The sequence below is a fragment of the Lygodium microphyllum genome, chromosome 25, assembly GCF_053477565.2.
Source record: "Lygodium microphyllum isolate KBCC chromosome 25, Lygodium_microphyllum_v1.1.10, whole genome shotgun sequence".
Lineage (NCBI taxonomy): Eukaryota > Viridiplantae > Streptophyta > Polypodiopsida > Schizaeales > Lygodiaceae > Lygodium > Lygodium microphyllum.
This window is the reverse complement of record NC_141159.1, coordinates 14,099,131-14,171,219: the sequence shown is the minus strand read 5'-3', so window position 1 is coordinate 14,171,219 and position 72,089 is coordinate 14,099,131. Positions and strand designations below refer to the sequence as shown.

General features: G+C 40.2%; 1 protein-coding gene across 4 annotated transcripts; it reads left to right on the top strand.

The window, feature by feature from the left end:
* The first annotated feature begins 30,443 nt into the window (after window positions 1–30,443).
* Window positions 30,444–67,514, top strand: DIS1 (Actin-like ATPase superfamily protein). 4 transcript variants are annotated; one of them, XR_015688593.1, is made up of 10 exons: window positions 30,444–30,680; window positions 31,243–31,477; window positions 31,625–31,849; window positions 47,800–47,946; window positions 50,036–50,128; window positions 50,331–50,450; window positions 51,085–51,195; window positions 51,317–51,447; window positions 51,554–51,652; window positions 66,700–67,514. XR_015688593.1 is itself a non-coding variant. In XM_087666297.1 (10 exons), exons 1-10 carry the CDS (start codon window positions 30,634–30,636, stop codon window positions 66,778–66,780), a joined length of 1,287 nt encoding a protein of 428 aa, XP_087522423.1. In that variant the 5' UTR covers window positions 30,445–30,633; the 3' UTR covers window positions 66,781–67,507. The 4 variants fall into 4 exon arrangements, 2 of the variants coding, with proteins under 2 accessions (XP_087522423.1, XP_087522424.1); XR_015688592.1 differs by having other exon boundaries at window positions 51,551–51,652; XM_087666297.1 differs by having other exon boundaries at window positions 30,445–30,680; window positions 51,317–51,442; window positions 51,551–51,652; window positions 66,700–67,507.
* The last annotated feature ends 4,575 nt before the right edge of the window (window positions 67,515–72,089 follow it).

The window sequence follows — 72,089 nt, the reverse complement described above, 5'->3', positions numbered from 1 at the left end:
CAAATGCCCATCACTTATTTATTCATTTATAGCCCATTAGGACACTATCTAGCCGAATTCACAACGGAGTGCCCATCCATACCCAAGGGGGAAGGGAGGGTGTCACAATCAAAATGACACATCTATGTCGAGTTCACGACACAATGCCAAGTCAATTGTGGCATACTTGTCAAAAGGCACTCACTAGCTGACTTGATTGAGTGCCTACTTGACAAGCACCTTTCAACCCTACACACACACACCCATCATGAGACAAGTATCATGACATGTATATGTCGAATACATGACACATGCCAATCCACATATCTCACAAGTGACTACGAAATACATATGCACAAAGACTCAAAGATACAAATAATGCATGGCAAGAGACCCATCTCATGACATGCATACATGCCAATCAACGATCCCTTGCCATACATGTGTGTGTGAAGAGTATACATCTTCGCACAATGAGTAATACGAGAGGATTGCCTTATCGGTTCTTTGACATGTGTATCCCGAATTCACGGTGCATGCCAGTCAAACGGCCTCTCCTATCACACACGTGGATGTGCACACACACACACACACACACACACACACACACACACACACACACACACACACACACACACATGCACACATTGTGATAGGAAAGGACTGTCTCATGACATGCATATGCCAAATTCATGACACATGCCAATCAATGGGCCTCTCCTGCCACACACACCATACTTTCTAATATTTTTTTAATGGTATTCTTGAAAACGATCGACATGTGGTAAGGTATCCGATCGTCAATGGTAAACACCATCTTGTGTTAGCATTAAGTCCCAATCCAATCCCTATGTGGTTTGCTTCAAAATGCTTGTGTATACTTCAAGTTGTTTCAAGAGTCCCTTACATTTAAGCAACATAGAATGAGTTTGTGCTAACAATACTCACACACACACAAGTTATTTAAGTATATATATATATGCATTTCCATTCATCATTTTCAAAATTGCAAAAAATTTACCAACCTTAGCTTATTGCTAATGCAAACATTTCTTTTTGTTATATTATCAATGGAAAACTTTGGCTATCCTATGCTTCCATTTTCATTCTAAGCCTTGAGCACTCATGCGCAAGCAAGAGGATAGGCCTAGTTTTGGGCACCTTCTAATGAAAGCTCCACCAGGCCACCATATCCAACTACCTACTCCCTCAGCTGAATTGTGTCGATGGAGTGGCCATTCTATTGATCAATGATCATACATGGATTTTAGTTGCTTTCTCCCCACGTTACTTCGCTGCGAAAATAGCCTATGGTCTTAACTAGTCAGGCACTACATATTGTTTGTGGTCCTCAGTAGTTTCACATGAATCTTTTGCCTACTAGCAAATTAACCATACTGAATCTATATTGCTTTCTCCTTTCCTCTCATTTGTGAGGTGCTTACCATGACCATCTTGTCATCTATCCTCCTAGGAGGTGTTTATCCTATATCAATATCAACTGCACACTTAGAACTCCAATCATTTTTTATGCGAAGCACAAAATAGCATCCATGTGGCATGGACTCATAGAAAGGCAAAGTGAATGGCACTGACCTCATTTGTCCTAACATTTTGACCTCATTTGTCCAGGGCCTTGCCATCACTACGCTCACCTGACGGCATCAGCACTGCATCAGTATGCTGACTTAGGCGATGGCCTACGAGCGTGCATCTTTTTCCTTGTGCACAGCATCTACACGACATCTCGAGGTGGGTTGCAATCACTCATCACTGGTCACATGATGCATCTAGTGCACGACATCTCCATGGTCGCATCTAATGCATGACATTTCCTTGATTGCATCTAGTGCATGACATCACTGGACGCATCACAGACTGCAGTGTTGCCAGCATTACCAACTGCTAGACATGCGATGTCCATTGTCTACTTGTTTGATGTCACGACATTTCCCTGTGCATGACATCATTGGTCGCATCACAGACTGCAGTGTTGTTACAGTAATATCTAATTCGCTTGCTCAAATTGCTGAATGTGGTGCATGTGCCAGGCGAGCTTTACCGCTCTTAACCAATTTGAATTGGCAAATTCATACTGATTGTAATTCGAATCAACGAGATAGAACTTTTTGAGAGAAAGAGGAGAAGAAGAGAGCTATTTAAGATTAAACAGGGACAAAGAGAGAGAGAGAGAGAGAGGCCATAGAGTTGTGGGTGGTGTACTCATGTACAACTTCTAAGGGGATGCATTTTCAAAAACACTTTTTTAAAGTAAAGAGAAATCCACATAGAACCCCTCTTTAGTAAAACTGTAAGATATGGCTTGGTCACCTGCCTTGGGTGTGTATTATTACTTCTTGTTGCGAGCAGTCTCAAGGAGAGGCTTTGAGCATGGGCTATAACATACACCCACTCAAAGCTTGAAAAATTGGGCAAAGGAAGGGGGGATATTAATCCCCATTGGCTACGCTGCATGGGGACAATATAATGTTGCCACGAGTACTGGATGCATGTGCCACAGCGCAGTACAATCCGGAGTTCTACAATTGGTTTTTATCCTCGTGAAGTAACATGGATTCGTAAATATGTATATAAATAAACAATGAATTTTGTGACCCTATATAGATATCATCAACACACAGGCAATGATAGTCAAGCGCAGGGAGAAGAGTTGGGCTTAACAAGTTGAGCTCCTCAGGTCCTCCTCTCACCACACATTTAGAAGTCGTGTGACCATTCCCACCTCCAGGTGGAGGGCATGCAACCCTCATTACCGCCATAGGAAGCCCTGACCAACATCTCTGATGGTGTAGACGGGGAACCGTCCCTTCCTATACACCTTTTCCCTTTCCGCTCTATCCTTCTGGGGATGAGCCCTGCCCCACTCCATGACAACCAGCCCATGCAACTTAGCATAAGCCAAGATCTGCTAATGGTTGGAGGCAAAACGAACATCATCATGGGGGCCATCCCTCTACAACAACCACTGCATGCCTCACCTCTCCTGTCCTCATCATATGCGCTTGATAACCCACTGTATAATCCCTAACATGCGAATAGTTTTATCCTACCTCAGGGCCTAATCCTTGGTTCACATTTTGCAGGTCCCCCTACGGTAGCAGTCATGGACCACATAGTGCAGCTGGCATGCAAGGAAGCTCTCCACCGTCGGAAAGAGCATAAGGCACTAGCGCCCCCATCAGAACGCTATGTGCCTACTCTAAAGAGGTACGCATCGAAAAGAGGCCCCAAATGACACCACCCAGGATGTAGGCCGAAAACCCCCCGAGCCAAGAGGATGAGGGCTCAACAGAGCACACGGGGTGTGGAAACACCAGCTGTGCAGGCTTCCACCAGACGCTCAAACACCAGGTGCTCAAAAGAGGAGAGGGCAGCTCGAGACAAGCATGAATTTGATGCATTGTTTAAAAGTATTCTGGAAACAGTTGCGGCCAAGCACTACACCATCCGGGTCCCTACCGACATCTTCCCTTCCCAGCCTCATAGGAGCCCCTCACCAGCACAGCCTCAGTTGCCCGACCACCCGGACTCACTCCGCCTCGTACAAATAGAATAGCCCCTATGATATATAAGCTGCTTAACAAAGGCCATCCTCCCATAACTTTTTGTCTTTAAATGGTTAAAGGGGCAGGGTCCCCACCTGTATACACTTTCATTGCTTACTGCTAATAAATGCCATGTCTTTAACAAGCACTGGAATATGCATCGCAATCAGCATCATAGGATTTTGATAAAGTAATATCTTGACATGATTGCATCTGTTCATTGTACTTGATGCATGCGACTTGCATATACTCTCATGAAGTGACAAGTGGATGCAGGACGACGCAGGTCTTTGTGCGAACATGTTCAATGCCCAAGTCACCACAAGACCACCAACCTCCAAAGAGCCGTGACAAAGCCACGCTATCGAAAGCGAGAATCACCCTTGCCGATCGCCCACGTCACATGGCCCAAAGCATGATCTTAACCACTTTCTCTTTCTGGGTTACACTCTACACCAGGCACTCACGACAGTTGTTACCTCAATTGTACCAACATCGCACGTTCCAAGGAGGGTTACAAAATCTCAAGTGTATCTCCCCATCTCAAACAACTACTTCTCTAACAATAAGGCTAGGGCACAATCATCACTGTAATATCCATTTCCTGAGCCTTTGAAGCTCGACATCTCCCAACCCATTGAAAGGATGATAGCCTCAACATATTGCAATGGTTGTACTCAGGCTAGTCCAAAAGAGAGAGAGAGAGAGAAAAGAAAAGAAAAAGAAAAAAAAGAAGAAGAAAAATAAAAATAAAAAAGAAATGAAATGAAAAGAAAAGACAAGAAATGAAAAGCTAAAGCAGCACCCATGATCACAGCACATCACCTAGGGGTTCTCAAATTAGGTACATCTAGTGACCTTGGTCGGCTGGCTTCGTCCCTGGTCCCCTAGCCCTCTAGCATCACCCACAATTGTTCAGGACACATCAAGGGTAGGACATACCCAGGGAGCTTGTCTCGCCTATGGTTAGACCTGTCACCCTGACCCATTCGCACGATTCCCTCTTGCACTTTACCTTAATACCATTGCAATCAATCATGGTAAGCACCGCACGAATGGCCATGAAAAGTACACCGTCCTCATCACGCAAGTCCAATAGCTTCCACTACCGAAAGTGTGGTGTCCATGTGTTCAATTATGCTACGTCATGCAGTCACAATGCAAAGAATGTCTCATACACCTTCACGTGTACTTCTTCTCAACATGGACAACTGTGCTTCACCCACACGTTGTTATAAGAAACCAGCCCGCGGTCTTCTAACTACGTAATATCTAAGTATGCACGAGCACTCACATAATATCTACACTAAAATATATACACAGTTTGGGTCCTCAAGTGCAGGACAATACTCTCAGCTTACTTAGAGTTTGACCTATCTCCCAAACTAATTGAACTACATCTTGTGCATGATAAAGAAGACTAGCACTACCTCTAGGGAGAGACCACATATGAGAGGTTTTCAATTGCAGGTATTGAAGACTCCAACGAAAGTGTCGTTCACTCTTCATCGACACTCACCTTTGAATTCTTATCATTTATCATCCTGCAAGCCCGCCAAGAATCGTCATGTGTAGAATCCCCAACAAACCAACACTTGTGCTGGTCATCAGTGAAATCCCCAACAGAGAACAGCCCTACCACCAACTCCAACAACCCTACCACCAGCCACCTAGGCCACCAGCGTGCCCCCAACGACCTTCCTCCACACCACCACCAACACTCCTCCATAGCAACCACCGATGTCCCTTCCACCCACATCTTCAATGCAGGCCAAAGCCTGCTACCTACGACGGTGAGTGCCATGGGAATGGCACTCGTCTAGGAGGGGGTAATGTTAACCGTCAGATGAACAAGTGGAACCATCAAACGAACAAGGTGGAAAATTTGGAAAATCTAAAGCAGAAGACAAAGGCCAAGGCAAAAGTGAAACAGAAGAAGAAGAAGGCGCCCCAAAGAAAATATGGAAGCACAAGAAGTGCAGACAAGTTCTAAATAAAGAAAAAAGGCGCACAAGAAAAAGCGCAAGTCAATAATTTTGTAAAAGAGTGCAAGTGCATCATGATTTAATTTAAAGAGCGTCGGTCTCTCAGCTGTGCAATTTGTAAAGGTAGATGGGCAGTAGGAAGGAAGCTAGGAAGATAGAAGGACAATGGGAAAAAGGGCCGGCCATGTAAAAAAGGGGATAAGGGGATGATCGCCCAAAAGGGATTTAGGGTTTTGTATATAAAGTTGAAAAGTGAATGAGAAGTTCATTCTTGTGTGTGGCCAAAAGTGGCTCTCCTCTTCTTCTTCGTTTTCTTGTTCTTGCTTGCTTGAGCTTGTGATTGAGAGAGGGAGTGTGAGAGTGTGAGGGAGTGAGTGTGTGAGGGTGAGGGACCGGGGAGGAGAAGCTCTCCATCTTCTCCTCTCTCCTTCTCTTCTCTTCTCTTGCTCGCGGCAATGGAGCTTGGAGCATGGACGGGTTTACTATATAAACTCTCTATATCACATGTGTTCAATGCCTATTTAAAAATACCCTTATTATGAATTTCTTCTTAAATAAAAATACCACTTTTCTATTAAGTATGTTAACAACCCCTTTATATGTGACTTATAATCAAAAAGTAATACCACCACGTATAAAAATGTCATTGAAAAAGGTAATACCAAAGTACTTCTATCTTGTTGAGTTGCTTGGAAAACTAGCTACATCTATTTTTGTCCCTAGACCATGTAGTGACTCATGAGTTTCACTTGCCCCATGTACTACAAATGCTTGTGTTCACACAACTATCACCCTAGCATAGAGCATGAATCTCAATCCTACTAAGGTGTTACTCAACTTAGCTTGAAGTATGTGTATAAGAAGGCACTTCCCTAGTACTCCATAAAAGTTTGTCTCAATCCAAATGGCCAATGTGGAAAAAATGATGAACATCCTTCCTAAAAATCAAGGCCTCATGCACTTGCTTGTGAACCACATGCCTATACATATTGAAGGATGCCCCATGCAACTACTAGTCATGATCAAGTCTATGAAGAGGGGAAGTTCCTTAGCATTTATGGGTTTTCGGTAGAGCTTTGTCTTGCTTTGCAACTTTCAAGATGCATGCTTCAAAGATCTGACTACCTCAAGTTATTGGACCATGAGTACCTCAAACATTTTGGTTCTAAAAATTGTATATATTTATGTATGAATACAATAGTAGATGTAATGCTAAGTAATGTGTGTGAGTCATGTGTATGAGTATGAAAACAAGAAGCAAGGATAAGTAGTATGTGACATGTTTCTACATATATACTATGTGTATGAGTACATATCTACATGTGGCGAATGTTTCTATATATATCTCATAACTTATAAATATTGTGGAAAATTTAATATATTTATTTCAATATTTATTTTGCATGAATGGAATCATCTATGGCCTCCATTTATAGCAGTGCTTTTTAAAAACCCTTAAACTCTTGTGCATTAGGTGGCATGGGATTATCCTACAGCCTATCCCCATTGTGGGGATGATTCACACAAACATTGAGAAATTGTACTGCCTTTGTATTGTCTTTACTCCGAACCCGAGCATATGAAGAACCATCATCCAAGGCTTTTGTTTCCAACCTTGATTCTGAAATATATGGCTGCCCCAAAATCACTAGATAACTACATGAATCCTACATTAAAAAATAATATTCATCCCTAACATCTCCAATAGTCATGGATACATTCAGACAAGTTGCATAAAGATCCCCTGATGAATTGTTTGATGTCTGCATGCACCATCCCGAATCTACATCAATTGGCCAACCTCCATTCCCATACAAGCTGCATGCCATAACATTGATTTCGGAACCATGATCCAAGAGAGCTATGCAAGGCATCTCTCTTTCTCCCATTTTAGCAATTGTCTTTGTTGTAGCACAAGCCCAATGCGTTCGTGAATAATGACTGCTTGGAATAAAATGAGCATCTTCTTCTTCATGTACTTGTTGATGGACATCCCCATTATACATAGCCTTCTCTCTATGCTTACTACTGCACATAAGACCAATTTCAACCAAGCTTGCTGTTTACACTCCCATTTAGCCCATTTTCAACATCAACCTACTCCAAATCAGCATTACATGCATCATCATATTCCCTTTGAAGATGTTTCTCTATGTCTTTGTCAACCTACACAATGCTTACAAAACTTCACCATCAAACTGTCTTTTTCGTTTCAGCAGTCAATGATTGCATCATGAAATTCATGCTTCCTGATTCCAAGAACTTCGCCAAGAGTGAATTCCACTCTACTGCCAAGTATGCAATCTTCCAAGACCCTTTTAAGGTTTGTGGCAATCTCAAGATCTAATTGTAATCTGTAATCGACTGTTTGCCCCTTTTCTTCCCTTCTTGTTTCTTCTCTTGATATGCATCCTCCATAACATGCTCAAATATGACTTTTTCAACCTCTTTTTGCTGCTCCATTTTACTTTGTGTTATGCGTTTAGATGGGCCTGAAGAGGAAGGACCAATAGTGTCATCGTCTCTTCTTCTCTTTTCTTCCACAAGAGCTTCTTGATTATGAACCTCAGCCAAATAAGCATAGGCTAAAAATGAATCCACTGGTGTACTCCATCCTGTTCTCCCTCATATACTCTAACTTGCATCAGCCAATTTAGACTTTGTTGTTTTGTCTTTTTCCATGTAATCTAATGCCTACATCCAAATGCGAGATTTTGCTTCAATCATGCCTCCTTGACGAGCTTCTTCGGTCCTTTCAATTCTCAACCCATATGTGGCTGTATCTATTGCAACAAATGTTGTCCTTGTTGCCATCTCTTCCAACTTCTTCTGCATGCCACCATTTTCAAAATTTGTCTCTATTGGAAGATCAATTTATGTTGCATGTATTTTGCCATCTTTCCAAAAGACTAACCTTTTCGCTTCTACTTCACGATAGGCTATACAGTCTCGCTTTTCATGTTGTAAACTATCACACCAAGTACATCTCCTCTTGTATTCTTCTTTGTACGGTCTTTGGGCTGTTGCCTGACCCTTCTCTTCTACCTTAACATCCAACTTTTCAATCTTTGCATAGATTTTTTGTCAAATTCAGCCTCAAATCATGCATGCCTTTGATTAATTCATCCACATCATCACCTTTAAAAGCTGAACCAAAAGGTATAGCTGGTTGTTCTACCATAGCCACATGCACCTTGGTTGCAATTTCAATCTCCCTTCTGAGCACTAGTAGTAGGTGTGGTGCCTGTACCAATATATGCACTGCCTCAGTTACATTGGCCCAATCTAATTTTAGCCTCATTGTAGAAGAGGCATCTTCTAAACGATAAGTCAACTTCTCCTGCAAGATAGGATCTGCAACCTTCAGAAACAAATTAATTTTTTGACTCTCCAATGATTGCTGCTCATCAGCATCCAATTGTGCATACCGACTTTCAAATTCATGGAGCAAAGTTGTAGCAGCCAACCTTTTATTGGGCTTTTCAATCCAATTTGTAAATGTCTTTTTAGTTACCAATCCTGCATCTTCCAAGAAAAAATCTTCTCTCAAAGATTTCTTAAAAGCTGCCCAATAATCATCATCTCTTCTATGTAACTCATCAATTCGATCATGCAATGCATGTATGGCCAAACGAGAGAAATACCAACTCCATGCATATTGTGGTACCCCATGAAACAACATCTTTTCTTCATACAATCGGATGAAGGCTGTAACATTTTGGCCCTTAAACTGCTTCAATTCCCATCCCACCACTTGCAATGCATTCACAGCTAAGGAATCAATTATTTATGTTTCCTATTGAGTTTGCATCTGTTGTTGTAACAACAACTGTTGTTGCTGTTGTTGCTACAACAAAGCAATCATATGTTGTAAAGCATCACAACCACTTGAACCTGCAAAATCCCCCATCTTTACGACACACCTACTGCAGACTTTTACGTCGGGTTCACCAACCACTATCTGAGCGTTTAGGGTGGAAAGTCTACCACGGGGGTAAGAGACAATAGGGTGAAGGGATATTCAGGGAGAGCAATTGATGAAAGAGAAGGGGTTCGAAGAAATAGAAGATGTAAAAGAATATTCATAGAGGTGAAGCCTGTCCATTTATTTATGCATCCTGATGAGAAGATAAATCCCTTGTAGACCAAAAATGTGTATCAAACAATAGCTTTTTCTCTATTGCTCAGACCACCAATCTGATGCTTTTGTTGGCTCCGAAAGGGTAGTAAAATATCGAGACACCTAGTTTGAATTCTCCCAGATCGCTCCTTCTTCTTCTCCTAGTTCGGAGTGTTGTTTGTTGCCTATAAACTACGATCACGCATCGTGCGATTTCGTCAATCCTTCTTTTTGCATAAAACCCCCCAAAAATAGCTAAAAGCCACTTGCTTTTTTTTTTACATGTCATCCTATTCTAGAAGTTGTCTATAGCTTTTGAATATTTACAAGAAATAATATCCAAAATATAAAAAATAGGCTAAACTTGTCCAAAAATCTAGTATTTTTGAACCATCCACACTATGGAAACTAACACTAATGACTAATATGGCATTGACTCTCTAAATCAATAAGAAAGCCGATTGAAGATGCACTCTAGAGTTTTTCACACTGTGTCCGCATAGCAATACGACAGCGTGTATGTGAGCTTGTCCTTCTCATGTTTATAGTAGAAAAGCTACTCAACGATCGATCTGGGATACCTATTAGTCTAGAAAATGATGGTCTGCTCTTTATTACACGAGAAGAGACAAGAGAGGACACGCTCAACAACCTAAACTCTTTTTTGAGGGCTCGGAGCCTGGAGTTTTTGGGATTGCCTATCTTATTGGCGAGGAAGAAATAGACCCAAAAAACACAAACAAAAAAACACAAAAAAAAGCGAGATCCGAGGAAAAGATGAACAAGATCGACAGGATTGGCAGGATCGGCATGGCCAGCTAGAGTGCCACGATCCCTCGGTCTCTCTCTTTTTGACTCTTTGTTCCCTCCCTCCTCCTTGTATCTCGTACATGCTTTGAGTAGGCTTTTTCTCACCTTTTTCTTCTTTTTTTACCCTTTTTTTCTTATTAGGAGGACATATGGGACTCATTGAGAACTTGTTTTTATATCTCTCTCATTAAAAAAACTATTGTCACTAAAAAACTATTTTTCTCTCTCTCTCTCTCTCATTAATATATATACATATGTATGTGTGCATGTGTTTATGTGTGTATATTAGAAGTCCTAACACACGCATACACATGTACACACATATGATTAGTTCAAAGAAGTATAACTATATATACATATGCATGTGTGCATGTATTTATGTGTGTAAATTGGAAGTCCTAACATGTGCACACACACATGTACACACATATGATTAGTTCAAATAAGTATAACTATATGTTATAGCCTAGGAATATTAATATTACAACATCATTATGTCAAGTTAGCAAAGACGTGCATAATGAGAGATCATGGTCTCTCTCTCTCTCTCTCTCTCTCTCTCTCTCTCTCTCTCTCTCTCTCTCTCTCTCTCTCTCTCTCTCTCTCTCTCTCTCTCTCTCTCTCTCATTAAGCATGTTGATTGAGCATCGAATTTATACTTATTTCACCAATCAATATTCCTTCTTGCCACCACAATAAATAATCCACAAATATGCAAGCTTTAATAATGAGTTTTTATTTTTTAATCAATGTTTAATGAGGTTTTTAAAGCCATGTATAAATAAAAATGTTTAGTGAGTATTTGGAATAGATGCAAATGTAGATATACTTATATACCAACCCATGCTTATCGTAGAGAACTTACATCTCATATTTGGAAAGAGAAGAACTTTTCCAACGTTGTCCATAGTGTGATCAACAAAGTAAAGACTCTACTAATTCTTAGAGAAAATGCATTTTATTTTGTTGAGAAAATATAGACATATCTCGCTTGGTTAGCTATGATCAAATTTATGATAATCTTTTATTATCATTGTCTATCAGTTTGTGGAACAATAGTATACTTGCGAGAGGTAAATGTAATACAAATCTAGATCCGGATTGCTTGCAGAAATTATATTGTATTGTAAATGTGTATGAGAGAGTACTAAATTTAATATAAATACATGTTTATCTTTTATGGTTGATGGATTCAAGGCTGTAACACACACTCATGGGGGGTAATGCTAATGTAGTTACTCCCTATAACTTTTGATGGTTTTTTTACTACTATTATGTGCTCATGAAGCATAATGGATAAACTACTTGCCTTGGAATATGCTAATCCTCTCCCAACTCCATCTATCTTCATTCAAGGATTTCTAGCTTGTATCAATGCCAAGGACTTTCAATAGGCCTTGATAGATCTTTATCATTCCAATTTTGATAGTAACCCTAAAACTGAAAATATGTTGTTGTTGTTGTTGTGGTTAGATTCAACTAGTTTGTTCCAAATCTATCATATATTGCTTTCAAACCCCTCACGAGCTATTGTTAAACTACAAACCTTGATGGGATAATATGGAAAACCCGGCAAAGGAGGATGAAAGGAACCTAAGTCACTAGATTGATTCTTCAAAATCCATCATCAAAAACTTGTTCTAGCATGTTTGCATCCAATTTCATGATGAAAATCCAAGACCCAGAAAGAACTTAGATTTTGATACTCCTACTCCTCCTCATAGGACTAAAAGGAAGTCCTTGGTTCCTTGAGATTTCTCAAAGGAAGAGGTAGAGATCTTGAACATGACTTGGGAAACCCTAAAGTGGGTCAAGAAACAAGAGCATGGCTCATATGTTAATGCCTTCATCCCATTGTGACTCCTTGAGATCTATCTTTAGGCTTGTAACCATCAACCCTGGCCCTATGCGGTCTTTACCCTAACTACCCCCATCCCCATTGAGATGTGGTTGCTTCTTCTAGGTGAAGATAATATTGAAGTAGCACCAAAAGAGTTCTCATCCTTGGCTATGGAGGGGAGTCCTCATTCTCCAAAACTTGTATTTTGAATGGTCCTGTAAATATGTCCATTTTTTAGGCCAACTATTGCTCATCACCCTACGATGTTTGTGTAGTTGTAAAATCCTCTAAACCTAATGATGCAAAACATGATGTCAAATTTCTCTATGGGATATTTAACTTTTTGCATCCATTTATCAAATGTTGCTATGATATTGCAAGCCATAAGGATGAATGCAAAAACAATACCATCCTAGGTTTCAAGCATGCCCATTGGTTTGTAATGCATAATATGTTGCCAAGTCTTCGCGAGGCTCCATGCTACTATTTTTTAGTTGGGTTACAAAGGAGGCACACCAACCTATTAAAGGATCGTTAGTATTTGCCTACTTCAAAGAAATGGTTCTCTTGGCTACCAAACATCTTATGGTCAAAGAGAATGGTGCTAATCTAATCCCTAACAAAAAGGGAGATGGTGTAAGGCTCATAGAAAGGTTGTTCAACCTGCCCTCAGCTATGAGTTCTAGTTCTATCTCTAGAGGTAGTAGGTGTCCGCAAGCACATTACATGCCTAAAAACTTTGGCCATAGGACGACAAGCATCTTTACTCAATCAAGTAACAAATTCACTTCTCAAGGCCTGAAGAGAAAAGGTGTACACCTTGATGAATGTAGCTCCACTGTTAAACAACTACTTTTTGACTAATGTATGCAAGTTTTGGTCTAGCGATCTCATGATAGAGCAACTCATTAGAGAGAAACAATCTATTCCTATTATCCATTCCACTTTTTGTAATGGCTTGCTAGATGAAGTTTCATCAAGAATAATGCTTTAAGGAATTGTTCTTTTTCATTGATGAGCCTTTACCGTTTTATACTTTCCAATATATTTATTTTGGATGCACATTTCTCATGTCTTCAAAATATGCCCTTTAGAAACCACATGTTACATATACTACTTCACATGACTCTTGTAATTGTCATCCATATTCGAAATCCTTTTATTTTAAGGAATATGGGCATGTTGGCACCACCAATTTGAATCTTGTGACCAATGAATACATTAAAAATCAATTAGCTAAAGGCCTAAAGGCCTTAATCACATACCTTCAAAAGAATTCAATCGTAAAATGAAGCCAAACAAGCCATAATCCTTGGCTTTGTTGATTTTCTCAAACTCCTTAGATTGATGAACATGTATATTGGGTTGGATTTGAATGCTTCATAGATAATAAATTGCAAGGTATACCCATCAAGGAGTAATTTATCTCTGATATGTGTCATTATTCCTATGACATAAACAAACTCATTAATGATTTCTATATAGTTAGCATTGACAAGGCAGCTATAATGCCATGTTCTTTTGTAAGAAATTGGTGACACTTCTTGTGAGAGAAAGATTCAATTGTTTGGATGTTTTGAGTGTTAACTTTGATGTAAGTACCTTTTCTAATGACATACAAAGGATACCTAAGTCAATGATTACCAATGATTTCTTAGCTAACCTTGGCTTTCTTATGTGTACCTTTAACACACATAAGAATGAATTTTGGTGGCTCACCAATGTTGTTAATTCCATCTATAGTGATGGCACAAATAATCTCACTATAATATTAGAAACTTGCAAAGATGTCATGATGAATCTGGTTGTCTACTTAATAGGCAAGTATATTGACTTCTTCTATACTTCATATATCATCATATGGGATCGCTAATTCAGTACAAGAAGCCTTTAACAACTTTCCTAATTGTATATTTAGTTGTTGCTCAATGGATATTGTGAAATGCTATGAGAATATCCCACATCATGGGGAATTTGGTCTATAAAAAATAATTGGGAAAATAATTTCTCTAGTCTTCAAACATAGTAAGGGTAACTTTTTGGCTATTGACCAATAAGGAAAAACGGCTACTGAACTAACCAATATAAGAAAAACTGGGTATGCTTCACTCTTGAAGAATCTATCTACCTAAACTCTTGGAACATAAATAATACATTTAGTCAACTATTTAGGATTGTCAAGAGGCAATGTCATGATATACCCATGGGGTTCACTTGTTCCCCCAAGTGGTGCAATCTCTATGTTGGCTTTTTAAGGCACCACTATTGTAGAAGGCTAGCCATGGAAACTAGACTTGATATTTTGAAGCACTTCTAGTATGCCTATAGATTTTATGATGATCTACTTCTAATAAATATTCCCAATCCCACCTTCTTTCAATAGCAATCCTCAATATTTTCTATTTACTAAGGGGTCCCCCTAAAATTTGACAAGAGAATTCCTTCCATTTCTCCGCTAGTGGGCACTTCACATATCTTGAAACCCACTTTCTAGATATGCATATAAAATGTTCACCTGAGGCTCTTCTCACTAAAACATATGACAAAAAGGACAAGTTTCCTTGTAAATGTATCCCGTACATTCATAGGTGGTAATTGACCATCAGACTAGACTCATAAGTTAATAATATCCCAAATCGGGCATATTATCTACTCAAACAACTTGGAGCCTAAAGCAATAATACACATCAATACTCTAGTGTGCAAATTTTCTTAGAATGGATTCGAAAAGGTGCATATATGGTAGCTCATAGTTGGATATTTGAAAACTGGTCTACCATCATGCAAGCTAGATTTGCTACACCTATGAATAGTATTATAGGACCAAACATGGGGTGTACCTTGGGACCTCCCCTATGATGGGTGGTGGTCCCTTGGTACATCACCACCACTTGGACATAGCCCAAATGGTACAGGTTGATGGTGGACTCATAATTGAATTGCTGCTACTACTAGAGTATATGTTACAAATACCTTATTCTTAAACAAGGTATTCATGGCAATAAGAAATATCCATACTCTCGCATAATTACCTTCCACCCTCACATTATTAGCCTATGTGTTTGTATAACCAATCATCTTGAAGAGGAATTACTAGTAGCATACTCTAGGTGTCATCTTCCCTTGGTGATTGGTGATTGGTGATACACATAGGGTAGTAGTTACCCTTCACACTAGTGGCTTGAGAAAACAGAATTAGATACCCTTCGAAAAAGATAGTATATATTCATTAAGTGACACCACTACATTGGGACTAATTTCTCCACTAATGCACATTGATCAAGCATGTAAACCAAATAACTCGTGCTCTTGTAGCCTTTTAGAACCCTTTATAAATAGGGAAAGTCTGAAGAGCCGCTTGGCAATAAATCGAGAAGTCATAGTAGTAGCAAAGTCCTACAAAATATTCCTAAAGCATCGACTTGATGTTTACTTACATTTGTGGGTTTATCTATTTCTTAAACACTCAATATGGTCATAATTTAAGAAAGCACAATAAAAGTGAGCTTGTATAAAATTACCATTCTTCTATAAGACTATATATGTCTACATATCGATTACTTTTTAAACCTAGTCTAATAGTTTCATCACATGATTAGATTTCTTTGGTATTATAATGATTTGAGTATGGACTTAACTAAAACCATAAATAATGTAGGTACTCCCATATTAATTACCATATCTATCACAAAATGCCACGAATGTGGCTATAGTTCCCTAATCCATTAATCTCATCTCTACCATCCAAATATCTTAATTACCCTAAATACCTTCCCAACTAGAATTGCACATAACAACCCAAGTCTATAGCTACTCTACTATTACGTAACCCTAACCCTAGACTCTAGCATATTTATACAAAACCTAACATCTTACTCCTTCCCTTTCCCATGGATAATTCATATGCTTGTTGTCGGTAATCCCTTGCCTTTCCACCCCCTTCTCTAGTATTGTTTCGTAAGTTGTTTGTCTCCACCTTAAGGTAGTCATCGCCTGCCTTTTACTGTAGGATTCTGTAGCATGGCCACCCCTAGAAAATGTAGATAAATTGATTCATTTATCTCATTTGATATGCTACAACTCATGCATAATTCCTAAACCGATTTCTCTAAATGGGTGCCATGATAGTGGGCTGCGATAGCAACTGAGATAATGATATATTGTTTGTTGCATCATGGCTAGGGCCCATGGAGTAATGGCTACAACATAGGATATTGCTTGTCATAATGAGCGTTCGGTTATTTGTAAGTGCCCTCCATGACCTACATCAATGGTTACCAATCAGTATATTTCAACCATCAAACCAATTAATTGCATGGTTGATTCTCTTGGTGCCATGGTGATCTACCCTTGTCTATTCTTACTGCATAGTTCTACTATGGTTTGAATGTTGATTATTAGCTGATTATCTCACCAACTTTACTTTAAAAAAATTGAACATGATTTGAGCCACTTGATTGCTCTATACAATGATCCATCTATTGGGCAAATTGATAGGCTTGACTTACAAGTACATCAATGGACCTAGTAGAATCATAAGCATTGGCCTCAATAATTACCCTATCTTTGATAAATATCATGTGTTGGTATGGAGCTAGCAATGTATGTAGTGAGTTGATAGAAGTCTAAAGTCTTATTTTAAAGAGACCTTATTTATGTATATGGATGTGGCATGAAGTATTTCTATGCACATTGTTTTGCATTTATTATACTTGTTGGGAACTTAAAAGATTAGTTGGAGGTTTCAATAATTAACAATGAAACTAGCTCTTATTTCATAACCTTCACCAAAAAGACTCATATGCACACACACACATAGAGAAAGAGAGAGAGAGAGAGAGAGTGTGTGTGTGTGTGTGTGTGGTGTGAGAAAGCCCATAATAGGCACATGGGTATTCCCTTGCAACATCCACAAATATACAAATAATATATACATACACAATCCCTATCCTTTCAATATTACATTCATAACATAGACACATATTTGTAAAACATGCACATATACTTATGACCCACAACCACACATGCGAACACTCGTTTTAAAGCCGACCTTGCAGGACCGTCGCAATGTCCGGCGACGGAGCTACACAATCAACAATGCCAGTCGTGGAGCGGATGAAGGTCAGTACTAAGTAGCATGGGAAGCACGACAATGTCATTGTCCTGCATCGACAATAGGACTACGGCAAGCCGTGCGGCTTGATCACAGCAACGATACGTCCAACAATCGCAATCTAATGTCATCAATGTATGGCCACTTGCCTCCGAGCTATCTTACCGCCTCCCATTCGACCGTCCCCCACGACCAGCGATGATCCGGATCCGACCCCTTGCCTTGATTGCACGGCGGCGAATCTCCTCTCCTTCATCTGCTGCAGTCCTCTCCACTTGTGGCCCTGTACATTTTTCCTCTCTCCGATGAGACTATTGTTGTGCAACGACTCGCGAGGATATGGCGAACATATTTTTCCCAAGTTTGTCGAGAAGCGTCATCCTCTCATTTCCTTATCTATTCAATACGATTATGTGATTAATCTTTAATTTCTTTGCCACATAATAAAGCTGAGATTTAAAACCTTTGACCAAAATAACCCTCCTTAAAATCCATTTACATGCAGCTTCTTTCCATCTTTTCTCTCTTCTCTTCCCAAGATTACATTCCTTCAATACACACCAGACTTTTCTTTTTTGTTTTCTCTAAAAGTTGTTATAAATAAAATCTACCTTTCTTTTTTCTTTCTAATCAGGTGGAGAATTGTTGTATCTTTAGTGACGGTGCGCTGAATGATTGTCTTTCTCAGGTTTTCTTATGTGCTTCACTAGTGGTTATCTTTCATTCTATGTTGAGTGTGATGCCCATCCTTGTATGCAAATTTGTTGAAAATCTCTATCTTTTGTGATCTATGTCGTTTGATTTGGTGTGCTTGTAACCTAGGCTTTATGACCTAGTTGTGCCTTTCTTTTTGTGTGTTATTTCCCTTTCTTATCCATTGGCAATTTAAAAACAATGAAGAAAAGCACTCATAAGCGTGGGAGGAATAATAACGAGGAAATTTGTGCAAATAAAGGCACCAAAATGTGCTCAACATGAAAATCTCTTTTGTAAAAATGCATTTTGCTTTTGTACCCTTTTGTCAAAAATGATGTATGAAGCAATGTAAACATATGAGTCTAAGGCTCATTAAAATATTGTACTAGGAAAAGGAAAGGTCAAACACCTTTGTTCCATTCTTAAAATGAAAGGGGTCTTCTAGACCTTAGCCAATGTATGCAACTTGATTTTATAATTCAAGATAGGAAAAGGAGCTGGTTGCAGTTGTGGGATTTGAGGAGGTGGGAGGTTGAGTTGGTTACACCCTTTCTCTTCCTTTATCTTCTCCTTCCATTGTTCATTTCCCTCTCTCCCTCATTTGGCATAACTCTCATCTTTCTCATTCTTGTTTCTTTCTCTCTTGTGCTCCTTTGCAAGATCTGGCAAGGTGCTATTCATTAATAGCATACTAATTAAAGTAAAGTTGGTGAGATAACTTATTATTGTATGAATCAATTGAGTTAGGAAACCCTAGGACACTACACTTGATGTATTCTTTGATGGAGCACATTTATTATATATGATCATGAAAAAGTCAAAATGACTATGTTAGGCAAGTGTACACTACTTTTTAAAATGCCTTAGTAAAGGGTGTGTGGGGAGTGGGGTTGTGTCGAGAGTGCTTTGAAATTGATATGTGTCTTTCTTTGTTTGTGTGTGTGTGTGTGTGCATGTGTGTGCGTGTGCATGTGTGCATGTGCGTGTGCGTGTGCATGTGTGTGCGTGCGTGCTTGCTAGAAGTGAAATAGATAACCTATATAGAGGTTGAGATGTTGTCAAGTGTATAAATAAAGCTTGACAACATAAAAAAGATTTGATTATTGAGTGGAAACAACAAAGATAGAGGCACGTGCACATGCACACACAAACCCACACTCATAGAGACTCTATGTGTTACAATCTTGAATCCATCAACCACAAAAGATAAATCAAGATTTATATTAAATCTCGTGGAGCATACACATTAAGAACATTACAAAAGGTCTCAACAAGGCACCTAATAAATGATACAAGAAGCTTGAAGTAGGAAGATGTAATCACGACTAACATGTTCAAGAGGGAAGGGTATCACCTATTACCTGCAAATCCAAACAAGTAGCCTAGTAGCAAGAACTAGATAGCCTAGTTAATACCTAGGCAAGACTACAAATACAATTGTGTCACACTAATAACATAAGCATACATATAGCTACCAATCAAAGTCTATTTTTGAGAGCTAACATTCATTCCCCATTATGCAATTTTTAGCATAGTTAATTAGAAGGAAAAGAATATCCATAGCCAAAAATCCTAAGCTAACTATCATCTACTTTAGAATATAAACTAAAATGGGTGGGAGAGTTTATCCATCAGCCCCCCATTTTAAATTTTGAAAATAGTCAACTGCACATCATTCCCACGACTTAAATTGAAAATATTACCACCACTATAGGCCAATAACTGTTTATTGATTGATAACCAAGAAATTTGTGCAAATAAAGGCACCAAAATGTGCTCAACATGAAAATCTCTTTTGTAAAAATGCATTTTGCTTTTGTACCCTTTTGTCAAAAATGATGTATGAAGCAATGTAAACATATGAGTCCAAGGCTCATTAAAATATTGTGCTAGGAAAAGGAAAGGTCAAATACCTTTGTCCCATTCTCAAAATGAAGGGTCTTCTAGACCTTAGCCAATGTACGCAACTTGATTTTATAATTCAAGATAGGAAAAGGAGGTGGTTGCAGTCGTGGGATTTGAGGAGGTGGGAGGTTGAGGTGGTTACACCCTCTCTCTTCCTTTATCTTCTCCTTTCATGGTTCATTTCCCTCTCTCCCTCATTTGGCATAACTCTCATCTTTCTCATTCTTGTTTCTTTCTCTCTTGTGCTCCTTTGCAAGATCTCATGGAGAATGAGGAAGAGGAAGAGGGTCAGGATGGTTTTCATCTATCTATTTCTTGTGTGCCATTTCCTTATGTGTTTTGAGGCATGGTTTTTGGTGAAGAAGAAGGTTTTCTTGTAAGTTTTCAGAGCCATCAAGCCATTTGCAGCCTCTCTTAGCCGCGTTATGGTTCATCGTGTGCCGTGGCAAGGTGTTGTTCATTTGGTGCATTGACTGGGAAAAGAGGTGGCTATGGAGCTTGCAAGGAAGAGGGGTTTTGAATCCATGACAAGGTTTGAGGAATTCAAGCTCGTGCTTCATCATTTTCATGATAGAGAATCAACAACTATCTCAAGAGTAAGTTGTAGAGAACTTGTGGTGCTTTCAAAGGAGTTCTTTGGTCAATGAATTTGCAAACAAAAGGGAATGCTTGTGCTCAACATGAGAAAAGGATTGAAGCTATGCTTGTAGAGATGGTGGGAAGATCAAGAACCAATGCTCCACACGATTACACATGACGAGTTGCAGAAGAAGATGGTAAATGCATCGAGCTACTTATTCCAAAGTTGTTGCTGCTACTCTAACAGGCAGGTGGCATCCGTCTACTACTACCAATATCTTTCTTCTCCACCAATCTCACTTGCTTCCTTGTCCATCACTTAGCGCGTCATGTAGTGGTTTTGCTGCAAAATCTCCAGGCCTGCTACCATTCCCTCAATGATGCCCTGTGTGTGTGTGCACACATTTGTGTGTGTCCATGTGCGTGTGTGTGTGACCTATTGCATTATGGCCTCGATGATACTCCTCTCTACTTCTTGCAAAATCATGGGTGGGAGGGGGGGGCGAAATGGTTCATATTCTCCATTAAAAGTGCATGGACAAGATTTGAAGATTAAAGAAAGTTGGTGCAATTTTTCAAGGTCCTTCTTCCAAGTTAGCATTCCAAATAGATCATTGTTGCTATCCCTGATGTAAAATAAAGAATTGGATCGATCTCAGTGCACAGTTTTGGATTTTGATGGGTTGGCCAATAGCCACTCTTACTTCAAGGGGGGATTTTGGTTCATTGTCAACAAGGGTCCTATCTTTGAACAATTTAAATGCTACATAGATAGATGCTTCAAAAAGGGAGCTTGCCTTTGCCATGCAAAGCGAGCTCAAGGCTAATGGTGTCATGAATAACCCAATGGTAAAAAATGACCTATGGCTTGACTATTGTGGAAACTCCCATAAGTAGGAGTTTAACATTGTCATTCTTGATGTTGAAGATAGAGTCTTTCTAGGAAGCTACAAGCACAAGGCAACTAGAATCAATTATGTGGATGAGCTGCTCCTTTAGGCGTGGATCCTAGCTTCTGAGCAGAGGATACTAATAAAAGGTTGCTCTCTTACATGGAGCTTCAAGGTAGAACCATAGGCTACTACCTACTGCTAGTTTGAGAGCATAGACCCCAAGCATGAATAGACAGTCTAGTAGCTCTACTTCTAAAAGGGGGTCAATCTATTAAAAAATGAAATAGAATGTCACTCTCAATGGAGCTGCTTTGCTTCTCTATCCACCAATCATGCAAAAGCGGCTTTCTCAACCTTACCACATGTAGTTAGGGTCATTTCTTAGCATTATGAGAGGGTGTTAGGGAGCCATTTTATCATAACCCATAAGGTCATTCTTAGCATTTTGAGAGGGTATTAGGGAGCCCATCTTGTCCTTAAGAAAAAATGGAAATGCATGGCAAAGAGCTTGGGCTTTTGAGAAACATTTTGCATGTTTAGCAAGGTAAAGGTATATCAATTCCACTCTTTGAGTTCAAATTTGAGGGGGGGAATCATTGAGTAGGAGATTCTTGCCATTGAGGCAGAATGTAAACCTTTTTTGCTTTCTTGTAAAAATTAACTCAGTATATTAGTTTTGCCTCAATATGCCTTTTTTTGGCTTCTTGTAAAAATTAACTTAATATATTATTATTATCTTAGTATGCCTTTCTTTCCTTCTTGTAAAAATTAAATTAATATATTAGTTGGATACAAGAATTGAATAAAAAGGGTTACAATTAGCACACACACACACACACAAAATAGTAATAGGAAAATGGAGGCATGGAACAAAACAATATACTTGATCTTCATTCCTTACCTCAAAGGTCCTAGTATCATAGTGCTTTGTAGGAACTCTTATAGGTGAGGTGGGTTGTTATTTCTACCATGATAGGGATCCCTAGCTTTCTATGGGCCTGAACTTGGAAGTTTCTTTATATGGCAACTTAACAAAAATAAGTTCTCTCTATTGAGATACCAATATGAAACCCCTAAATAAAACCTCACAGAACATGCAAAGCACAAGGAAGCAATTACCATGGTTGATAGTTTCATATGTAAGGATGGTGGATATGACTTTACAAAATTACACGCTCATGGATAGTGCCACCAATGCCTTAAAAGAGCTAGCCACACACACACACACACACAGACACACACATGCACACGCACATGCACATGCACACACACACGCGCACACACACACGCACATCTTTGTGTATCCAATTATTCTAAGGTAACAATCTAATTTATTGATTGTTTCAACTACTGCTCTTAATTAGGACGAGGGCAAGCCCAACCCCTATGGCGCATGTCATTATTATGCTAATATAAGGGGAAGTTGTCAAGACCTATTAGCTCACCCCAAAAACCTTCAAGCAAAGAGCACCATGACAACTCATCTCCTCCAAAGTTGAGCTTCTTCAAGAAGGGTTGCTCGATGCTTTTCCATTTGGCTCGAGCATATCCATTGGTGACATCCTTATTGAGCTTTATTCTTCTTCAACAACACCATGATAATCAAGCTTCTCAATCTACATCATTAGCATCATATCCTCTACAAATCTAGGATACAATCACATGCATGTAACTTAGTTTAAGCCAAATGAGTAATCCACCAAGTCCCAAGGAACAAACCTGCTAGCTAGCATATCCATTGGTGACATCCTTATTGAGCTTTATTCTTCTTCAACAACACCATGATAATCAAGCTTCTCAATCTACATCATTGGCATCATATCCTCTACAATCTAGGATACAATCATGTGCATGTAACTTAGTTTAAGCCAAATGAGTAATCCACCAAGTCACAAGGAGCAAACCTGCGAGTATCAAGGAGGAAAAGACACTTCAAACAAGAAGTTCCTTACGTCCCAACTACCATCTCAATTGGTGTTTTTACATAAAGGCATGCACATCAACTCCATCATAGATCAACCTCACGTGTTTGCCTGCCCAATCTTTCATCTCCTTATAATCTTCTTCATGGTTCCCTTTTCCTCAATACCAACATAAGTTTCCTATCCCTAAACCCTAGAGTCTACAGTTGCTACTATGGCCACCTTCAATAAGAAGCAACTAGAGAAGTTGTCATCTACTTATATATTCGAATATGTATGCACATGCACTCACATATTAAGTGCACTACAACTAGGTCCGCAAGATTGGGATGTACGTAGGTAATTTTGGCTCACCTACATTAGACCCATGTTCCAATCCAACAATATATGTTCTATGTACAAAAAGACTAGCGCTACTCTTAGGAAGCAACTACATGTGAATTCTTTGTGTAGGCAATGAACCCTAGATCTTCATCTTGACACCCAACACCAAGTTCTTTATCCTTCTATACTAAGAAATCCCTCCATCCTAGCACTTAGGGTCATGATCATGGTAGGGCTTAGTTGTCAATGAACATGAATTTTGATATTTTTCATCCACCATTACTTGAAATTTTAACAAGGAAGCCAATTTCATTCCTTGCATTTACCAACATGATCCACCAAACCTTCAAAAAAACAACCATGGCTCCTCCATTGGACTATATCTCTCAAGTTCTAGCATTCTGGTGGGCACTATAGTATGCTACCTTCAACAGGTGGGTGCTAAGGGACTAACAATCATCTTAAGAAGTGTGTGCATTGTAGTATGCTACCTTTGGCATGTGAGCACTAAGGGACTAATAATCATGTAAGAGGGGACATATATTAACCAATTCCAAGAGCTATCATATATCATGATGGCTTAACATAGAAATTGGCAATTGGCTTAGAAAGAGAGACTAAGGCAAACCCTAGAAAAATAATAGAAAAAATATTAGAGATATTTAAGGCCTTAACTCCTCTTTTACTTGTATCTCTATTTATTCTCACTTTTAAAACTAGTCCATAATAATTTCAATTAGTTCGTGAAGTGCCCATAGACACAAAGAATGCTTATTGTAAAATCCAAGTGCTAAGCTCACATCCCTATAAATTGTATGTACATCTATGTAAAAATAAAATGTCTAGCACCCTTATATGTATAAACATAGCCCATAGACTAAATATAGCAATCCCATATATGCAGTGTAAAATTTCATGGGTAAGCCGTGAAGGCCAAGCTAGCTATTGTAACTAGACAAGGGAGGCACAAAGGAGTTGAGAGTGCCCATCCAAAAGAAGACCATGTGTATATAATGCATAAAAATTAATAGAGATCTCATTCTTGTGTATGCAAACTTGAGAGCTCTTACTTCATTCTTCTCCCTTTTTACTTCCACCATAGTCAAAGTTAAGAGAGAGAGTGTGTGAGGGACTACATTACTCCACCTTCTTTTTCTTCTCCTCCGCTTCCCATCATCACATGAGAAGATTGAGATGCCCAATAAACATACCATGTGTGTGTGTGTGTGTGTGTGTGTGTGTGTGTGTGTGTGTGTGTGTGTGTGTGTGCGTGCGTGCGTGCGTGCGTGCGTGCGTGCGTGCGTGCGTGCGTGTGCATGTGTGTGTGTGTGTGTGTGTGTGTGTGTAAGCAAGGAGTGAGTGAATGCGAGGGAGGGAGTGAGGGATCAAGGAGGAGAAGTTTCCTTCCCCATTTTTGTTTCTATTCTTCTTCTCTACCCTTTGAAGGAACTGTGGAGGTGAGCTAGAATGCCGAGAAGAAGCAACTTGAGAACTTCAAGAGAGCATCACTTGAATTTTGAGGCCATCAAAGCGCTTTTTGATAGATCCAACTACAATAAGAAAGCTAATTTTAGGTGACTCTACTCCTTTGAACTTGTTGTAATTCTTTAGCATTCATGAGCTTGAGTGGAGAGAGCATAATGGATTTGGAGCTAGTGGGCAGATTGACTATGTGAGAGGTAGCTTGAGCTATAGAGAGAGTGGAAAATCTTTAAACAATAAGAATTCCACCAATGTCTCACCATTGAGCACAAAGCCCAGGATGAGGATAGATGATGGTATGCAAGGAGGGTGGGAGAGGAAAAGAGTGGGGGTATAATAGAGGATAGGGAGGTGTAGATGTGGAAGGATAATGGGTGAGAGGGAAGCTATGCAAGCATAATAGAGGATAGGGAGGTAGATGTGGAAGGATAATGGGTGAGAGGGAAGCTATGCAAGCATTGGGTGGGGATAGAGAGGATAGATGAGGATAGAGAATAAAAGAATGGGTGCATAGCACAAGAGGCACAAAATCTCTATCTTCCCTATCTCCCTCGCTCACTTACTCCTTCTCCCCCCTCTCTATCCCTCTCCTTTTTTCATGTCTCTCCTATCTCACTTCCCCCTCCTTTGATGTGTATGTGCATGTGTGCATGTGCATTATATTAATCCAAAATGGCAACAACTAGAAGTTAAAGAAGGAGCTGATCAAAGGCAGCCAAAAGCAAGGTCAATAAGAGTTAATAGAGGCCATCCATTAAATAAAAATTCATCTTAAAGGGAAAAAGCACAAAGAAATATCAATTGAGTGCCAAAAAGTGATAAAGCAACTTTTTATAAAAGTAATCTTTGGCAATGAAATCCTCGCCAAAATCCCTACATTTCAATCCCTTCTTTGTATCATGCATCATATGGAATATTTTTTGTAAAATCTAAGACCCTACTTCACTACCATGCACATTATTTTCCAATCCTAAATACAAAATTGAGCGCATGCATATGCAGCAAAGTCGCGCAAAAGAATGTTGAACCATGGGCAAGCAATTAAGTTGTTAAATTTCTATGCAAGGCATCTATTTACAATAGGCAACCTATGAAGGCAAAAGGACAATGTAACTAGGCAAGATGACCAAACTAGAGAAAGGAAAAGAGTTGAGGCTACACGCATGCAAAGCCCATGTCTTCAAAGTCTAAAGTGAATATAATCTCTCATTCTTATGCATGTAACTTTGTAGGCCCTTGCTTCTTTGGAGATAGTGTGTGCAAGAGATCAGTATAACGAGAGCTTGATTTTCTTCCATTCTCTTATTTTTGTTCTCCTCCTCTTCCTCTAATCTCACATTTGTGGAGAGCTTGAAGCTGTATGAGTGTGAGAGAGTGAGTGAGACATTGAGAAGAAGTGAACAAGAGAGTGAGATAGAGAGCAAACATAAGAGCTTGGGAGAAGCTTTGCTTCTTCTCTTCTTTCCTCCATTTCTCTCATTCTTCCTTCTCTTACTTGCAATGAAGATGAAACATAGATCAAGGAGGAAATGTTGTGTTATACATTAGAAGCCATAATTGAGTTGGGAGGCCATTGAAGGCCCTCTTAGGGATGGAACTACAAGATAGGGGAGGTAAGTTTTGTTAAGTCTACTATACCCTTTAAGCTCACTATTAACTTCTTAATATTCAACGGATCGAATAGAGACAAAATGGTTAATTCAAAGCCTTTGATTGTTTATATCCTTTTGATTATGCATGAATAGAAGGCCATGATTGCTCGAAGAGGATGACATGATCCATTACTCTCCTCTCAAGAAAGCATAACTAATTTGAAATGCACATATGGCTAAATTGAGAAGGCCAAATTGAAGGGAAATTGATTTGATGGAATAGAAAGAGTAGAGATCAGAAAGGAAATTAGAGTAGATTACATTCTTTTTACTAATCAAAATAAAAAGAAAAATGTCACAATCTAGTGATGATAGAATGTATCTATTCATTTGATTGCTCATACAGATTGAAAGAATGTATCGAGATGTATCCATTCATTTGATTGCTTGCACAAATTAAAAGAATATATTGAGATATTAACTTAAAGAGCAATATCAAAAGCATACACTTCATTGTTTCATAGATTAATATATTTTTTCTTCTTTGATTAGTAAACATTTGTGGGGTACAAATTGCTTCACATTCTTGTGGGCAATAGTTGGAGCATACCTTGAGCCTTGGTTGCCATCCTATAACATGGTATACAAGGGGCACCACAACTAGCATATCTACCACCATCACCATGATTGCATCCTCCACATCACCACGATTGTATATTTTGGGGATCACCATGACTATAAAGTGGGAGGCTATAGCGTTTGTTATCATCACTTCAACTTGAGACTAGGGTGCTTATTATCATCAACTTGACTACTATGCATGATCACCTCGACTATTTGGTCATCAACTTGAGTGACTGGGCTTTACCTTGATTTACATGTACCACCATGACCACATGCTATGCTACCATGGCTGCATAGGACAAGGACATTTGTGCTATTTCCACCATATAAGTGCTTTAGTATCACCTTAAGGTACTTGGTGATTACCATCATCACTTTTACTATTTTATTCTTTTGGTCTTTCCTTTGTACTCTCAACTTCTTCTAGACCACCATGATGGTGGATAAAGCATCTTTGTGAGTGTCCACCACCTCCACCCTAAATGTTCTCATGCCTTTACCCCAGGTGCTTGAAGAGGGTAACCATGACTATGCAAAAAGCATTAGCTTGAGCATACACTATAATACTCAACCATTGCCATGACTATGAGTGTGCTTCCACCACCTCAATTGTAGCACCATGTTTTCCATGGCTACACATAGAAAACCACCATGACAACATATACTACATCTCCACCATGATATGGATGGTAAAAATCATCCTTCTTTTAGAACAAAAGCATATCTTATGCCTTTTATACCCTGTTTTCCCTCAAATACAACCTGCTTTGAAAACTACTGATTTCCCACTGGATTAAAATTATAGTTGTGAACATAAACAACCTAGCCATAAAAATCAATAATTATGGATACTCAAATTATGATTATGAACATTGTTTGGTGTTAACAAGGATGTGTTGCCTAAAAGAATGTTTTAAAGAAGCTATGATTACATTTAACAAGCTTGTTATGCTATAAACTAAAGTTGAGGTAAGCCATGTAACCTATCATACTAATAGTAATTAATCCTAACATTATTAATGTGAATCCCTAACATAAACACTCAACATTATTAACATGTTATTGTTAAGGTGCTTACTAGGTTAAACTCTAAGTTGTTGTGGTAGCACTAACTAATCCGAACATTATGAATGTGAACCCCCAACATAAACACTCCATGGTATGAACATGTAATTGCTATTCTCTTTGTCTCTATCTTTGTTTCACACACACACACACACACACACACACACACACACTCTCTCTCTCTCTCTCTCTCTCTCTCTCTCTCTCTCTCTCTCTCTCTCTCTCTCTCTCCCTAGTCTATTATTTAGTAGGGGCTTTCTTTTTTTTGGTGTGGTCAATTGGTTAACATAATGTCTTAGCCTAGTAGAATTGTAACCTCCTAATTTGTTTAATCATACACCATACATTTCTTCTTATGATCCAATTGTTAGAACCATGAAACTTGTCCATCTAGGTTTCCACTTTGATGACTTAGAATTCTCTCTCTCTACCCCTTCTCATTACCTGCTCTTCAACCCCTATATACTTCTAAAATGAAGTTGCATTTGTAATAGTCACTAGGGATGACTTATTTGGTGGTACTTCCATGAGGGAAAGAGAGAGAGAGAGAGAGAGAGCTTGGTGAAATACAATCTATTGTTATGGGCTTTAATGTTTTGCTAGTATATATTCATTCAATCATGCACCTTTTCACAAACCTTCAATCTTTTCCTTTCTAAAACATGTTCTTGATTTGTAGAGCATGAAAGATGCCATGGCATTGTGAGTTTAGTGGAGTTGGTTAGGGCACATGGCTTAAACACATTGGGGCCCATTTAAGACCTTTTGTTCAATGGAAAATGCATGTTTGAGGTGAATGCCTAAGCCTAACCAATGAAGACAACCTAAGCTTAGCTAGAAAATACATTGAAAGGTTTAAGGCTAACTAATGAAAGCCTAAGCCTAACCATAACATACAATAAAGGAAGTTTTAAGGTTAACTAATGAAAGCCTAACCATAACATACATTAAAGGAAGTTTTAAGACATAAAACTTTAGGCACAATTTCTTTCCCTTAGAATCAAGCACGATTTGAAAGCAATCAAGTTATCTTAGAGCAAATACTTGAATCATGGAAGGAAAGAAGCTTATACATACAAGAAGAAAAGGCAAAGTATGGGATGGAGCAAGCCATTTCTTTGTGGAACTTCTAACCCCTACTATATATTTCTCCTTCTTAAACTTCATTGCACCATCCTACACCCCCCCATAGTGACCCAACCCATAGATGCCCAAAAGATGAGTTATTTGTTGCAGGGAAATCTTTATTGGAACCCATCCTCATCTCAACCACATTCAACTTCTCTTTATGGTCCATCAATTTGCATAGTAAAATGAGTATAGTGATTTCGTGCCAATATTATGACATGTAAAAAACTAGGAGCACTTTTTTAAAGAAATCAAGGACACATGTTACAACATCATTTTGACTAAAGTCATAGGACAGATTGAAGTGGGCATTGCCACCATAAGTACCATAAACTCGTAAGAGTGTTTGTAGGCTCACTTTCTATAAATGCTAGAGTTTTAAGAAGGTTAGAATAATGTTTAGTAACCTTTATCTACAGTCTAGATATGAAACCAAAGCATGAGAGGTTCAACCATTATAATTTCAAAAGAAGGCACATCAAGACCTTAGGATTCATTATGAAGACCATGCTCTCAAGGGAGTGCATTGCTAGTACAAAGTTTATGTTATCGAAGTTAAAATTGTTCTAGTATGCTTGTTGGTCGTTCTTTAAATTTTTTTCGTGTTTTCCCCTTTGAAGTTAGAAAGAAGTAAAATGATGAAAGTGCAAAAGGGCACCTAGATAACAAAAAGTTTTACCAGCAATAGCCTAAATTATTTCCTTAACATGCAAAAACCTTGAGGGGAAAGCTAAATAAACTATATTATAATTATAATGCTAAAGACAACAACAATGTGATTGCCAGCACGGCAATGTTAGGCCTAAGATGATTTCTTCTTGAAAAGAACTCCTTACTCTCTCTCTCTCTCTCTCTTTCTCTCTTCGACCTGAAAAATACTCAGAAGGGGGGCAAGTGACACAGAGAGAGAGATGCCATCATTCCCGGCCAGTCTTGGGTTTATTCTTTCCACCTTATCACAGATAGCGCATTGGTGAGGCCATCAACATTGGGAGATTGCCCCCTTTGCCATGGACGCCACCTCAAGACCTGCAGTAGTGATAGACAACGGCACTGGGTATTCCTTATTCTTGTTTCTTGTACATATGCATCGCTTGTTTATTTTTTCGCCCTTTCGTGTCAAATTTTCCTTTCACGTGACTTGCCAAGATTCATAGACGCATAATTGTCTGCTGATTTGCGAGTTGTCCATTTGTTTGTTAATTGCACTGGGCCAGATTTGTGTTTCATCCGAAATTTCTACTGAATCGCTCAAGTTTCCATCTAATTGTGTGCCATGATCAACTTCTTTGGCCGTATTTCACATAATTCGTCTAATGAAAGGCTTGGGTGGCTTCAATCCAATCATGAAGGTCCAGTCTATTGTTGCATAAATAATTCAGCTGATCTATTCTGAAAGATCAGAAATAGTTAATCAGAAACTGCCTACTATGGTAGTTGAGTTCCAACATTGCACGAATCAGAAACCAACTACTCAGATAGTTGAGTTGCAACATTGCAACTCGAACAAAAAACCGACTACTACAGTAGCTGAGCTATTCTCAGTTCAAAAAATTAATGCAGTTAGATCACACTGTTGAAGTGTATACTGACGCAATGCTTTGGCTTTTTATATGAAGGTATACGAAAATGGGCTTTGCTGGGAATGTGGAGCCTTGTTTCATAGTACCGACAATAGTGGCAGTCAATGAATCTTTCCTCGGGCAATCGAGAGGGCAAAACAAATCAGGATGGGCAGCACAACACAGTGCTGGAGTGATGGCTGATTTGGATTTTTATGTTGGAGAAGAAGCCCTATCTCGCGCTCAAGCCAATAGCACATATACCTTGAGTTATCCCATTCGTCATGGTCAGGTAATCTTTGGGGCTACATACTTACTCTGCGATACCTTTCCATCATTATCACTGTATCGTGGTTAACCATGGAATTTCAACAGTTATCAGGTCAAAGTCTGATTCTTTGTAATCTATGCTTACATAAGGAAACTCAAATTTTGCTAGGTGGACAACTGGGATACAATGGAGAGATTCTGGCAGCAATGTATTTTTAACTACCTAAGATGTGATCCAGAGGATCACTATTTTCTACTTACAGAAAGTCCTTTGACTGCTCCAGAAAACCGAGAATATGCTGGAGAAATCATGTTTGAAACATTCAATGTGCCTGGATTGTACATTGCAGTGCAGGCAGTGCTTGCCCTTGCTGCAGGATATACTGCTTCAAAGGTATTTAGTGTCTCCATTATTTGAATTTCAAAAGATTATGGATGATTTTAGTGCTGGTGGGTTGCATCGTCGCTAATTTGAGAGGAAATGTTTTGCTACTATAGGAAGGGCATAATTCTTCAGCTTGGTGCATGTGGTTTGTTCTATCCTTTTTGAACTTAGTAGGCACTAATCAAGTGATGAATCTTGTGCTCGCAAACTCTGAGGGTAGGTGCTGTACTGTCAATTGTTGTGGGCAATGTTAGATGATCTTTGCTGATTGGAATGTTCAGTGCGTTGCTGTAATCCAAGGTTTGAAAATTTTACCTGGAGGCTGGTATAAATCAGTAGTCACTAGTTTATTTATTTGCTGTTTGCCACTTATCGGTTAGACCATATTTAATAGCTTTGCCATAATGAGTTAAATTTCATTTTTGCTTCTCTGTTCTGTTTGACAACCTAAGTTTTAAACATACATTTCTTTTCTGTAACGGCACTATTTTTAGTACTACAAGTTACATGCTTGCCATCGGTCTTGATATGCTGTAGGACACTTACAACTGTGAAGTGCAACTTGTTACCAGATGAGCCCAACTTAACACAGCTTTGCATACGATCACATGTAGGGGAAAAACTTTGAAACCACCATGATGACCTGGTGTTTACAAGTAGCTCTATCGAAATTGGGTTTAATCATTGAGACAAGCTCATAACCAGATAAAATTCTATCTAATTATACTTCCTAAATCCTGCAAGCACACTTTTCACAACAAGAAACAAGCTAGAGGGACTATGATACATGCTATAAATATTAACAAGTATTATTTTAGATCTCGAGCAAATTGGACATCATTTCTGCTTGATAAAGGTGCATATACAAGTAGAGATACGGGAAAGCAAATGCACACTCTCAAAGACAATAGAAGTAAAGAGAGAGCTAAATGTGCTGGATATATAACCCATTAATTTGATTTCTAAGCAAGAGTAGGCTGGAATTAGAGGGGTGAAAGTATGGATCCCCAAGGCTATAACCTATCAGCTAATCACAAATTTGATAACAGATTGGAAAAGACAGAGACAATGGGCATAGACACACAGCTAGGGTGGCAAGGGGCTGCTTGTGAAGGTATGCTAGGGTTTGCATTGAGAAAACTTAGAATGTATGAACACAGCTAACACACAATTATTCAGACAAAAATGCAAAAACACCTAATACAGAACAAGATAACACTGAAGAGAATGAATAAATGTTGTAAATGAATGAATGTCTATATAGAATGCTCAAAGGCAGAGCTGTCTAACAGCCAATGACATCTCGATCCTATGGTCTAATGTATCGTAAGACGGTGGAAGTCCGTTGGAGAGACATCAATGCTATTGTAGAATCGGATCCAAATATTTACTGATATCTAAATTTGCATTAACATGATTATTTAACAAAATTGAATTACTTTGCAACTTAGATGATTGAAATTTTTCAATAAAATAAACATAAGTAACAACATTTGGATTGCAAAAACATCTATTAAATTCCAAAGCTGAAATCATATATACATTAGTTTTGGTAATCTCAAAGGGTGAACAACCCTTGATCACATGATAGTGACTATAAAGTTCAAAAGGTAGTACATGATTTTTATCGTCAATGTACAAAGAGGAATATCTATAAAAAAACCTATGGCATACTAAGAATGACATTGACATGGTTAAAACTCATCAATCGGAAGCCTAGAAGCTTATCAATCAAAAGATTCAACCTTGGCACCATTTGATCCTAGCGATCCATAGTGGGGCTCTCCAAATAACAGACATGATATGCTCAGTGAGCGGGTAGTGTGAAGATGAAGTTTCTATACTAATCGAAAAGAAATAAAATTGTGAGTAGAGCTATTATCAAACAAAACTGTAATTTCTCGGCCATTAATACAATTAGACCTTTAAAAGGTCATCCAGGCGAAACAATTTTATTTATGGAACAACCAATATGACTACTCACATTAACAAAGCTGTTAGGGCTCGAATTACATCATTTACCTTATTACTTTCTCCTTTAGTACTTGTATGTATATAGATTCATGGGATTAGTATATGTGAAGTGACCTTGGATGTCATGTGGTATACATGAAAGGATGGCGCTTGTCCTAAGCATTATTAGTTGTATAGTGTCTGCACAAGGTCACTTACGTCTGGTTCTACCAATCTATCTTTGTTTGGATAGTGTCTGCACAAGGTCGCTTACTTTTGATTCTACCAATCTATCTTTGTCTCTTGAAAACCAATGTTGTTTGTGTCAAGCTATTTATTCACGAATGGTTGTGATGATAGTAATCTGATTGGTATTTTTCAGGAGAACAATGTTTTGAGAATGATTACAATGTGTATTTAATGGACGTACATCAATCTTGAAAATTGAATGTTCAATATGTTTATAAATTGATTTAGGAAGTCATTTGCAATAATAGTGTTGTTTGAGGTAGAATGGTGTTTTTTGTGTTTCTGTTATGGTCTTAAGAGGCTATTACACTTTGGCGATCTTGCCGGCTTTATGAGCACAATTCTCATGATTTAGGTGTCAGGCTTGGATATAATTATCACAAGAAGTGGTTGCAGGAGTACAAGAAGGTAATGGCATTGAAGATGTACAAGGTGCCTTTCATGGGCAGTATATATGTCCGACAATTACCCATATTTGTCAAATCCTATTTTAGCAAGTAATAGATCTTGGGAATTAAGGGAAGCATTGACAAGACAATAGCAGTAGGTTGTAGGGTTGAACGATAGAGGAGAAGCAGGAGGATTAGACATGCTGGATGAAGAATAGTTCATAGATGCTAGGTAGAATTATCAGGATGTGGGTACCTCTCTAGGTATCTCAACAATATACCATTCCCCTACTACCTTTACCGACTCTCCTCCAACTCCTTCAAGCATACCAAGTTTGTCAAATGATGAGGAAGCAATATTACCTCCTAAAGATCAAGATACTCCTCCTAGATAGGCATTTGAAAGGCTGCAGCATAGTAGGGAGGATATTGCTGTTGCAGAGTGTAAGAATTCCATCAAATAAATTTTTGAACTTTAACCCTTTACCACCTCAGAGGAAGCCCAAAAAAGTAAAATATGATGAATCCAAATCAGCTTGTCAATCCTAAAGTGAGAGCTTCTAAGTTTTCAGGGAAAAAGAAGGAGATCCTGATTGCCGTGTGGCTCAGTTTGAGACATAGTGGACAATAAGTGGATTCAATCAAATGTATGGAGATCAAGTTAAGAAGCAGCAGCTTGTAGCAACTTTGTAGGGGAAAGCCATAGACTAGTTCAGTAGTTATGGCATGGCAGCATTTAATACATATCATGAATTAAAGATTACATTTTAAGGCAAGTTTAGGAAGGGTAAATCTCCAAGAAAATTAAATAAAAAAATATGCTGGTTGAAGATTATGCTCAAAAGTTTAAGAACGTGCTTAATAGGTTGGATGCTGCAGATGCACCATTAGTAGAGATGCAGATTACTTATTTTATCAAGGTCTGAGGGGTAAGATTAGGAATCCAATTACTGATATGGAGATTAATCAAAATGATACATTGGATACTATGATTAGGACTGCTATGAGGGTGGAGAGATGGCTTGGTACTTCACGATCAAAGACCCGTAAAGATGATGATTTCTCAAATTCAGATTCAGGTTCAGGATTAGAAAGTGATAGTGAGCATGAGGACAGTGAGTCAAGTTCAGGATCAAAAGATGAATTCAGTGATTCAGATGATGAAGAGTCTAGCAAGAAGAAGCATAGGAAAAAGAAGAAGAAATTAGGTTCATCCAAGAGCAAAAAGAGGAAGACAAATGAGAAAATCAAGAAGAAGATTGAGGACAATAAATTGGATAAGAAGATTAAGTAGAAGCTGAAAGACTTGGGCCTTTCTGAAACTAAGAGGAAGGACAAGTAGTGTGAAATATGTCAGAGGAATGGTCATGAAACTAGAACTTGTTGGTACAATCCTAATGTTAGGATTGCACAACAGGAGCCAGTAATGTAGCCTAGGCTAAGAGTTGTGTAGCCAGCTACAGCTGATTAGGTAACTACTGACACAATGCCTCAGAGACTCTTCAAGGGACCTAGAAGAATGCTGGCAAGTCAACCATGGGGAAATTTTCAGGCACAGTAGCAAACTACTCAAATAGGAGCATTCCATTAGTGTGGAGGTCAAGGACATTTTGTAAGGCCAAACTATGAACTTTGGGCAAGGCATAGGACTGAGAGAGGAATGCTAGTAGCAAGGACCTGCAATTACGGAAGGCCTGTAGGAGCACTCATCAACAACATCCACCTGCCCTGGTAGCAATAGTCTTGATAGAACTACCTGACCAAGATGGGCAAAGGAAACCTGTTGAAGAGGTAGAGACGGTTGGTCACTTGAGTATTAATGAAGAGCAAGATCAAGGAAGGGCAGAGGTGTCAGGTAACACTAATGCTGTAAGTATGCATGTTCATTGTGATTGTTCTAACTGTATTGAAGTAGAGGATTGTCCTGAAGAAGCTATGGTACTAGCAGTTACAAGAAGCCAAGTTGGTTTGAAACTTGATTGACAAGATCAGAATAAAACCATGAAAAAACCAACTAAACAAGTTAAGAAGCTATAGAAAATGGTAGGAAAAGCAGTACTTGAGGAGTTTGATGACTAGGAGGGACAAGGTACCCTAAATTCTGATCAACAGGATCAATATCTTGAATATAAGACTTTAGGAAAGTTTCAGAAAGGTGGCTATGAAGAGCTATTCGAGGCACTAGCAAAATGCTCTTTGCAGTTAACCTTGGAGCAGATCTTAGATTTAATACCTGACTTAAAAGATAAGTTGATCTTGAAGATCTAACACAAACAATAGTAAGTTCTTGAAGGCAAATCATTTCAGGATCAGGCAGTTCTTGAGTGTTAGGCAGTAATACCTGGAAGTTGTGGATTATCAAGTTCCAACTGTTCAAGTCGAGTATGCAAGAAAGAAGCATGATGATGTTCTTCTTGATGGGGGTTTAGGAGTTAATGTACTTCATGCACAAACATATTTGGCAAGCAAGCAAGAGAAATTGATACTAGCTCCATTCCAAGTTATTATGGTAGACTAGAGGAGGCTATAGCCATTGGGTATCCTTAGAAACCAGAAAATAAAGGTAGCTGGCTTGAAGTTCAAAGTAAGTTTTGTGGTGCTCTAGATGTCATAGATTGGGGATTCTTACAATATGCTCCTATAGGCAGACCCTAGTTTAAACTTGCTAAATTGAGGTAGGACTAGGGGAATGATTATATTTGCATCCCTAGGGGTATAGGCAGACCCTAGTTTAAACTTGCTAAACTGAGGCAGGACTAGGGGAATGATTATATTTGCTTCCCCAGGGGGCTCAAAGAGATTAGGTTATCAACAATCAATAAGGTAATCTTGAAGAGTGCATCTAGATCTCTGGTGGCTCAGGCTATTAACCTTGCAGATGAAGTGGAAGATGATGAGAAGGAATTATTTCTTCACACAAATCCTTCTGTGGTTCCAGTCTTTGAAATTGATGTTGATAGTATTATTTAGGAATATCAGGATCAACCCAGAGGTGTAGGAAATGAAGTTCTGGAACACCAAACTATTCAACCTATAGACCAAAATCAGTCGAGACAGCATCCTAAAGGCTTTCTTGAAGGTCAGGAACAATTTCAAAATCAAGAGAGATCGGGGGATGAGGAGTACAAAATGGTTCAGGACACGGGAACTAGTCATCCTGAAGTTGCTTAACAAGGGATATCTGAAAATCCACAAACTGATGTGGACCATTGTATGGATAGCTCTGATGTCCTGGATGCAAAAGGACAAAAAGCTATCATTTAGGTTGAGCTGAGATATGAGCATACAATGAGAAGATCTACAAGGGTAGTTGAAGATGAGGTTTAGGAAGTTAACTTGAATGTGGAAGGAGAAGCTAAACCCATTAAGGTTAGTATCTTTGTGGAAGAAAACTTCAAGCAAGATCTTGCCAAGTTGTGCAAAGAGTATCAGGATATTTTTGCTTGGGATTATACGGATATGAAGGGGTTTGATCCAGTAGTGTGCTAGCACAGGATTAACTTAAAGAAAGATGCTAAGCCAATCATTCAAAAGAAGTATAGAATGAACTCGAACTATGCTAAGTAGGTCAAGGAAGAAATTGACAAACTTTTGAGGGTTGGGTTCATCAAACTGGTTAATGAAGTCACTTGGTTATCCCCTATAGTGGTGGTGCCCAAGAAGAAAAGGAAGATCAGAGTTTGTGCGGATTATAGAAAATTGAATGCAGGTACCATTATTTACCCCTTCCCGATTCCTTTTACTGACTCTCTCCTTGATCATGTGGCAGGCCACGAAATGTATAGTTTTGTGGATGGATTTTTAGGTTACAACCAAATCAGGATGCATCCAAAGGATATGAATAAGATAGCCTTCATCACAGAGTGGGGAGCATATGTTAGCACAGTCATGAACTTTGGATTGAAGAATGAACCTTTTGAGTTCCAAGGAGCTGCCCACAAGACTTTTGAGCCCTACCTAACAACTTTCACAAGGGTATTTATTGATGATTTTTGTGTCTTTGGCAGTAGGAGAGAGCACTTGAAACACCTCATGTTATGTTTTGAGAGATATAGAAGATTCGGCATAGTCAACACACTGCTTGGCACATTGTATACTCTTACATTCATTTACAGCATTCATTCACTTCAAAGTTGTGTTTTTTCTATCCCTTCTTCTATTTGTGTTTGAGTTTTGAGTTTTGCATTTATTGTTTGAGTTTTACTTTCTCTATCTGTTTTTGTCTTGTTGTGCTTGTGTTGTGGTCGTACACTCTATGTTTCCTTAGTGCAAACCCTAGCAGTGCCTCCACACTCTTCTTCAATGCATTCCATGCTGATTAGCCACTTAACGGCCCCACAACAAGCTTAATTTAATGAAAACCCTAAAACAGGGAGCAGCTCGAGAGAGTTCAATGAAACCTAATTTGGGAGGGTCCATCCTCATCTATAAATAGATAGGCTACTCCCATTCAATCTAATCTTTTCCATGTTGGTTTCTCACCCTTGTGTGCAAATCTCAGCCATCAGTCTCCCATCACATGGTGGTCTAGCCTTTGCGACTTCTGCCATCACCTCATTTGCTCTTGTACTGCGGCGTTTTCGTGCGGTGTTCTACTACTGCATTTTATTGTCGCATTCTACTTGGTGCTTTACTGGGATGTTCTACTGCGGCGTTTTGCTACGGAGTTTTACTACTATGTTTTGCTGCTTCGCTCACCTCATTAAGCATCATCCTCTGCAGTCGCCTCAATCTCCTCACACTTTGGTGATCAACGTTTGGTGTTTCTCTCACTCCGTCACTCCGAATGGTGGTCACACCACTTGGGATCCGTCTCCGATGGACATCACTCTTCGACACACTGCTCTACCCTTGGGCACACTGTGTACTCTTATATTCATTTACCTCATTCATTCACTTCAGAGTTGCGTTTTTTCTCTACCTCTTTCTGTTTGTGTTTGAGTTTTGAGTTTTGTGTTTGGGGTTTGAGTTTTGCTCTCTATGTCTATGTTTGTCTCGTTGTGCTTTTGTCATGGTCGTACACTCTGTGTTTCCTTATTGCAAACCCTAGCTGTGCCTCCACACACTCTTTTTTACATGGTATCAGAGCTGGTGCTCTTATAAAGAGTATCTTGCAGATATTGTGGAGTGCTAGTCTTTGCATGAGGCACACAATATGACTCATAACCAAATCATAATGTCACAGACACCTTCTTCTTGTGACCTCATGATGCCTTATCAGGCTTCTCCATCATTGGAGGCCTTGAGGAGGCATTATGGACTCGGTGAGGTAGACGACAATCCATATTCACCCTCACCATCACCCTCTATGTTTAAACCCATGCCAGATATTTCAGATTTCATTAACCTCACAAAGGAGGAGTTTGAGGACTACCTATGCAACAAATATGGACTAGAGTTGCATAGGGACCAGAAGACATCCCTTCTTCGAGTTTTGCTACTCCTTCCAGTCTAGTTGGTGAGGCTGGCCACCTTTCTAATCATGGAGGCAATATGACATTTTGGATGATTGGTGATCCATCTTTATCATCTTGGCCAAGCCTTGTGTCAGATTCGTACAACCCTTTTGAGTCGTTTGAATCAAAACCCTCTCCTGTTTTGCCTTTTGGTGTGTAGGATCCGGATGGTCAAATGTATGTAAATCTTAATAGAGTGGGCTCAAGCGACAGACATTCATAATCAGGTATACCTACATCTTCTGTTTCATTTGAGCAAGTCAATTACTCTTCTTCTCTCCCTCCTATCCCAACCTCTTCTCTTGAAGGCGTATCACACTCATTTCACAACCTTGGCTTATATTCCGCATCCGTCTCTACCACAGTGGGAGTTGGACTTTCTATTTCCGCTCCTAGCATATTTTCATTCTCTATTCCATATTCAAAACATGGTGCCTTGTTAGGGGGCATTTCACCTTTTAACACTGCTACCTACCCTTTTCCACAAGCCATTCCACACTAAGGGACTTGATTACAGGGATGCTACTCTCTAACACAGTTTTCTCTACCTTTCCTCATGTAGGCACATCTTTTCCATCTGGGATAGTTGTAATGGGCATCCCCCTCATTACCCTCAGCTACACACACAACATGTCCTCTTAGATGTAGGGATTTCCATTCTCTGCTTATGGTGTGTTGTTACACTTTCCATGGGTCACTCCTATGCAGGGATTTCCATCGTCTTCCCCATGTGTCTCTATCCCTCATGGTGGGCACTATGGGACCTATTCCCATGTGTACTCCTTTTCACCACAATATCCACCCTATCCACCTTATCTGAGCACTACCACTCCTATTGTCTTGGCTAAGAATGTCTTCACAGATAAGACTTGTTTCAACGGATTGAATTTCACTACTTGGTCGAACTATATGCAACAAGTGCTTGAGTCTCGGGGTCTTTGAGACCTTGTTGTTGGTCTTGAGCCTATGCTCGCAACCCTTACCTGACCCACCTTGATTACATCCGTCTATGGAGAGCTCACAATGCCACATCCAATGTTGAGCTAATGCAGGGTTTGCTTCTTGAGTTTCATTCTTAGTTACAACACTTCCCTCTTGCATCAGAACATTGGAGTCATCTCATCGACCGCTATGCGGCTCGAGATCGTACTTAGTATATAAATATCGATTTTGAGCTTTAGGAGTTTTCCATTAAGGAAGGGGACAATCTGAAAGTCTAGTTGGCCGAATATCAACGGTTACTAGCCGAGTTTGCCTCTACTGGCTCTCCAAAGTCAAATGACGATCAGGTCATGTTCTTCTTGAACAAGTTGCCCGACAAATACTTCCATTTTATCCAACACATTATCTCATTGCCTAGATTGTAGACCTTCTACCAGTTTGAGTGTTAGTTCTTGCATTACGCGAGGCTGCATGATCAAGTCCACAAGAAGTCCTCCACTCACATCTATTCAGAGGGGCGAGGGTTGGTTGCCTCTTCTTCGGGAGCGAAAACCAATAGTGGCAAGAACTCACAAGATGCGAAGGCAAGCCAAAACAAGGGTGACACCATTTCCTCCAATGGAAACAAAGAAACACGACCCCTTTGGTAGTGAATTCCTAAGAAAAGTAGGTTTTGCACTCATTGCTAGAGGTTAGGCCAAGTGGATGCGGAGTGTTGTACCAAGGCCCAAGGTCTTCTAGAAAATCACAACAGACTACTACGACTACACAATCTAGCATTCCATGCTGATTAGCCACTTAAAAAGCCCCAAAACAAGCTTAATTTAATGAAAATTGTAAAACGGGGAGGAGTTCGAGAGTGCAATGAAACCCTAATTTTAGAGGATCCATCCTCATCTATAAATCAATAGGCTGCTTCCATTCAGTCTCATCTCTTTTGTGCAGGCTCTCACTCTTTAGTGGAGCTTTCAGCCATTAGTCTTCTGTCATGTGGCTGTCCAACCTTCGTGATTGCTGCCACTCTCTCTCCATCAACGCTTGTAGTGCCCTAGTGCCTTCCTCTTGGCTGCTGCCCACTGTCTGGCACCCTTCCTATTGCCATGTTTTACTGCGGCATTCTACTATAGCGTTTTATTGAGGGAAACATAGTGTACAACCACGATAGAAGCACAACGAGACAAACACAGACACAGAAAGCAAAACTCAAAGCCTAAATGCAAAACTCAAAACTCAAAACAAAGAAACTCAAACACAAACAGAAAGAGGTAGAAAAAAAACACAACTCTGAAGTGAATGAATGCTGTAAATGAACGTAAGAGTATGCAGTGTGCCCAAGGGTAGAGCACTACGTCGGAGAGTGACGTCCACCAGAGACAGATCCCAAGTGTTGTGACCACCAGTCGGAGTGACGGAGTGAGAGAAACACCGAATGTTAATCACTAGAGTGCGAGGAGACTGAGGCGACTGTAGAGGATGATGCCTGATGATGTGGGTGAAGCAGCAAAACATAGCAGTAGAATGCTGCAATAAAAGGTTGTAGTAAAACACAACAATAGAATACCGCAGCAAAACATAGCAGTAGAATGCCATTGTTAATGTGGCAGTAAAATGCAGCAGTAGGAAGGGCGCCAGACAATGGGCGACAACCAAGGAGGAAGGTGCCAGGCCGCTGCAAGGGTTGATGGAGAGAGAGTGGCAGCAGTTGCGAAGGTTGGATAGCCACGTAACGTGGTAGAAGATTGATGGTTGAAAGCTCCATTGAAGAGTGAGAACTTGCACAAAAGAGATAAGATTGAATGGAGGCACCCTGTCTATTTATAGATGAGGATGGACCCTCCCAAATTAGGGTTTCAGTGAACTCTCTTGAACTGCTCCTTATTTTAGGGTTTTCATTAAATTAAGCTTTTTTGGGGCTGTTTAAGTGGCTAATCAACATTGAATGCATTTCTTAGCTCAATACCCCCTCTCAGGCCTGAAACAGGGTGAGAAAGGAAGGCCAACCCATTTTGACCAATGCATCCCACTCCAAAGCAGCTAGGGTATGGGATAAAGGGTGCACGGTGGCTGGCCAATGGCCTACCAAGACTACAGAGGCCATGGTTAACTTACCAAGGGAGTCCAAGTGGTCACCCTGGAGAGGACAGGGCATCGGAATGGCCTACCAAGGCCTGTAAAGGCGGGTGGAACTATAATTTTTTTGTTTTTCTTTTGTTGTTGTTGTTGTTGTTTAAGTGAGAGATGGATCGCAATCGATTGAGGTGAAGACGAGAGAATGAGAAGGGATGGGCAGGTCCAACCTATCACAAAACAAACAAGCTACCCATCCACTTGAGGTTGTCGATGATGAGGGAATGGTGATAAAGTAATGCTGGTGTGGTGGACAAACCACTGGTGGAAACAACTTAGGATCCATCTAGTGGTGCTTTGCACAATGAGCATGCTACATGCTGTGAAATGCTCATGCAGAAGGTACCACTTGGATAGTGTCCCTCCTGAGAAAATTGTTCACTTGCCCAAGCACCCTAGTACAAAGATGATGAAATCATGCAATGCAAAGGGTGGAGGTACAACAGGGGAGGGGGGGAAGGCTAATGTCGAAGATAAGTGTCGAAACTTGAGGAATACCAAGAAGGGTAGGAATCCCCTCTCAACCTAGAATGGCGACATTGAAGGAGGAAGAGGACCCAGATGTCGGTCTTCATATGGTGCTGAGAACCATGATGAGAAGAAGCATTGTGATTGGAAGAGCAAAGTAGAAGTCACCGCCACGATAGTATAAAGAGAGATGCTGTACGATTTGCCTCAGGAGGGGAAGCCTCCATATTGGTAGAAGAGAAAAATTCCTAAGGAGATGAAACCATGAATGGAAGGGTGCACATTCCATGTCTCTAGCCTAGGTAGGACTAGACAAACCTGTATGTTAGTGCGACACTTAAAACAAAGTCTGCAAAAGAGAGTAAGATCTGCAATCATGGAGATTAGTATTGAGATGCTCTAAAAAGAAAAACAAAACTAAAATGAAAAATGAACTGAATGAACAAGTGCAATAATGCAAATGTGTATGTGTGTGAAATGAAAGGCTAAGTGTCTAGCCACCATTGCATACGAGTTGGGTAAGAAGGCCTAGAAGGTGCAATAGAGTTTCCAAGAATGGATGTGTAAAGTGCAATAGGATCGGTGCTAGTACACTAATGAGTCAACCCCTCAAGAGTAGAGTAGGATGGCTGTTGAGGTTGCCATGTGCCACATGTCTAGCAGCTGTGGGGATTGAAGGAGCAGATGGGGTAGCAGTGGGAGGCGTAGCCCCACTAGACTGTGTAGTCGTAGTAGTCTGCTGTGGTTTTCTAGGAGGAAGACCTTGGGCCTTGGTACGATAGTCTTCGTCCACATGGCCCAACCTCTGGTAGTGAGTGCAAAACCTATTTTTCTTAGGAATTTGTTCCCAAAGGGCTTGTGCTTCTTTGTTTCTATCGGAGGAAGTGGTGTCACCCTTGTTTTGGCTTGCCTTTGCATCTTGCAAGTTCTTGCCTTTGTTGGTTTTCGCTCTTGAAGAAGAGGCAACCAACCCTTGCCCCTCCGAATAGATGTGAGTGGTGAAGGGCTTCTTGTGGACTTGATGATGCAGCCTCGCGTAATGCAAGAATTGATACTCAAACTTGTAGAAGGTCTGCAATCTAGCTAGCGAGATAATGCGCTGGATAAAACAGAAGTATTTGTCGGGTAACTTGTTCAAGAAGAAGGTGACTTGATCGTAGTCTAACTTCGGAGAGCTAGTAGTGGCAAACTCGGCTAGTAACTGTTGATATTTGGCCAACTTGACCTTTAGATCATCCCCTTCCTTAATGGAAAACTCTTGAAGCTCAAAATCGATGTTTATGTACCGAGTACGATGTCGGGCTGTGTAGTGGTCAATGAGATGACTCCAATGTTCAATGCAAGAGGGAAGTGCTGTAATTGGGAGTGAAATTCATGAAGCAAACCTTGCATTAGCTCGACATTGGCTATGGCATTGCGAGCTCTCCATAGACGGATGTAATCAGGGTGGGTTAGGTGAGGGTCAGGCATAGGCTCAAGACCAACAACAAGGTCCGAAAGACCTTTAGACTCGAGCATTTGCTACATATAGTTTGACCAAGTAGTGAAATTCGACCCGTTGAAACAAGTCTTGTCTGTGAAGACATTCTTGGCCAAGGCAATAGGAGTGGTAGTGCTCGGATGTGGTGGATAGGGTGGGTATTGTGGTGAAAAGGAGTAACATGGGAATGGGTCCCATAGTGTTCACCAAGTCATTTGAGAAGTGTATACGGTGGATCCAAATGTGTGTATGGGATAACTCGGTATGGGCATTGTCGCCGCATGAGGACCCCATGGTGGAGGGATAGGGACACATGGAGCAGAGGATGGAAATCCTTGTGGAGTGACCTATGGAAAGTGTGATGACGCACCATAAGTAGAGGATGGAATTCCTTGCATTTGAGAGGTCATGGTGTGTGTGTAGCTGGGGGTAGTAAGGGGGATGTCTATCACAGCTGTCCCAGTGGGAAAAGATGTGCCTACATGAGGAAAGGTCGAGGGAATTGTGTTAGAGGGTGGCATTCCTTGTAATGAAACCCCATAGTACGGAATGGCGTGTGGGAAAGGGTAGGTAATAGTGTTAAGAGGTGGGGTGTCCCCCTAACGATGCACCATGATGTGAAGTGGTAGGGAAGTGTGAATATGGAATAGAAAATGAGAATGTGCTAGGAGCGGAGACAAAAGGGCCAACTCCCAATGTGGTAGAGGCGGATGTGCACCGTAATGTGAAGTGGTAGGGAAGTGTGAATATGGAATAGAGAATGAGAATGTGCTAGGAGCAGAGACAGAAGGGCCAACTCCCAGTGTGGTAGAGGCGGATGATGAAACAGAAGATGTGGGTGTACCTGATGATGAATGTTTGCTTCTTGAGCCCCCCTATTAAGATCTACATACATTTGGCCATTTGGATCCTACACACCAAAAAGCAAAACAAGAGAGGGTTTTGATTCGAACGACTCAAAAGGGCTGTATGAACTTGACATAGGGCTTGGCCAAGATGATGAAGATGGATCACCAGTCGTCCCAGATGCTGTATTGCCTCTATGATTAGAAAGGTGGCCAGCCTCACCAACTGGTCCGAAAAGAGTAGCAAAATTGGGAGAAGGGATGTCTGTAGGTCCGTATTTGTTGCGTAGGTACTCCTCAAACTCCTGCTCTGTGAGGTTAATGAAATCTGGAATATTTGGCATGGGTGTAAACATAGAGGGTGATGGTGAGGGGGATTATGGAGTGTCGTCTTCCTTGTCGGGTCCATAATGCCTCCTCAGGGCCTCCAATGTTGGGAAGCCTGATAAGACATCGTGGGGTCACGAGAAGGTGTCTGTGACATTATGGTTTGGTTACGAGTTGTATTGTGCATCTCGCGTAAAGACCGACACTCTACAATATCCATAGGATACTCTTTGTAAGAGCATCAACATTGATACCATGTGGAGAAGAGTGTGGAGGCATTGCTAGGGTTTGTATTGAGGGAAACATAGAGTGTATGACCACAACAGAAGCACAACGAGACAAACATAGACACAAAACAAAACTCAAACCCTAAATGCAAAACTCAAAACTCAAACACAAGAACTCAAACACAAACAAAAGAAGGTAGAGAAAGAACACAACTCTGAAGTGAATGAATGCTGTAAATGAATGTAAGAGTATATAGGGTGCACAAGGGCAAAGCATTGTGTTGGAGAGTGATGTCCACTGGAGACGGATCCCAAGTGGTGTGACCATGAGTTGGAGTGACAGAGTGAGAGAAACACCAAACGTTGATCACCAGAATGTGAGGAGATTGAGGCGATTACAGAGGATGATGCTTGATGATGCGGGCGAAGCAGCAAAACATAGCAATAGAACGCCATAGTAGAACGCGATAGTAAAATGTAGTAGTAGAATGCCGGAGGAAACCACGGTAGTAAAGTGCAGTAGTAGGAAGGGTGCCATGCCATGGGCGACAGCCAAGAAGAAGGTGCCAGGGCATTGCAAGGGTTGATGGAGAGAGTGTGGTAGTAGTTGTGAAGGCTGGACAGCTAGGTGATAGAGGACTGATGGCTAAAAGCTGAAAGCTCCGTTGAAGAGTGAGAACTTGCATAGAAGAGGTTAGATTGAATGGGGGCAGCCTGTCTATTTATAGATGAGGATGGACCCTCCCAAATCAGGGTTTCACCGAACTCTCTCAAATCGCTTCTTGTTTTAGGGTTTTCAGTAAATTAAGCTTGTCTTGGGGTTGCTTAAGTGGCTAATCAGCATCGAATGCATTTCTTAGCTCAAAAAAGGTAACCTGCGCTTTCTTTTGATCCGGATGATTCAAGATGTGTAAAGCGAGTTTATGTATGATGGCCTAGAGCTGTCTTGCATCTTGTAATCATGTAATCTCGTACTTTTTTCGTAATTAATACAATTACGTATTGAGAGAGAGAGAGAGAGAGAGAGAGAGAGAGAGAGAGAGAGTTATATTCTGGCTGGACACTGTTCACTCCACACCAGCTGTGCGTTCAGTGTGTGAGTTCTGTGTTGAGTCTGTGTAGACTTTCCTTCATGACTGTTTTTTTCGGTTTGTTCTAAGCCGACCTGATGGTCTGATGTAAAATATTTACTACTTAATTCAATTATCTTCACGAAAAGAGAGAGAGAGAGAGAGAGAGAGAGAGAGAGAGAGAGAGAGACACGTGCGCACACACACTTTTGGTCATGCTATATCTTTGTACCCTTGGTCATGCTGTAGTTTTGAGATTATGTTTTAGTAATTAATAAAAATACCCTTTCCAGGAAAATAAGATAAATAAATAAATAAATAGAGAGAGAGAGAGAGAGAGAGAGAGAGAGAGAGAGAGAGAGAGAGAGAGAGAGAGAGAGAGAGAGAGAGAGAGACAGAGAGTCTTAGCTCCACACTTTCATGCAGTGTGAAATGACAGGAGTTGTGCTGGATTCAGGGGATGGTATTACACATGTAGTCCCTGTAGCAGACGGGTACGTGATGGGTAGCTGTATCAAGTCCATCCCCATAGCTGGGCGCGATCTCACATTGTTTGTTCAGCAGTTAATGCGAGTGAGTATATTGTTATTCATTTGCAATCCAGGTAACTTGAGGAACCTGATCTTCCATTTACATGGTCAGTGTACAAGTGCATGTGCTCTTGTATCCTGGTGTCTTCTTGGGTCTGTGTTTCTAACTGGTCAGCATTTGTTCTTCTGGTGGTCAGTATTTGTTCTTCTGGTTGTCTATAGTTCCCAATAGTGAGTACACATTCTTTTTGATGTCAGACCATAATGGTGGATTTATCGCGTAAAGGCATGTATACAAAGTAGGTAATTATTTTACAAAGTATTATAACTAGATGTTCATTTTACAAAGTGTATAGTTTGAGACAGGATGTTCATGTCTGAGCACAGAGTTTTCAACTTCTACAATTTGCTCGACTAGTCAATGATGTGACACATGGCACTGCAAATCAAATTGATACTTGCACATTAGAATATTTTACCTATTTTTGATTTTAAAATGAACCATAAAAATTGACCCATTAGGACGTTTTGATTGTTGGTTCTATACTTGCAAACAGCTTCTCTGTATTTGCAATAATGAGTTTATATTGGGTACTATTGGTGTTCAAGTCTTTTCATATGCTTACATTTTCATTGAATGTACTTTAATATTAACAAGATCCATTGTAGAAGGTTCATAAGCTTAGGCCTACAATTCTGCACTCTTATAAGTACTTCAACCAATAAATCAAGGATGCGTCTATAAGTCCTGTTACAGTTTGAAGTACCCGAAGAAGTTGTATTCTTGCAAGAAACTCATGATTTGCTATATTTTTGGTAATGTCTTTTGTATGCATGGCTCTTTTGTCTGTATGGAATATGGATGTCAGATCAGAATCTTGTCATATGTTTGTGTCATTTCAATTGAATGCAGCTTGTCATCAACCAGATTCATTGACTGACAAAAGGTAATAAGCTAAGACTACAGTTCTGCACTTATTTAAATAAGTAATACTGCCTAGGATTCGATGATGCATTTTGGAGTCAATAGTGGACTACCTGAAGGAGTCTGAAGTAAGGCTTAAGCTTTACATCAGGTTACACATGAAGATAGACTACTCCCCACCCCTTTTCTTCTCTCTGCTCTCTTTCTTTGCAAACCGCCACTGATCCTTGACCTAGGAGGTGATCACATTGATGTATACATATGGTTACTACTTTTGCTGTTATTGTTGCATTCTCTTCTTCATTGTGTTGCCCTTTTAGAGCTCCACTACAGTTCGCATGGTGCCTATTACCATTCACTAACTGCTACAAATGGTACCTGTCCATGACCAGGACCTACTTGTTGTAGCTACACTTGCTAGGAGCATCATCTCAATATCCATCTTACTGTACCATTCAGGTTCTGCTTTAGATGGGACTCTTAATGAGGAGACCTACTTGTTGTAACAGCATTCATTAGGACCGTCTCAATCTTGTCTGAATGTACTGGTGTACATTTGTTTGCATTCAGATCTTGCTTCCTTTGCATTTTCATTGTACATTTTATTCTGAGCTTCCTATTCGCTTTCCTCCCTTTGAATTTAGGTTGTAGGTCAGAGATGGCTCTAGGATGCAAGAACTCGAGCTAAATGTTATCATCAGTGTTTTTTATCAAAGAAGTGAAACTAACCTCAGTTCAGCATTCTTTTGATGTCGTAAAGAATGGTTCCATTATCACTACTGACAGTGATTTGATTGCTCAATGCTGGAGTGAATCACTATGATCCTAGGTGCCTTTGTAGAGTAGTTTTAGCAGTGCATTGTTCATTCCAATCTTTCAATATGTGACTTCCAGCTTTCAGAATGGGCATCTGGATTTTACTTTTTTGTTTTCTGCGTTTAATGTGATTTTCAGCTTCAATTTACATTTTTTCTTGCACAATGGCAAAACTCACCACTTAGGGTTAGATGTGTTGATAAGTCATGAGGAACATGCCGTAAGACCGGGCACCTGATATCACCAAGATTCCACATGCCAGGGTAAATGAATGTCAGCAAGCAAAGGGGCATGTATCATCATGGTTTTTGTAATGGTCTAACTTACACTTGTTAAAGAGGTTCTGTTTAAGATATTCAGATGCCAAGTTCGCTCTGTGATACTTGTGTAGGAGCGTGGTGAACCTCTACCTCCAGATGATTCTTTGGACATAGCTAGGAGGATAAAAGAAGTCTATTGTTACACGTGTGCGGATATAGTCAAGGTGCTTACCTTTTGCCTTCAAGTGTTGTTTTATTATTGTTCTCCTCACAGAGATCTCTTTCAAGGATGTGGGTTGATAATGCAATAAGTCTAGTCAAATTGGCACTTCTGAAATTGTTTGATCACTAACCTTCCTTGTTCACGATATGATCTCATGAAGAGGGCGACCGATGGTTTTTAATATGGTGATTATTGTTTGTTAGGAGTTTGGAAAGCATGACAAGGAACCTGCAAAATACATAAAGCAGTGGTCCGGTTTTAATGCAAAAACTGGTGCTCCTTACATGTGTGAAGTTGGTTATGAGCGGTTCCTAGCTCCCGAGGTGTGTGGATATTTCTATCCAAACTGGCTTGCTTGTTCTTTGTGTGTGTGTATATTCAATGCTACATTATCTTTATTGTTACAATGGTGATTTATATCTCAAACCATTTCTTATTCATACAATAATGTAAGTTACCATTCTTGAATATTTCTCGCTAAAGGGAAACTGGAATGTAAACTTGAAAGTTACAGCTCTGTTTAAAAAGACATCTTTATGATATACAGTGTAGCACTATTCAAGGTTGGTTGTCGATCGGGAACAATGTTGGTTTGCTTTATTTGGAAAATTTTTTCTACAAATATTGAGCTTGAAGGGAAGTGTTCCTTAGCTTGCCATTAAAAACATGAAGACATAGGTCTTGGGTGCTACTTCTACATTTTGTGTTGGATACATTGACAATTTCTCAAAAGCAAACTGGAAATGTTAGAGCTGCTCTCAGAAACATTGAGATGCTCCTTAATTCTTCAACAACCATCAAGTGATCAAAGTGGGTGCTAATGAACAACTTCATTGATTATTGATTATATTATACTTGTGTCTTTTGAAGGCATAGACATTGGGACTTTTGAAGGCACAGACATTGGGATGTGCTTTTTAAGGCTTTTGCTTACTTTTGCTAGTTTGGTTACCACAGGTTTTTTTTTCTCCAGAAATCTACAGTAATGATTTCACAACTCCTTTGCCTGAGGTGGTTGATCGCTGCATTCAGTCAGCTCCCATTGACACAAGACGAGCTTTATACAAGGTGTTGTGCATTTTTGCAAACTTTGTAGGTGGATAATTGCAGTGGCAGTTTGTAGACTTTGAAGCTCAATATCTTAGAAAGGATGACATGTCAAGTACTAATTACACTGTCTTGTGCATAGAACATTGTTCTTTCTGGAGGCTCAACAATGTTCAAAGACTTCCAGCGCCGGTTACAACGAGACTTGAAGAAAATAGTGGATGCACGAGTGCACGCATCAGGGGCTAGGCATGGTGTAGACATGCAAGTAAGGTTGTTTCGGACTAATTGCTTTAACTTAATGTACAAGTGCCAAAATGTTTTGACTTTTCTACGTTATTAGGATTCATACAGTGGGACAATTCATGCCTTTCAGCAGGTGCAGGCCGTAGATGTGAATGTCGTTGGACATCCTATTCAAAGGTTTGCAGTTTGGTTTGGAGGATCTGTTCTGGCTTCAACTCCTGAATTTTATACAGTAAGTTCAGCATTTATCTCCATGTTTCTGAGGCAAAAATATAAATTTGTTAGTTAGAGGGCAGTATTAGTGGCAACAGTGGAACTCATGCTTAGGCTCTAGAAGACTAGGTAATCACAGATTTTGCTATGAGCAGGCATTCTTTTATAGAAGGTATGCAAGTCATATGATTATACATGAGCTGCCCTGAAGTGAGCCACCAAGTAGTCCATGAACAACACATATGAACCAGGACAGAGGGACTAGCCTAGTGTTAAATACAACGATCACAATTATAATTTAAGGGAGTACCAATACATATTTAGGCAACAATCCTAGCAACCTTCATACATGGCTGAGGCCAGTTTAATGCAAAAGCTGAAGAGACGGGGATGTTCTGGCTGCAAACTAGCAATCAGTGGCAATTTATCCAAGACCCAGGAATGGATGGTGGTGCACGGACATGACACAGAAGTCTAGACTCCAGAAAAACTAGCAATTAGTGGCAATTTACCCAAGACCCAGGAATGGATGGTGGTGCACCAAGGTGACACAGAAGTCAAGACTCCAGAAATAGGACCCCCAACCTGTGGGCATGAAATGAAAAGATGAGTGGAAGACTCATCGGATCTGGTCCAGAGGATACATTTGCCATGGGATATAATGCGGCATCATAGCACATCATATGCTAGGAGACCAACTGTTAGAACCTTTCAAACAAATAGTTTCCCCTAGTAGGGTATTTTTGATTTCCATAGTCCAAGTAATCTGTCCTTCCATTTAGCTTTAGCATCCTTGTGTGACCAGGCTTTATATTTCTTTTAAGTCACCCATCCCTTATCTTCCACCATTTTGTGATAGGCCTCATTAGCAGAGCATTTGAAGAGTTCTGCACGTCTCAAAAAAGCCCCATCTAGCCATGTGACAAATCCTCTCTTCATTTTGTTCTCATAATGTGTATTTTGTTAATTATGAACAAGGAAGATGTACAAAGGTTGCTTGATCCAATAAAACCCTTTCACATGAACATGTGGCATCTCATCATAGAGCCCAATAGCTTAGAACTAAAAAGGAATCGTACAAAGACCTGGAATCCAAGGACAAACATGCTCCTTGGTTAAGGTATCAGCAGTGACATGATTGCTTGCCAAACTCGTATGACTTCCAAGTTATGATTATCATATGTCTCTTCACTCCATTGTTGGCCTGAAAATAAATGCATTTTTTGCAATCCACTTGTGGCAGAGTCACCAATACCAGAGTATGCCAAAAAGCAACCTAATATGTGAAGGATGCTGAGTAGAAGAGTTCCTTCCAAATGCCCAATTCCATGAAAGTCACAGAGGCTCAAGTAGAAGAGCTCGAAGGACAAAGAGAAGAAATTCCGATTGTGTTATGACTATGGCATAAAAGCTTGTGCCTTAACCATATATGGCATATACATCAGCATATAACTGAGATATGAGACTATAGCTTAGCATAAACCTAATTACATTCAGCCCACATGCATAAGGATTCATTGTATATGAGTTTTGGCATCAAACAATGTATTTGTGGCTCAGTTCGGAACCTATGCAGTCCATACAAACATGCAAATCCCTATTTTGGGTTCCCCAAACACTCTTCTTTCAACCCAAAACATAAAGAAGAATGCTAATACAATGGGGATGGACTAATCAATCCCTGCACGCAGCCCACAGCGTCAGTGAGGGGACCAGATTAGGTTGATGACGATGGCAATACCAAGCATGGAGTGTCATAGTGTACACTTGCAAATGAAAAATTGAAGATTGAAGAGTGTGTGTGTCTGGCAAGTTGGGGGGGCTGGCTATAAGTAGCCGTAAATGCTCAAATCTGACCGACCTGCACGAGTTGGTACCAAAAAAGCTGGCCGACCAGCATTTAATGCTAGCCACTCTGAAAAATGTTGGAAAAAAGTAGGGGAAGGCCATGAAAAACTCCTAGATGACAGTGATAATGTTCGACAAGTAGAGGCAGACTGTGAAAAGCAAAAATTGGCCTAGGAATGCACACGGGAAGCTGACAATTGAAGAAAATACACCTAAAATTACCAGAGCTCCTTTGTCTCCACCAAACTCAGACATGAGTTCACAACCAGCAGATGACAGACTGGCATGACTAAAATAGACAGGCTAACACCCCCTCTTAGATCCTGGGAGTGTATGAAGACCCAGCAACCTCATGTAATGAAGCATAGAAGCCTTGGGTAAGGCTTTGTAAAGAGATCTGCTGTGTTGTGTGCCATGGGATAGTAGGCCACTTCTAACTCGAAATCCACGATCCTCTCAAACATAGTGATAGTGAACCTCAATGTGCTTTGTGCAAGCATGAAACACAGGGTTTTGCGCTAGAGCTAGAGCACTCTAGTTGTCCACGCGTAGCTCCATAGGTCTAGGTTGGGGAAAGCCAATTTTCGCCACCATGTGGCGAAGCCAAACCACCTCCATAGTTGTAGAACACAATGCACGATACTATGTCTCTGTAGAAGAAAGGGCCATAGTAGGTTGCTTCTTATTGCTCCACGAGATAGCTCCCGATGCCAGGGAAAAGGCATAACTTGTAGTGAACCGTCTCGAATCCACATCATCTGCCGAGTCAGAATCATTCCAACCAGAGAGAGTAATCCCTTGTCCATACATGATCCCATAGGATTGAGTCCCCTGTAAATAACGAAGAATGCGCAAGGCTGCTCTCCGATGCTCATGAGTAGGAGTCTTCATGAAAAAAGACAACAAAGCCACAACAAAAGAAATATTCGGCTAAGTGTGAATAAGCCAGATGAGGAAGCCAATAGGACACATGTAATGGGTGACATCTATAAGGGGAGCTCCTGCTACCAAAAGCTTGGACTCTAGGTCCATGGGACATGAAATAGGCCAACAATCAGCCAACCCAAACTTCGAAAGAAGCTCAGAAATGTACCTATGCTGGGAAATAAAGATGCCCTGTGCCATCTGATGGATCTCCAATCCAAGGAAGAAGTGGAGAATCCTCCTTGATTCGTCATGTCAATCTCCTCTCTCAAAATCTCCTTGAATCACAAAAGTCTTACCATTCCTTTCAAATTCCAGTGTATTATGATGATAACTATGCTTTAAGGATGGTTCCAATCCCCATAGCTACTCCCTCCCTAAAGCAATATCGGCTCTTTCCATATTCATAATTTGGAAATCAAGCTTATCTTTATATCCTTGGATCTTGATTTCCATATTGGATACCATTGTATCCCATATTTTATTATCCTGACCTTGCATCATACGAACAACATATTGATGCCCACTTTGTTGTTGGGGAAGTTTCAACTTTTTGACAAGTGCATAATTTATAAAGTTGTAGGTGGCAGAGTCATCAATCATGATTCTAATCCTCTTTCAAGCTATCAATCCATGCACTCTAACTAAATCATATGGCCCGAAAGTAGGCTGCCACATAGAAGTTGACATACAACACCTGTGTTGTACATCCTTGTGCAAGACCTCTAAAGATTTATACTTTTCATGCCCCTTTAATTCCAGGGTCTACACTACATGGATTTGTTTCTCTTTTCCCTTGCCCTTGTCCTTATCCTTTCCTTTATCTTCCCTCTTCTTTCTTTGAGGGCAATTCCAAGCAGCATGGTTAGGGGATAGACAATTGAAACACAACCTTTCTTTTTTGGCCTTATCAAAGTCATCTTGACTTAGCTTTGACCGTACATATTGTTTCTTTTCAAAGGGTTGTTTCTTACCTTTAATGAATGGCATTTTCCTTTTGGATTTGTCTACAAATTTTGAGGTCTCAAATTCCTTAGTTTGGGCTCCGTATCAATGAGACTAGTGAGTGCACCTGGACACATATTATCTTCATTGATTAATGCAAATTTAATTGCCTCTTCAAGCGTCTTGGGTGAACTTCTTTTCACTTCCTTTTTACAGGCCTTATCTAGTCCCCTTATGAATCCTCTTGTCTTTTGAAATTTATTTATTCCTTCCAATTTGAGAATTATCTCACGATACTCCTCGAGATATGTCAGCAAAGATCTTCCCTTTTGTCTGACAAAATCCCAATCTTCCCAGTTTCTTTCCATTTCATTTTCAGAAAGGAGTTCTTTCAAAAAGGCCAATTTAAATTGAGCCCAAGTTTCAGGTATTTTATTTGCCTTCTTTAAAGTTCTCCACCATTTATATGCATTTGACCCTAAGATTAGACTGGCCTCCAGCGCTTGGAGATGTGGTGGAGTATTCTTAAGTTTGTGCAAATCTTCCCATTTTTTGAGGAAGTTAAAGATAGTATCTTTATTTCTATATTTTTCCTTCCCATGAAATTGAGGGGGTTTCATATCTTTTAACACTGGGTTATCCCTCAGATTTTGGTGGGTTTCCCTAGGATCTTGCATATTCAGATCTACATCTTTTGATGAAGATGGAATATTTGAGCTCTCTACCTTACCTTTATCCCTTTCTAGTAATAAAGCTAATTGGGATTTTATTTTGGTGAGTGCTTGAGTTAGCAACTCCATTTGAATCCCCTGTGCTTGCACACGAGCCGTTAGATCATCAAATTGTTCTCGTGTAGCAAAAAATTCTTCCCAATGTTCTTCTTGCATTTTTGTTTCATGGGGATCCACCATAGGGTGGTCCCCGGAACTAGAGTCTTCCGTTGCCCCCTCTCTCTCTTTTTCCCCCATTAATACACTGAAATTGGAAAGAAAATATAAGAAATTTGCAGACAAAGGTGGGGTACTTCCCTGATTACAAAGATAGGATAGATGTCGACGGCCTTTACAGCTCAATGATAGAAAGAACGTGAGGAATAGTACGACTTTCCTCCGATCTGTAGTGGTTGTGTACAGGGTGCGTGGGAACAAAGCATGTCGGCAGGAGCGCTGGGTAAGGGTGCGATTAAACACCACAACCAGGTCGCGTGGGAACAAGGCTGCGGCCAGAGTTATAATTAATGTGGCTCGTATTGACACAGGTCGTGGCTGAAACGGCTAGAAATGGGGCGTAATCGTTTCGGCGGGACGTGGCCCAACTTGAAAACGGTACGGCATCAACGGTTCAATTGGTGTGGCCCGAGTGCAGTCGCCAACACAGGACGTGGTGCTTGGCGTGGCCCGACTGCAGTCGCCAACACAGGACGTGATCAAAGTCACTCTGATACCAGTATTACATATGGGATTGTCTTTGGTCTTCTGCTGATGCCCCCACTCAGCTCTAGGGAAACGAGCATGAGAAAAATCTCTCTCTCCACCCAACCACGCTCAGGAGGATGCTGGAGTGGAACCCCGTCATGACTCCCTCTACCAGCTGTCATTACCTGGTGAGTTCTACTATTTTTATGACTCACTTACTTCCTAAGCTCCCCTTAACCCCGTACGGGCGCCCAAGGCCCCTGGACGCTCATATCTCGCGCTTGTTTCCCAATAAGTTACATACTAATGTAACACTTGCCCTCTGAGCAAAACCCTTTGCAACAAGCCTAGCTTTGTGCTTGTCCAAGGAACCATTTGCAAGGTACTTGGCCTTATAGAGATCCACTTCACATCTATTACCTTCCATTTTGGTAGACACGGAACCAATGCCCAAGTCTAATTTTTCTTGATAGAATTGTGCTTTGTCTGCATGGCCCGACGCCAAATATCCTGTGCAAGAGCCTCCTCAACTGTAGTAGGCTCTTTGTCATGAAGAAGCTGTGCCATAAGCGAATGGCTCACATAGAGTGAACTATTCCGCTAGGCTTGTTAGTGAGCTAATTTGGGTGGACCTGGAGGAGAAGCAAGAAAATGAGAAACACTTGAATCTTGCATGAGCTGTCGGTATCAATGAGGAATCCGAATAGCATCATCTTGTTGTGAGGGAGACTTAGTAGCCTTTGAGACTTGCAATGCACTTGTCTGTGGACGTGATTTCCCCTCACCAAAGGGAAGGTGAATTCTCCTCATCTGAAGAAGGCTTCCGCTTTGACGGCTTAGCATCCCTAGAAGACCTTGGAGTGGAGGTTGAAGGGGTGGAAGTACTCGGCAAAGAAGTAGTCGTATCTGTCAAAGGTGGTAGGGAAGCCGGTATAGAGGGTGGAGGGGGAGGAGCCGAAGGAAAAGAAGGGGTGCTAAGAGGCGACTTGGAAGGGAGGAGAGGAACTGAAGGTGGGGAAGGGTCAGTCGATGATGAAGAATCACCTGCAACAATAGAACCATCAATAGGATCCTCGGAGGCTGCAACCTCATTGAATATCACATCCCTGCTCACCCCAAGCTTTTGTGTCATCGGGTCGTAGAGCCGATAGCCCTTCATGGTAGTGTTGTAGACCATGAATATGAACTTCTTGGACTTCAAGTCAAGCTTTTTCTTCCTTTTCTTCTTGTCCACATGGATAAATGCATCACATCCAAAGATGTGAAAGTGAGACACGGAAGGCTTTCGACCAAAAAAAGCCTCATATGGAGTCATGTCTTGTAAGGTAGAAGTCGAGGAGCGGTTGTAGATGTGGGCTGTTGTAGCCACCGCTTCACCCCAAAGGGAAGGAGGAAGGCCCCAATGCTCCAAACTGATTGGGCTATCTCTAGCATAGTTTGATTTACACTCTCCACCACATCATTCTTAGAAGGTGTGTTCGGATGGGAATACTATACCTGAATGCCATGATCCTTGCTAAACTGTGAAAAGAGGTTAGAAGTAAACTCTCCACCATGATCTGCTTAGATACCACGAACTTTGAAAGTGGTCTGCGTCTCCACAAACACCTTCCACTCCCAGAATCGGAAGTACGCCTAGCTCTTATACTCTAGAAAATAAGGCCATACATAACGAATGAAATCGTCTATAATCAGCATCAAATACTTGGCCTTTTTGGGGTGGCTGTGCCCATAGGTCCTCAAAGGTCTGTATGGACCAACTCAAGTGGTGTAAAAGCCCTTCTAGTGGCAACTTGTGGATGTGGCTATGGATGCTGCTTGCCCCTCAAGTAGCTAGGGCATAAGGTATGAATAGGAGGAAAATTTGGAAGTCCCTTCATCTTTTTCCAAGAAGCGCGTTAGATAGCATTCAAGTTCAGATTACCATAAGGAGCATGCCAAAGCAGCCCGGGCTAGTGGGAGGACCTCATAGCCCAAGGCCGTGAGCGTGCAAAGCCGGTGTCTTGGGAATCTATCCCAAGAATTGCATTGGTAGAAGCATCCTCCACTTGCACCACATCCTTTGTGAAGACCACGCTAGTATCAAGTTGTATAAGGTGATGAACAGACAAGAGGTTAAAACCTAAATTTGGTACATAGAGGACTTTGACTGAAGAAGATTGCTTGTTTGGCAATAAAGGAATAGTCCCCACTCCTCAAATGGGAATGGTAGAATTGTCACCAATGGCGATAGTGCCCTCTTTGGCACTCATGTCCTGAAGCCAATCTTGTTTGTAGGTCATATGGGAAAGGGCCCCACTATCCACAAACCAATGTTTCTCCTGAGCAGAAGAAGCAAGAGCTATATCCTCTTCGACAAAGACATGCAAAAAGACAAACTCTATTGTAGCAGGGATGGCCTTCGTATCCTTCGAATTCTTCTCCTTTGGCTTCAAATGGGGTACTTTTGCCAACACTCCTTCTCGGGATGAGTGCCCTTCCCAATGTGTGGGCACTTGGGCTTCTTCTCCTTCTCATCCTTTTTGTCCTCCCTCTTCTTATCCTTGGCTTGTGTCGCCGCCTTCTTCTCTCCACTTGTACTTGTAGTAAATGCCTTGGGGGAGCCAAAGCCATTGGCCCCAACCTCTCTGAGTCACTTGCCATGCTCCAAGACAAGCGGTGAAAGATCCTTCCATAAGAGTGTCTTGCAGGTCCTCGATATGATAAGGCTAGTGTAGAAGATGTAGAACCGAGGAGATGGCATTTGAGTTAAAAGAATCATAGCCATGTCTTTAGAGGATATCATATGACCAAGAGAGGCAAGCTCACCCTTCATGTCCTCTATCTTAGTGATGTGCTCCTTCATAGAGGAGGAGTCATCAAGATTGATCTCCGCAACTTCTTCTCAAGGGAAATTTTGTGGGTGAATGTCTTGTGTTGATACAAAGATGCAAGTTTCTTCCACAATTCTGCTATGGTCTTCAACTTGCGAACATGCACAATGACAGAATCTTGCAAAATCATAAAGAGAAAGGATCTGGCTCGATGAGAGCTGAGCCAGTCCCACAAGGCTACACAGTTCATAAAAGTCCCATCTACTAGATCCTCTTTAGGACAAGGGATAGAATCAGAAACAAGAGCTCAAGGATCAAAGGTGTCAAGTATACACTTCACCTTACATGACTATAATGAGTAGTTGGAACCATCGGGTCTGTTTTCTTTGGGTAATGAAGGTAAGATAGGCACCTGCATTGAGGGTATCAAGGACGGCATCTTGACTTAGGATGGAGCCGTCTATGAAAGATGAATAGAAGAGGGACAGTTGTGAATGGGAGTCTCCTCTCTCGCAGACGGTAATTGGAGTGTCTTGAGAGAAGCTCCTCCTCTGAATCATCAAAGGTTGTAAATTGATGAGACAACTTCGATCCTCCAATCACTTAAAAAGCTGCGATTGGATGGAAAGAGTGTGGGAGACAGAAGATAGTCAGCTACAATGTCTATAAATGTGCCGCCTGTTAGCAAAAAGCTATCATTTGCCACCAAAAGGGGGTCGCTTGCACCAGGGAGCTGTGGCCTACACCAGCAAATTTGCGTTTTCAGCAAAACGCAGGAAGGAAGGGCCACCTACTGCTTGTATGTGGTTGCCTTATCCTGGATGCTGCTGCCTAGCTGCCAAGAAGGTCTATTGGGCACGAAACCTCGTGTAGGGGGCTGTGTTTGCAGCAAATGCAGGCTGAAAATGTGTGTTTTGATATTTGGGCTGCTCCCCGTGATAACACTTGGTCCTTTGTGAGAAACTTCTAGCTTGTGTCCTCACTTAGGTGATGGTGCCATGTGAGAGTGCACAATGGAAGAGAAACATGAATACAAAGAGAAGCAGAGAGAGAGAGAAAGAGAGGAAGCAGAAGATGAAAGAAGAATATTGCACTAACTGAAGAAGAATGCTAATACAATGGGGAATGGACTGATTGGTCCCTACACGCAGCCTACAACGTCAGTGAGGGCACCAAATTAGGGTGATGATGATGGCAACACTAAGCACGGAGTGTTGGAGTGTGCATCTGCGAACGAAAGACTGAAGACTAAGAGTGTGTGTGTTTGCCAAGTGGGAGGGACTAGCTATAAATAGCCATAAATGCTTAAATCTGGTCGACCAGCATTTAATGTTGTTCACTTAGAAAAATGCCAGAAAAAAATAGGGGAAGGCCTTAGAAAAATCCCAGATGACAATGACAATGTTCAGCAGGTAAAGGCAAATTGTGGAAAGTGGAAACTCACCTAGGGTTGCACAGGAAGCCAACAACTGAAGAAAATGCACCTAAAATTGCCGAAGCTCCTATGTCTTCGTCAGACTATGACAGGTGCTCACAACCAGGAGATGACAGACTGACATGACTTAACATAGGTAGGCTAACATATGCAACCCTCCTAGGTCAAAAGGCCAAATAGTAATCTCCCAAAGTATCATGCATAGACACATGCTATTACCTCCAGGATAAAAAATCCAGATAGTAATCTCACCTAAATCATGAGCATTATAGCATCCTCTTGGATCATAAACCCAAATTCTTGTCACCCATAGAAGCATGCATCCAAGCCAAATTCCGCCGCTCTCAGAGCATGTAACCCTATACATCATGTTGCAAGAAAATCCATACTCCCACCAGGATCAAATGGCATAGTGAACCCATGATACCTTTGGAGCATATCATGACTTGTAGCTTTCCACGAATCATAAGGCAACATCGAGTACTCCCACATCCCTTGTACAATTTGTTCAAATGGTTTTGGCCCGTACAACCTACTCACATCTACTTTATTATCACAAACATGAAAGCATATTCACCTACTATCTAGCGTCCAATTCAGCTTACCTTGCAACATAAGTAGAATTGCAAGTAACACCACCCCTTCTAGCTTTGGAACTAGCATTATATATCCATAGATGAGTCAACTCTTGCACAAGATTTTTTGGAACCACATCTGATAATTGCATAGACATAAGCTCAACATCATTCTCCTTCGGCTATACTAAGTGCAAGCAACCCTTCTCATTCACATCACAAAACCCTCCTATAGTTTCATGCACAAAAACTTATTTACATGTACCATGCAAATTTTCCGTATTTCATGTAACCTTATCATCATCCTTCTCACCTTCTTGGAAGCACTTCAACTCCTCTTCCAAATCTCCATTCAGAAATGCTATCGTTATATGCAATTGATGTACATCCCAACTAAAGTGTGCAGTCATAGCAATCATACATCTAATGATGGTCATCTTGGATGTAGGAGCAAATGTCTCATCTTAGTCAATGCCCTTTATTTGAACATATCCCTTTGTAACCAACCTTGCCTTATATCTATCAATAGACCCAATGTGTGCCAATGGCCTTTTTACTAGAAGGCAAGCATTTGGGTCTATAAATAGAAACCAAAATAGGAACGAAATAGGGGAAACGTACAAAATGACTTGGTTTCTCAACACCCCCTCTTAGGCCCAAGAAGGAGTGAAAAAGAGGAGAGAGAGAGAAGAGGATTAACCTAGGGATCCCTATTTTCTACTTGTAAGGTAACATGTAGTGAAGAACAATAGACATAATGAGCTGATAGAATTTGAAACTCAATTTTGGAAGGTATATGCAGGCTAGCCACCAAGCCCTAGCTGAAACATCCAAAGCCTCAAACTAGGAAGAACTTGTAGATCCTTGGTATCACTAGTAAAAAGAGGATGAGTAAATAGATGAGGAAATGGGGCATGTGGCATACAGATGTCAACCACCCCAAGGACTGTCGACAAGGTATGTAAAGAATTGTAGGATGAGAGAGAACCCCCTTGGAAGTCGGAGTGGGATCCCCCTTTGAGAGAGAGGAAATTAAGAAACTCATGAATCACAGCCTTTGAAATATCCAAATATGAAGGAAATATCATTGATAGTGTTGAAAAAGGTATCTAGGGCTCCAATGGAACAAAGGCTAGGTAGCGCCAAGAGGTGGCCTCTTAAACTTGAGTAGAAGAGGAAAATTAGGGAGAGGTATCACACAGAATCTCCTCGATGCCTACATGGAAGTCACTATCCATGGAGCAAAACAAGGAAGGTGAGGAAATAGATAGCTCTTGGGGAGTGAGGGGTGGACAATGGTCATTGTCTCTAAGTGGAGTAGATTGCGGAGTCAAAGAAGAGGAAGGAGTGGAACCTCTCTCTCTCGAGCCGTGGTTGTGGAAGCGATTGGACCTGAAATGCTTTGAAGCAAATGACCTAATTTTGGGGTCTATAGGGGCTGGTGATAGCAATTTCTGGCATCTTTGGCAGTAGACGACAACTTTTGGGCAGTTTTTGATAGAGTGCAGCCAATCTGAAGGGTTTCTCCGTGATGAATTCCTAAATTTCTCTCTTCTAGCATTCTCTCACCTTCTCTAGCTTGTGCTTAGTCATTCTCAACATTTCTCAAATTTCAATCAAATTTGGTGGACAGTAGAGAGATCTCTACTATAAACCCTAAATATTTGCAGAAATTAGGGTTTGACAACCACCTCGAGACCCGTGCTAATGGAAGGCATCGTACGTTGAATTCAACACTTGAAATTTGTGTAATTGTCATGCAGTACAATTGCTAGCCCATTCATTGTAAATTGGGGCAGCATTTGGCCAGTTAGTGGTTCCATTTGTGTAAGTCGTGGGTAAAAAATCAAGGGGCAATTGGCCAAATTGATTGCTGATTGTTATTACGGCAAGGGTCTTTTGGAACAACAAAGGAGATTGTGAATCTTAGCTTGTATTCATTCCATTAGCAATCAAGTTAAAGAAATACAGAAAGGAGTGCCAGCTTTGGGGCCAATTGGGTGTCCAATGTCCAAGATTATTAAGGTAATTTGTGCATTTCAAGTTTTTTTTTTTTGTTGTTGTATTAAAGTGCTTAATCATGGAATTACCACCCTTTCTAAGAAGGAAGACTAGTTTCATGGTTCCATTGTTGGGACACCACTCAATCTTTGATTTGGTGGACCTAAGGCACCTGATTGCAAGTCAAAGCTTTGTGCTAGTGCTGATTTTAGTTCTTAGCTGAGAAATTATAGCAATGTCTTTGTACAGTGAGATGCAATCAACTAGTGATGATGCCTCTCAGTATGAACATTCACATGGGAATGAAGGAAATGCAATGCCTGATCTTGGACAAGGCTGAGACCATGGATAGCAAGCTGAAAACGTTGCTGTTGGGCAAGATGTAGGGCCTTCAATGCATAATGAAGATCGACATGCATTGATTTTCTTTGATAATGGTGCACGAGCCAACTTGTTGGCTTTGTTGATATGGTAGCCCATCTAGACATCAGCGAGGATGAGATGGGACCCATGGGGAAAGTTGGAATGGCATGCAAAGGCCATGCAGAGCTTGTCACATTGCTCATTGGAAAGCTTCGATTACATTTACAGGAATATGTGGACAACAAAGAGTTCTTCATTGCTCCACTTGAGGATTGTGATGTATTGCTTGATATGCCATGGTATCACCGTATACATGCAGTGATTGATTCTTGTGCTAAAAAGATCACTATTTAGCATAAGGGAAAGGCACTCACACTTGATGTAAAGTTGAAAGGTGAATCTCTTCCTGTTGTATCTGTAGCTGCCATTTCGAAAGTAATGAAAAATCGCCTTTCAACGTACTTGGTTTTTACAGAGGATAAAGATGATAGTGAGAATGGCTCTAAAACTAAACATTTGCAATGTTGTTGACATGTATTGAATGTTGCATTCAATACATGTCAACAACATTGCAAATGTTTAGTTTTAGAGCCTAGGTGCAAACCATGCATATTTGCATATGAGCTCACAATGACTAGTGCATTGAATAGTGATCCTAATGACATAAATACTATTAGCATATGGTACCCTAGATACGAGCCTAGGTGCAAACCATGCACAAATCTGCATATGAGCTCACAATGATTAGTACGTTGAATAGTGATCCCAATGACATAAATACTATTAACATATAGTACCTTGGATGCAAACTTAGAATATTTGAGATCCACAAGATGACAAAGTTGTCCATTATTGTGGCAGTCGAGATGCAACCTCCCCCTCCAGCATTGGGCAATACGCTAGACCCACTATGCTCTTTTGAACTTGAATAAGCCAGATCCAAAGTCGCCTCTAACTAAAAGTTGAAACACATTAAGGTAAAGTGCAATACTAAGGAATGATTTGCCAAATCACCCTCCTCCATCCATTTGCATCCTTAAACCCACACTAGGTTCTAGGTCCTTTTCTCTTATACAATACTTGTCTATCTGTTTTGAAAGCAAGGCAACACAATAAGTAGTTTCATGCAGCAATGCCCTTCTAAAGCTTCTTATTCTATTACTTCACGTATTTGCTTTGATAAGCATCTAGCTTATGCCAAACTGTCATTACATCCACTTCAAAGGGACTCGTTAACCGTGCAAGAGCAAAGACTCGTTTAAACTGTACCCATGTTGATAGTGCTCTACCTTTGGAATGCACTTACCCTCCAAAGATATGGCTGTCTTGTGCACTTTTGATGATTCAATGAAGTTCTCTCTTGAGTATGCCACATCAAATTATTGACTAAAGGTCAAAGCCTTCAGTTTGCCTTGTGCACCACTAAATACCTCACACTTCACTGCTTTGTCACTCTCATTAAAGTCTTTTTCCTTTCCTTTAGATGCCACATTGCTGCAAGAAAGGTACATTGGCCGCATTTAGATCATGACCAACATAAATGGAGTGTACATATGACCAGCAGTCATTCCATGAGCCCCATACTCACTGGGTTTTGCAAATGTACCACCAAACACACCAGTTTATGCTCCAGTCACCACTTCAATGTGACTAAACATTGGATTATGCATTCCGCTTGCCATTCTTGGATACATTGAACCATGCATTGCTTGCTACAGACCATAAGCATTCAGCCCATACATACCCATAGCTGAACCATGACCACCCTTTGCATGGAATATGGAATATCCACCAAAGTATCCCGGATGCCCAATATTTGAATGGATGCCTTACTGTTCAATATTCATTGGATTGGCATTTCCAAGATTGCCATGTATCTATTGTCCTTATCTCATAACCAACATTCACTTCTGCTCATTGTTAGCATTTGATGCTTCTTGAGGGGGAGCTGCTTCAGTTTTCAGTAGCTCATGCTGTCCTGAAGCTTTAGAAGACTTCTTCTTTTTGCCCTTGCTGTCTTTCTTTGGAGCATGCAAAAATTCCACAAGCTGAGGACCCTTGCAAGTTGTGCAAAGTTGTCAACTATTGTCCTCAATTGTGCTTTAAACTTGGCATCATGATCACCTTCCCTTGCTGGTCATCAGCTTTTAGAGCCCTTGAAGGACCCACCTCTTGTCCAAATCCCACATTTTCAACATGCTGTCCATGTTGTAAGTAAAGAAATACTCAAACATAGACTAAAAACAAGATTACCAAAGACAACCTTAAGAGAGAGAAGAGAGCGTGGACGAAGATGGGTGCAACAAAGACTCAGATAGAAATTGGTGAAACCAGAGCAGAGTGTGTTGGACATGAGGTCAACATGAGTCGTAACTTGAGGATGCTTATTTCTTGTTTAGCTGTTGATTTACTGCTCACAATATCAGTACAGCATTGTAGTAATGGATGTGATTACACAGTAAGTTTGATTCTGTGAAACGTAATGTAAGCATTTGGTGGAGGGAGCTTTCTCTTTTGAAGTCTTTAGGCTCTTAGGCCAAGTATATAATTTAATGCTAGTATGCAGCTAAGGTTTCTTAAATATGATGCAGTTACCTTCATCCATGCTGTCCTTTCGAGCAAGGAAATTTCGATAAATTACATGTGCAAGAGGAAGCTTATTGTTTGTCCTCTCTTGTGCAACAATGTTAACCTGACTGTGCGTGTTTTTATTGTGGGTGGGGGGTTGGTTTTCATCCCCTGTGCAGGCTTGCCACACAAAGGCTGAATACGATGAATATGGTCCTAGTATCTGCCGAACGAACCCTGTTTTTAAGGGGATGTATTAGGTACAAGTCATTTATCAGCTGCCGCCATATCTCTCAGATAATTGAGCATATCAGTTCCAGTTTAGGGCTGTATACTGTCCCCAATTCTAGAATGCTATATTCCTGTAACCATCTTCTGGCCAATTTTGGAGATTCCAGAACTTGCAGATACCAAGTTTCTGACTGGTTGAGTTCATTCAGCATGCAGTAAGTCTGCAAGATGATAGGTTAACATCACAATGCTGTTGTTGATACAGTGCAAACTTCATTACCCTAGTCCTGCTACTTGATCAGCAAATTCTTTGCAGTGACAGGTGCAAAAAGAGTGCATCTGTTGCTTCAGGCTCCAAGTGCAACAAATTGGATTGCCGAAAGCGGAAAATGAGGATGTTTTATAGCACAAACTGAGTGCCTGTTGCTCCGGTGAAGTGCAAGCATGTAAGAAAGAACATCATGTCGAAAGCATGGTTCAAAAATCTGTAAAGGCCTATGTAACTTTTAACATCAGAATAAGTAATTGTGCTCACTTGATGAAAGCGAGACCAAATTTTGTTGACCGTCCTAACTGTTCTACCTGGCCTAAAAATCCAATCTAGTTGTTCATTCTAGTTTAGTTGAAAGGCTACATAAGAGCTATCAATCATCACTTGCCATTGCATGAAAAAACAAAGCTGTTCAATTTGCAAGTAGACTCTATGTGTAGGTGATGTAAAGTTTGCAACTTTCAAGCATCTTGAGAGTGTGAATGACAAGTGAGAATAGGTCATGTATTCGAATGAAAATGTCTTGCTTATTTTTGGCAATGTTCGACCTCCACCTCCACTCCAAATGTTTTTGTAGCCAGAGACAGAATGCCATGCTATGTCTCTCTATGTGGATTAGTATTACTGAATAGAATGTCCCTTGGCAGAGCAACTGGGTAAGACACTGGGCAGGTGCACAATTTTTATTTACGCATTCATGCTAATATTTGAAGTATGATGTGCTTTTTCGAAATACAAGACAAAATTCTATTATAGTAAAAGGGAGATTTACATCCCAAAAGGAAAATCGAGCTTTCAAAGCTTAGTTTCGACTATATCCTTACTGTCCGGATTTTTTCACCAGTTCACAGGAGCAGAGCCTTGAGCACAGGGTTCTATTCCTTTTGCTGCCAGATCACATTCAAGGCGAAAGTAGTGGTGCAATCAAAGCCTTGGCCTTGATTGGAACAAACGGCGCACCTCTTTGTCTTGGGAATATATCTCTTTCAAAAGTGCAAAAATCTTCTTCTCCACAGGATTTCACATACGGATCTTGCAGTTTCGCAGATTGTTCGTCATGCGATTTACTAGCTGTAAAAGGAAAGTACCGATAGGGCTTTTTGGGTGATGGACAATCCCTCATTGAGCTGTTCTAGGAAAGGTATGTCCATCCGATTCGAGTGCTTGCTTTTGTGTTTTGTCTATATAATAGATAATAGATAGATATGGGAGAAACACTGGAGGGAGGACAGCTGGATGGTCTATAGTTGTGAATGGAGGAGCATTGAACACTCGAATGTATGTGGGCATCCCATATATATATTTTGCATGATTAGAGGGACTGTAGTTGGCAAATGCCTTTAAATTGGTTTGTGTTTTATCGCACGATTGATGTTGTCTAATTATGAACTTAAAATTCCTTCCCGTTATTGGCATAACATTTATGTATTGGTAAAGTTTTGGACATGCACAACTTGTATGTATGCATTCAATTTGCTTCATATTGCAAGCATGCTGTAGTTTTGCTATAGGTGGGTGTTAAGGATGATGTTAGTGGCTAATGTTGCTAACTGGCTATTTTATACGAAGAGCCAATAATAGGCCTTTGAAAGTTGAGTAGGCTCAATTAGAACTTTTCAAAAGAAGATTCGCCATATTTTAGTACTCCAATGTATAAATTATTCAAAAGCTTGGTTTTCAACCTAGTTTGGATTGGAAAGAAATAGATGTTTCATCTCATGGCGGCCTATGTGTGGCACATCACTTTACCTCATTGTGAAAAATATCTACTTTGAACGCAGAAGAAAGCCTTACGGATCTTGTAGTTTGAAAGTATCATGTGATGATTTACTCTATAAATGAAAGTATTACTAGGGGTAGTTTGGGTGATGGACTTGGGTGCTAAGACAATAGTTAAAAGGGATATTCATGGAGTGCTTGCCTTTTGTGACCTCTTTGATATATATGAAGATTTCAAATGTTTTAGCTAAAAGATATTAGCTCAGGTATCATTACACTTTTGACATTTTAAAGTTTTGAAACATGTATAATTTAGGCTAAAATGGGTTAAATAAGTGATTCCTTTTATATATCCTTCATAACTAGTTTTCCAGTATATCTAATATCCATATTAGATAAATTTGTTAGTGTAAAAAATTCATTTCTTAGTCAAGGAAGCATATTTGCCAATTCAAGTGCCACAACTCACTAAAAATTGCACATAATTATATTGCAAATGGTTTCAACATCATGAACATCGCTAAATTTAGGTTTTGCAATTTTCACATGGACGTTGAATCATATAAAATGCATGCCTAGATAGGATTTTTCAAGTACAGCATTCTCGACTAAGATGTGGAGTTTTTACTAAATCTTAAAAAGACATTTATTTATTATTTCCTCAAACTCAAAATTTGAGAATTGCAACCATTAGATGAAGTATACAAACCTCAAACTCACCACATTTAAGTAGAATACACAAACTTTTAGCTTAAGTTGCGCCTAATTAAATATAGAAATCTTAGGATTTAGTTGTGTCCTATAACATGACCGAACTAGTATTTATTATTTTTGAGTTCAATGAGAGAGAGAGAGAGAGAGAGAGAGAGAGAGAGAGAGAGAGAGAGAGAGAGAGAGAGAGAGAGAGAGAGAGAGAGAGAGAGAGAGAGAGAGAGAGAGAGAGAGAGACCCCAAGGCATGTAAATTTGGTTTAGTGCAATTGATGGGAGATGATTTAATAACATTAATATGGAGACACAAAGCTTGAAAAAGCAAGTCCCAAACATTGAATGCCTTGAAGAGGTTATACTAATTAACTTTCATCTGACAATGGAGCCAAGATGCTTTCTTGGCTCCATTGTCCCAACAAAATGTCGATTCAATGGGAGGGATAAACGAGCCAACTACACAGCCTCAATTAGGATGACAACATGGTGAAAACTAGATGGATAGTAAGGGTAGAAAATAGGGGACTTAGAGGGCAAACGTGTATGATTGAATGTGTAAAGGAATATCAACCTTCAAAATAGTATGAATATCAAGAGAAACTTAATCCCTAATCAAGGCATAAAATGTTGAATGAACATGGGAAACCTAACCAGAAGGTGTGTGCCTTGAACTAAGAAGATTTGAACACTAGATTGGGGGTTTGTAACCATTGGACCATCAATATTTTGCAATCTCACCATGTTCTCTCAAGTAGAAGATGCATGCAAACCACAATAGAATTTGTGGGATTGATAGGAGTTATCCTATAGTCCCTTTATCAAGGCTTTCAAGTTAGCTTACTAATAAGAGCACATCTAAAAGTGCTTTACAAGATCAACCGAGCGTACAGACAATGGAGCCAAGAAAGCATCATCCGAAGCCTCAAGCAATAGTGAACCAACTTCATGTAAAATTTCACACAAAAAAAGAACTTCACTTAATTTCATGTTATCACAAAGGCTTTGTAGTTGGCAACATAACATTGAAGCATGCATTGGGCATATATTATAATGGTACTTTTGTTGAGGGTTGATTGCATTTCTATTTCTCATTGAGTTTTCCCTTATCCCTAGCATGTTTCATCCGCTCTCCCTAGGCCAAGGCCTTTCAAGAGAAATGAAATAAGTATGTTTTGAGGGTTGCATCAAGTTAGATGGTGACTTCTAGGTAGTGCATCATCGATTTGAAATAGTGCAACGAGTTCAAACACACATTTTTTTTCCAAGTTATTAAAAGTGTATGACCAACACAAGTGAGTCCATCCGAAATTAAATCTATAATGCTTCTTGCACCTAATCCTTTCCTTTGTCGATCTTGGCTTATCAAGATTTCACAAGGCTGGCTTGCCCTTTAAGCTCACGAGTTTGTTGGTGAACCCTTCCTTCAAGGCATGAAATGGATTATAGAAGGTACCTAAAAATTAATAACGGGCTAAGAAATAATCTTTGCTCAAGCACTAAAGGAGAACACGAGCTCCAAATCATTTCATTCTTTTCAGCCCTGTCAATAGCATGGTTATTGTTTACTACCAAGTATCATAGCAGGGAAAATTCAAAAAGACCTTCATGATTGAATGAAGACCGTCTAAACCTTAAATCTTACATAATTTTAAGGTAAAACAATGGGAAACGAGTACAATTTGATTAAAAAATCCTCCGAGCTAAAATTAAAGGTTTCTGTACAATGCCATAAAAAATGTCGTTCGTGGTCCTAAGCGTTTAAAGCCCTTTAGGCAATCCCTAAGAAAGCAAAATTTACCAAGATCATTCCATGCAGTTCCACACAACATGGACCATGTCTTGACCTACTGCCTCAAAGCTAGCCGGCTGCCCAACCACACAAGATCATCTGCAGCTCCACTAATTCCTGTGGCAAGCAGACTTTGTCGACGTAAAGTGAAAGTGATTGCCTCATATCAAGACTCACGAAGCTGCATGTGACCGCATGATCATATACATTGGACTGTCTATCATATCAAAAAGCATTTCATTGACATAACTTGGGTAATAAACGGTAACTGTAGAAAGTAGATCATCTAGCGCTACCGTATATCAAGACATGCTGATCATGCGGTCTGAAATTTGAAGACATGCGTATAATGTCTCCACTCGGCGCTTCTCCCTCCGGTTGGTCGCACAGAAGAACCCAATATTAAATGCGGAACCCCAGAGTTTACACAGTGAATTGTTGCAGCCTGCATCAAATTTGTGTATCACTAAGGTGCACAGACAATATTGGCTCACTGGCGATCTGCAAGAATGAAACTGTAATTAGGAAAACTGGGCTGGGACTACGTGTATATACGTTGCAATCTCTCCACAACCTGCACAGTTTTGCACACAATGTCATTCATTTGCTATTCATTTCTTTTAAAGTTTTTAAAGAAACAAATCTCTAGATAATCCGGATTCCTTATGATTAAACTATCTCCTCAAAACTTGTTCCGTACCACCTACTAACTCCAAATTTGAGAAGCAGATTCCAAGTTTATATGTTGGATGAGAAAGCATGTATGCATACATTCGGAACCAGTTTTGATTCTACCTTATAAATATAAATGTGTTTGGGAAGGGTTTGCCAACATAGTACAGATGCAGTTTG

What these genes read in the sequence shown, in the direction of transcription:
- DIS1 (XM_087666297.1), top strand. Translation starts at nt 30,634, where the DNA reads ATGGACGCCACCTCAAGACCTGCAGTAGTGATAGACAACGGCACTGG. An exon ending in CAGGATATACTGCTTCAAAG is followed by an intron (nt 31,850 to 47,799) that starts GTATTTAGTGTC and finishes ACTTTCATGCAG; the next exon opens with TGTGAAATGACAGGAGTTGT. An exon ending in GGCATGGTGTAGACATGCAA is followed by an intron (nt 51,443 to 51,550) that starts GTAAGGTTGTTT and finishes CATGCCTTTCAG; the next exon opens with CAGGTGCAGGCCGTAGATGT.